The sequence below is a fragment of the Balaenoptera borealis genome (assembly GCF_965194805.1).
Source record: "Balaenoptera borealis genome assembly, chromosome: 3".
Taxonomy (NCBI): domain Eukaryota; kingdom Metazoa; phylum Chordata; class Mammalia; order Artiodactyla; family Balaenopteridae; genus Balaenoptera; species Balaenoptera borealis.
The window spans coordinates 121,570,879-121,641,998 of NC_138866.1; the positions used below are offsets into that span (position 1 = coordinate 121,570,879).

The 71,120-nt window shown below is 49.4% G+C and overlaps 2 protein-coding genes across 2 annotated transcripts; one reads left to right on the forward strand and one right to left on the reverse strand.

The window, feature by feature from the left end:
- Positions 1-8,272: 8,272 nt before the first annotated feature.
- CCDC33 (coiled-coil domain containing 33) lies at positions 8,273-33,595 on the forward strand. Its single transcript, XM_082386269.1, is given in 9 exon segments — positions 8,273-8,760; positions 28,955-29,120; positions 29,334-29,422; positions 29,622-29,851; positions 29,854-29,939; positions 30,948-31,114; positions 31,498-31,576; positions 32,136-32,257; positions 33,099-33,595. Coding segments are annotated over 9 exon segments (1,320 nt in total). The 5' UTR covers positions 8,273-8,691; the 3' UTR covers positions 33,411-33,595.
- An 858-nt stretch (positions 33,596-34,453) lies between these two features.
- CYP11A1 (cytochrome P450 family 11 subfamily A member 1) lies at positions 34,454-49,367 on the reverse strand. The gene is given in 10 exon segments (XM_082386268.1): positions 34,454-36,155; positions 36,159-36,287; positions 36,661-36,858; positions 37,369-37,447; positions 37,706-37,872; positions 40,830-40,987; positions 41,917-42,120; positions 43,127-43,326; positions 45,001-45,156; positions 48,702-49,367. Coding segments are annotated over 10 exon segments (1,977 nt in total). The 5' UTR covers positions 49,175-49,367; the 3' UTR covers positions 34,454-35,942.
- Between the last annotated feature and the right edge of the window lie 21,753 nt (positions 49,368-71,120).

Genomic DNA, 71,120 nt, shown 5'->3' on the forward strand with positions numbered 1-71,120 from the left:
GACTAATTATCCTTCAGCCTTTAGCCAGCTCTTACTCAGACAGACAAAAGGGAGCTCAGCAGCCCTGATGGCGCTAAGCTTCTGCGGCAGAATTTTTTTTACTCTCAGATATGCAAATCCACCTCCATGTGGTAGACGCAGGCGATGGCTGGATAGTGGCTCAGGGATATCGAAGGGCCAGCAAGGGCAAGGACCTGGTGGCTGGAGCCCCTCGGAAGACTGGTTTGGGAGACCGGGGGCATCTCAGGGTCCCTCCTCTGGTTGGGTGGGGAGCGCACTCTGAGCCCTGCTTCACCAGTGGGGGAGAGTCTCGTGGAGGCCAAGATGAAGGCCTCTCCCTCCCACGTTCTCCTTTAAGAAGTGGGAGCTCCTGTGGAGTGCCAGAGGGGCTCCCTCAGGAAGCTGGCTCAGTCCAGGAGCCAGTCCAGATGGAACCCTCCTGCCCACTTGACCGCCTCCACCCTAGGACACAGCCACCAGGTGTGTTGCCCCTGCTCTAAACCCTTCCAATAGTTCCCTCACTTGCTGCATGAGCCCCTCAGCCTGATGACCCCTGTGACCTCTGAAGCCTGTGCCCCAACCCAGAATATTCTACCCACACCCAACTCTAATCATACTCACTCACAGCTCCAGGCCTTTGCTCCTCTGCTCTCTCTGCCTTATATCCTTTCCCCACCCACACTCTGGAGGGCCTGGCACACAGTAGGTGCTCCATAAATGGGTCCACGGATGCATAAAGTGTCCCTTCCTAAGGAGCCACATGGCCCAGGGGAGAAGACAGGTCTGGATCAGAGGCAGGAAGTTTGCTTCCCACTCAGCACCCAGCCAGCACCTATAGGAACCTCAGTCTTTTCAGCTGTGAAATGGGAATAATGATAACGCTTACCCCACAGGCTGGCTGCAAAAACCCCGTGGTGCCTGGAAAGGGTTCTGTGAGCTGTGAAGGGCCTCTGGTGCCTTAACATTCATAGCAGGAGGTGAGAAGGACAGTATGGGAGAGTTTGGGGCATGGGGGTAGGGCAGATTTCCTCTCAGCCCCTCCAAGACCCTCATATCAGACTAACATCAGCCACTCCCTTGGGGAATACATTCCTCCACCGTGTATGGGTCTCTGCCTTACCCACCCCAGACCTTCCCAAATCCTCTGTGGAGTGAGTGATCTTACTGCCATCTCAGCAGGACGGGCTTGGGGCCTGACATTGAAAGTGGGAGGGGAGCTGGCCCTGAGGCAGGACTGGAGATGTGCTTGGGGCAGGTCTGACTAATCAGGATTTGCATTCTGAGACTGAACCCTGGGCCTGAGGTGGACAGGGGCATGGGTACCCAGAGGCACTGGGTAGAGAGGGAGTCCTCAGGCAATGGGGGCATCCCCTCATGAAACCCCTCCCCTCATTGCTGCCCGCATCTGTGAGGGCTAGGGCCCAGGGGGATTCCCAGGGATGGGAGGGGGGCGAGTCATGAGGGCAAAGTGGCTAAAAGAGGCTGGGTCACCAGCCAGGTGAGAAGGGGCTCTGAAAGGACCTTGTGACTCAAGGCTCCGATGGCAAAGTGTAACACAGATTTCCAGAAGCATCGCCCAGGAGTCTGAGAGCAGAAACCCTCTGTGAAGCTATGGGGTGAGCCCAGAGCCTGGCAGAAATGGAGCACAGTTTTCAGCACTTCAGGGCTAGGCTGGAGGCAGGCGGGGAGAACCAGCCAAAAAGGGTCCAGTCCCTGAGGATGGGGGGTAGAGGCCATAACAGCATTTTTAAAAGAATCTAGATGGGGCCAGAGAGGCAGAGAAAAGGTTGGTGAGCTCCCAGGGATGGGGACCTACACCTGCCCATTCCCAACTACACTGAGGCATTGCCTATCCATGCCAGCCTCCCCCAGAAAGCCCTGGGAGTCGGGACCTTCTGGCACATCAGGCCTAGGCACTTGGAGCAGAGGACCCCTCCCGGTGCTGGCTTTCCAGGGGCTAAGGTGAGCCCTGGGAAGGAGGAAGAGAGGCCCCACCTTCAGCTCCTCTGTCACCCCGGTCCCCCTCAGCTCCAGATTGTCTTTGCCCCCCTTGAATCCCACAAGAGGCCCAGATGTCCAGCCTGGGGCCCCTTCCCCCACACCAGAGATCTGGAAAGTGGCCCTGGGACCTCTTCCCTCCACAGGCCTGCTCCAGGGCTTTTTTTCTCCTGGCCTAGGAAGGGAACACTGAATGGGAAGCCATGGGCACACACCTTCACAGAAATGATGAGATGGGGGAGGGTGAAAATGAGAGTCTAGAATTCAGGCCTGGAGCACACTAGTCTAAAGACATGATGTTCTACTAATAATCTCAATTCCTTCCAACCAAAGACAACCAAGAAGGTGGGTGGAGGTTATTAGGAAGGTGTGTTGGGAAAGGACATAAAGGACTCAGGCTCCTGTTAGGTGATTCAGGGGAGAGTTCAAGGATATAAGGCTTTGCTCTGGTCAGATGCTCTCAGGAGGGGGGATAATTCTATGAGTGGGGATTTTAGTGATTCTTACCCAGAAGGCAGGGGAACGACGAGGCTGCAACTGTCCTTGGTAAAGAAGCAGCAGGCACTCGTACTAGCCAGGAAAGGCTGCTGTCTCGTCATCTGTGTGGTTTGGACAATGTTCATGTTTCCTCTGTGTTCAGACATGATTATGGAGTGGTCTTCTTTTTGTCTTGCTGGTCAGAGAGTAGCCTTGTATGATGCTGTGAAATTATGTTCAACAGGAGCACACTGAGGTCTAGCTGAGTGTGCCAGGCCAGCTCCTGGCACGTGAGGGGCTGCTGCTTTCTTTCCCGGTAGCTTCTAAGCAGAGTGACCAAGAAGAGAGGGAAGGACATGTGTTACACATGCGCCAGTGCTGGGCACTGTGCTCGACACTGGACAGTCACTGCCCACTTAGTCTTCACCCCAGCCCTGTCCCCATTGTACAGATGATGAAACTGAGGCTCAGAGAGGCCAAGTGCTTGGCAGAGCCAAGAGTAACTGGCAAAACCGGAACATGAACCCTGAGCTCCCTGGCACCAAAGTCTCTTCCACCCCCCTGCCCTTGGTCTGGAGGCTGAGCCTCTGCCCACACCTTGGGGCACAGGACCCTAAGCTGTGTCCCCCCAGGCATCCCACCTGGGCATCTCTTGCTGCAGCAGCTTAGCCCGGCTGTCACAGGCCAGCCTCAGTGTCAGCAGCCGCTCTGGCTCAGGCTGGTCCCCTGTGCCTAGAGGTGTGAGGGGTAATGAGACCCCGTAATTAAGGTTTCTAGAGACATGGCCAGGAGATTTATAGACAGGCTTTGTCAATAACTGTGCTCGGGACTGCAGATCCAGCGAGACATCGATAAGTGCTCGTTATAGCTTCTCCCTGCTCCCTGCCCTGTCCCCCCTCCACCCCCTCCCGGGCCTGTCAGCCTGCCTGTTCACAGCACCTATGTACACAGGCTTCGCTCAATTAATTTGCACTTGTTGGCACCATCTGTTCCTTTCATGTGTCCTTATCGGGAGCGTGTGGGTCCTGCCTCCCCCTCAGATATGCTCCAAGGCAGGGACATAGCACCTCCCCTCAGACTGGGGCTCCACAGGCGGGGGCACTGTCCCCCCGCTCAGTCTAGGACTCCTGAAGGTGAGGCCAAGTCCTCCTCTTCCTTCACCTCCCTCCCCACCTCTAGCCCCTCACCCTGGTGAGCCGTGCCTGACCTGAGGCCCTTGCAGACCACCTACGAGCCCTCCCCCGCCAGGCAGGGCCTTGGCCCTCTAGTGCCAATCAAGCCATCCCGCAGAAGGCTGGCCGCCCCTGGGGGCTGAGGGGCAGGGCTCTGGTCCTGGTCCCACCTCTGGCTCCCACAGCCTGAGGTTTTCAGGTCCCTGCTCTAAGAACAGGGACACCATTGAGCCATCGGGTGGGCGGGGGCTGAGAAGCCACAGGCAGGTCTGTTTCCCGTGAGCAGTGTGGGTCAAGGGTGGTACAGGGCCTAGACATGCCCAGTCCCCAGGGCAGGTGGTCCACCCAGAGAACTGAGAAAGGGCAACATCCTAAGTTTGCAGGCCCGTGACTGGCTCCCCATCCCCAGGTTCTTGGCGGCCAACATCCCCACCCTACCCGCTCAGGGCCACTCTTTCCTCCAGAAGGTCTGGGCCCCTTCCAACTCTGATAGACTGTGCTTCGAGCCCTCCGCGCAGATCCCTGAGACGGCCTGCCTTTCCCGGCCCTGAAGAGCTATGAACTCTGAGCTGGCTCTGCCACGAAGGGGCTGTGGGAAGCAGGGCAACTTCTTGCCCTCTCCGGGCTCTGGTGCCCTCTGCAACTCACTGCGCATGTGTACAAGGCAACCAGGCCTTATCCTGGGAAGGTCTTGGGAAATTCATAGTCAGGCTTGGTGCCAGCGTCTCGCTCCCACCCAGCCCACCTCATTTGACTATAACAGGCTCCATGCTTAGGCCTCGGCCTGGCATTAAAGTCCCCGTGACTGGGCCCTGCAGTCGCCCCAGCCTCATCTCTCACCACCCCTCCTCCCCACACATCCTGACTGTCTGCACTTCATCCAGTGTGCCAGGCTGCTTCTCACCGTCACACCTTTGCTCCCGCTGTTCCCTCTGCCAGGAGCCCACCCCTTTACTCCTTTACCCTCTCACCCTTCAAGAGTCATTGGGGCTCCGGGCTGCCCTCCCTTTACTCCTCTGCCTGTACCCTGCCGGGGGGAAGGACCTGGCTGAGAGGCTCCCCCACTAATGCACCGACCTTACTGATGTATCGTATCACACTGTGTTTGCTGCCACATCTACTACAAGACAAGCTCCTCGGGGACGATACAAGCTCCAAGCCTTGGTCACATCTGTGTTCCTGGTGCCCAGTACGGGCCTGGCCTAATGGGGCTGCTGGGCAGTGTGTGTTGAATAGATGGACCCTAGTATCCTTAGCCCGGGTCGGGGGAAAAGCAGTACTCACCCTCCCCCAAAGATGGAGGGCAACGTTCTTCCTGCTTCCTTGGCTCCCTACTAACAGAGCCATGGAGGTCTCGGGGGTGGGCTGTGGATTCATTAGGGCCAAATGCAATGCACAACCAGGGAGGCACCCAAGGAGGGGTTTTACCCAGCTCCCTGCCCATGTTCCCCCCAACCCACCCCTGCCCCAGGCCCAGTGCAGGGCCCCTGTGTGAATGTTGCTGTGGGAATCATAGCGAGTCCTCTGCCACGGACAGCTCCAAGCCGTACCCTGCCAGGGTGCCTGGAGCTGGGATTTGCCTGGGGGGTGCAAGGCGAGGGATGTGTGATTCATGGCTTCCATGTGTGTTTCAGGCCCACTGATGGCATTTCTGCCAGGAGCGGGTTTTAGAAATGGGGACCCACGGGCCCTTGGCAGGCCTCTGGGTGTTTGTGTCTGAGGTCCCACACAGCCCATGTGCAGGGACACAGAGCCCTGGGTGCCCAAGGGCCCCCTCCCAGGCTGGAGCAGAGGCCTGTAACCTGGCAGGGCCCAAAGAAGCACAGCAACATGCTGGAAGCAACGGGACAAACCACCTCGTCCCCAGTCCCCTCTTTTCCTCTCCTGTGTGTCAATGTGCTTTACTGCAGGGAGAGGCAGCGTTCGAGAGGACAGCCTCAGGATGTAGGAGCCAGACTTGGAGCCTGTGTGGGTGGCAGGAGTAGGGCAGCCAGTGGGTATTATAAGGCCCGCATGCCCTGCTCTGAGTTCCCCTGAGCTGGGAGCAGGGGAACACCAGGCCCTGCAGTGGCAAGATCCCAGCCCTAGTGAGTGAGGAAGTGGGGAGCTTGAACCCTGCCTTGGTGGACCTGAAGGCCAGTTGAGGACAGGAGAGCCAGCCCCAGAGTCTGGGCAGATGGTTAAGAGAGTGGACTCTGGAACCAGCTCCCCCACTGGAACAAGTTCCCTGACCTCTTCCTGCCTTGTTTCCCCCCTCTGTAGAATGGGTATAATGGCAGCTGCCTCACTGTGTTACTGGAGGGATGAAATTAAGTTGATCCATACAAAGTATTTAGAACAGTGCTCGCCCACGGTGAGTGCTTCTTGTCTGATTCAGGCTCTAGAAGCGCAGAAAAGGAAGCTGCCATCCCTTCTAACCAAGGACTGTGGAAAGGCTTTTGTCAGGAGGTGGACCCTTTTAGAACAGATCTGCAGAGACAGGGTGAAGGCGCCTCCATCCTGTTGGTGCAGGAACTGCAAAGGCACAGAGGCAGGACAGAACAGAACCTCTGTTCTTCCCCCAGCAGTTGGTTCTGAGGCTGCAGAAGGCAGATGCGTGGGGTGGGGAGCACTCTTGGAAAGGGAGCTGCGCTGTGAGGCTGGAGGGGGCGGGGGCAGGATGCCCCTGGACCTTGACCACCGAGCTGGGTGAATAACCCCCGCCCAATGCCACCAGGCTTCTCTGTTCTCCCCTCTACCTCCTCCCCACCCCAGCCTGGTGCCTACCCTGCTTTCCTGGACTCCACAGAGGAAGGACATCCCCCAGCCCCACAAAGAACCCTAGTTTTCACATAGCAGCTCTCTGCCGTGCCTCACCACGCTTTAAGGGGTGGGGGGCTCCTTAGCACCCATTTTATGGATGAAGCGCCTGAGACCAGGCAGGTCTCCCTGGGGTGCAAGGGGCAGGCTCAAGTCTTTGGGTACGGCTTCTCCCCACCTCCCAGGATCCCATACTTACTCTGCGTCCAGCGATGGACCCCCCTGAGGGCTCCACTCGTAGCCCCTGCCAGAGCAGGGCTGGAAGACAGCCGTGTCTAGGGCCTGGCTGAGCGCAGCAATGCCTCCACATGGTGCATTATTGATGGGGCTTCTAATTGTGCGTTTCCCAAAGTCTACAGGCCTTTGATGAAAAATTCATGGCACGCCCGAGGATGGGAGCAGATTCAATCGATTGGCAGAGCAGCAGGCGTGGGAGCCCTGGCCCCACTCAGTGAGGGGGCGGCTGAAGGCCGGGCTGGGAGGGGGCATCAGTCTGGCTTTGCCTTTATCCCAGGCTTCTGCTCCAGGGTCTTGGGACAGAGGCGGGTGGTGAGGGGGGACACACAGCAGAACGCAGCAGCCCATATTCCCTGTGGGGAGGCTGAGGGGCAGGATCAGGAAGGTCTAGACCCACATCTGGGGTACCATCTGGGTGGCTGGTGCCGCCCAGAGAGGATGGCCAACTCCATCACAAGCCTCATTTTCATTTCCTTAGAGGAGTGTTAGAGCCTCCAGGGCCCCCATGAGGCCCGCAGAGGAAGGAATAACATTTCCAGAGCCGCTCACGTGCCAGGCACTCTGCTTGGAGCTTTATCCCCACAGCCTCAGTACATCCCCAGCAGCGCCGGGAGATGGGCGCAGTCACGCTCTCCATCTCACAGAGGGGGACACTGAGGCTCAGAGAGGGACTCGAGCACAGCACTGAGCAAACTCGAAGCCCACTGCCTTCCCACTACTCCCAGCCAGCTCAGAAATGAGCCCCAAAGCCGTGTGGGGCTTACCCTGTTCAACAATCCTGCCCCATCCCTATTATAGGGAGGAAGAAACCCCATTAAGAAAAAGTGAACTCTCTGGGGTCTTAAAGTAAATTAAATGAAAAGTGCGGCCTGCAAAGGAAAAGAGTAAGAGCCCTCCTATAACAATGACAGAGGCCAGAGACCCTCACCCATGCAGAGTCCTGAGCTAGCACCCAGCAGCCAGGGGTAGGGGTGCCTTAGACAGGGCTGGAGCTTTTGAAACAGGTCAAGCTGTCTGTCTTGTACTGTCCAGTCAGGGATGATTCTTGTGTCACCACTGAAACTCCCGAGACCTGTGACATTCCTCCATCCATTCATTAACAGGTGAACAAATATTTATGGAGTCCCAGTTTCATGCAGGCATCTTGCTAGGGGCAGATGAAGGGGTAGGGTTATCAGGAAAGGATCTGGAACCAACCTTGCTTGGGATAGACAGGCTGGACCCAGCTTAGTTGGAGAAAAGGCAGACAGACCGCTCCATGCCCTAGGAGGGTGTCTCTACAACCCTGGGCCAAGGGCAGTTATAGTAGATGGCTTTGCCTTAGTGACCAAGGCCGTTTCTAGGTGGTGGGCTGCCTTGTTTGGGTTTGTTTTCCATTTGCTTCCCAGTGTGTTCCTTTTAAAAACATCCACCCATGTTTTCTCCGCTGAACTAACAGGAAAGGAATTTGTCCAGACTATAAGGAAAGCAGAGATGGGAAGGCCCCAGGGGCAGGCGCGGGGCCCTAGGCCTCGCTGTGCAGCTGCAGGAGAAGGGTGAACCCAGCCTGGGCTGCTGTGGAAGGACTGGTGAGAGTGCAAGGGCCAGAGAGAGGGGAGACTGAGGGACAGAAATAGGAGGAGGCTGAGGGGGAGAGGAAAGGCGAGACTGTGGATACTGGGTAACTAAGGGGCAGAGACAGTGGGGATGGAGCGGGGAGACTAAGGGCGAGACTGAGGTCTAGATAGAGGGCAGGTCAGGGGGAGGGGTGCTGAGACTGCGGGTGGGGAGACAGAAGGCCAGAGCCCTTCAGGGCCTTGCCATCTCCTTGCAGTTCCCTGGCCAAGGAATGAGCCTAGTCTGATTCCAGCCACCCCACCCAGATGCCCCCACCCTGGAACAAAGAGGAAGTGGCCCCCCGGGCCTGCCTGCGGCCAGCTCAGGGCTGGGCTCAGTCACCAGGCAGGCACTTGTTGTAGCAACAGTCCCTGGGGCCCCATCCTGGGGAACAGAACTGCTAGCACGAAAAATGCGGGAGCCAGAGTCTCCATCCCCTCCAGCCCCAAAGTCTGCCCCAGGCCTCCTTGACAGCTGCTCTGTAAGTCTGCTCCCACACTCGCTGGTTCTGGGAGGATGGGTTGGCTCACCTAGCAGCCAGGTGTGTTGGGGTGTGTTGCCTGGCAACCAATAAAGGTGTCCCCAGAGCAAGGTAGAGGGAGGACTAGAAGATCAGGCCTACAGGCACTGGTCCCTAGATGCCCGTGGTCACAGGGACCTTCTGCGGGCCTCCCAGGCCCAGCCAAGGCTACCGGAGCCCACACCTGGGAACCCAGAAAGGGAAGAGAGAAGGACTTCTGGGAAAACCCCTTAAAGTGATCATTGTTTCCTGCTAATTCGGGCCCTGGCTCTGGCCTCTTGGAGGTCCAGGGCTACATCCTAGAAAGTGGCTGGGCCTGGGCTAGCCTGAGGCAGTCAGGCCAGGAAGTCCTGCTGGTAGGGCAGAGCTCACAAGGGCTAGTGAGGGAGAAGAGTGAGGCAGACGGGGGCATCCAAAAGGAAGTGAACCAGCCTTAGGCCAGGGGGCCTGCATTGCCTGGGTGAGTGACAACGTTCTCATTCAGACCCCAGTAGCCAAAGCATTTGTTCTTTCTTTGTGGCAAGAACCAGAGCACACCCCACAGCAATCATACCCCTAGCCTGCAGGTGAGGAGGCCTGGAGTAGGCAAGGGCCTTGCTTGGGGTCATTCAGCAGATTTGGGCAGAGGTTGCATTAAGACCCAAGATTCTGGACTCCAGCCAGGGCTCTCCTCATACCCCACACGGGGCACTCAGAGGCAGCAAAGCTCTAACCAAGGAGAATGCTAACAGGAGGTGACCACTGGGGAAGGGGTTCTTTACGGGAGAGTAAGCAGAGCCTGTGAGGCCAGGGCTGGGGTCTGTCCCCTCACCAACCCCGTGACTGCCTGGCCCTGTACTTCCCTGGGCTGAGGTCAAGGGCTAACCCCAAGCTGAGTCTAGGAGAGGCAGGACTCTGAGCGCCAAACCTGAAGAAGAGTGATGGATGGCTGGGCTGAGGTGGCCCCTGGGATCCTTCTGGAGGAGGAGGGTCCAGAGTGGAGCCCTGAAGGTCAGCAGACTTCTGGTAGGCCTGGGAAGGGAAACGGGAATGGGAGAGCATCCTCCAGGAAGCCCCGCCCCCAAGCCAGCCCCACCCCCAGCCCCATTGTCCAGGCCCTGCTCAATTAGCCAGCCTGGCTCCGGCGGGGGCCAATTAGGCAGGGGCTGGGGTCAGCAGCCGAGGCCCCGCCACCCCTCTGAGCTTCAGTGTGCTAAGCACAAAAGCTTTCCAGGCGCCATCTCTGCTGCAGCAGGAAGGAAAAGAAAGAACAGAAGAAAGGGAAATTTCACTTCTTTTGTTTCACTGCTGTAACCTTGGGTTGAACAAAGAGGCAACTGCCTCCCCCTCAGGGAACCAGTTTTAAACAGCAATTTGCAAGATTTGCTTGTGGTTGGGAGGCTCAGCTGACAACTGAGGTGTCGAGACATCAACTGGAAAAAAAAAAAATGCACAACGTGAGAGCTGTGAGTTTCAGTTTATTTGGGGACTTAACTGAGGACTCTAGCCCAGGAGACAGCCTCTCAGATAGCTCTGAGGAACTTCTCTGAAGAGGTAAGGAGGGAGGTCAGTAGTATATATGTGGTTTCGGAGAAGGGTACCTGCAGTCAAGCACACATCTTGGGAGAAGGATACTGCTAATCCCAAGGAACAGATATCTCAGTTAACGACTTTAGTGCTCTTCTAAGTATGGGACGATGCAAGAATCTGGATTCATACAGTTTTCTCCTGAAAATGTCTAACTGTCTGAAGACCTTATCCTGCCAGTTTTCCCAGAGCACAGAGTGCCTCATTCCTGATCTTTGCCCTGAATTCCTTTCAGAGTATACTATAGGTAGAACTGGATGGGGGCAACATTCTTTGTTTTACAGTTCCCCTATTTGGGACATAAATTCGACCAAGGTTTAGGAGGCATTGCATGACCAATTTGTTCCACGGCACTAGGAATGCTCATTCCTAGGTCAGGCGGGGATTTCATTGATAGGTCACTCAACGTGCTATTATAGGACTAGGCCCCGTTAACAGTAGCTAAAAATCTTTGGACCACATGTCTTACTAGTCTGTTTTGGGCCAGGAAAAGATTCCCTCTTGTTGCTTCTTCCCATATCTAGAATTACACTATTGCAATCATTGATCTTATATAAAACTATGTATCTGGTCAATCATTTCAAGTCGCCTAGTCAACATTTTTATCAGAGACTCAGTCACACATTGGGTAATACAAGAAACAATAATCTTGTAAAATAGGCAGAATATAATCATATAGCTAGTAGCATTTATAAGGTCATAAGTAAGAATTTAAGCAAGAACTTCCATTAGGTGCTGCCCAGTATATCCCTGGTCATGTGACCCAATCTGTTTGGTGCCATTTGTTATCTTTAAGGGAAATGATATATTGGCATTGTTCATAAGGCACCCAGCCCAATTTCCTAGTGTTATTAGGCTAATTTAACTGTCTCCAACATAAACGGGGGGTCCCTTAAACTTAAGCCGCAATAGCCTGGTGTAAGCCATATAAATCCATCCCATAACAGAGGAAGGGTCCCTCCTAATAATTGGGAAGTTGTATTCTTTGACTGAAATGTAGGTCATTTCTCTGAGCACGAGTAAATTTAAAGAAAATTCATGTTTATGAATAAATTTATGGTCTTCCTTAGAGCCAGTACAATTAATTGGCCAAGGGGGTTCCATCTAGTAATATCAATAGTGGCCCAAACAGAACTACAACTTCTTTCTTCTAGAATAAATTTCCTAAGGGTCATCCAATTAGAGCCTTAGAGAGGAGAAATCCACCAAGAAGTACTGGTCGTAGGTAATTGACCATAAACCCAACAATTGGATTAATTTTTAAACTCTGCATAGGATTGTGCTCATGATAGAAAAAACATTTGATTCGTATGCAAACGTTGAAGAAATCAAGAAAGCACTATAAATAATCCCATGGGTCAGCTCCAGCGTCTTGGAATCGCTGTTTGCTTCTGATGTCAGGTACAACCTCTGTCCTCTCCCGCAGCTCCCTGAGACAGCCCCCCAGAACTGAGCTCTTGCTCAGAGTTCTGATCTCAAGAACTACAGAAGCCAGCACCAATTTGTACAAGCTGAATGTTTCCATTTTATTTTAAAGAAATGTGGTTAATTCCCCCTTAAAGGTATTGGATTAACCAAGAGTGGCCTCTCAGATGTCCTGAGGGAACCTACAGGGGGCTCTGTCCATCAGTTGATGACAAATCTGGCAGGGTCCTTGGCCACCAGTCCCAGGGGGTCTTCCTGGCCCTACCTCCCCAACTCAGGATGGCAACCAGAGGCTGAGGAGAGGAGGGGAGGTCCTTCCACATGTCAGGGTCTCCCAGGAACTAAAGGGAGACTGTGTAGGTGGTCCCTGGTGGGATAAGGAGTGCCAGGCTGGAGTGGGGGTGGGAGGTCAGGGGTGGCTTCTTGACAGAAGTAGTGAGATAAAAGTTAGGGAGGAGACCAGGAAGGCTGGCCCATAAGCTGAGTGGCCAGGTGATGTAGTTGTGCTGGGGCAGACCACCTTGAAATTCAGAGTTGGAAGTTTATTATGCATGTAAGAGCCATTGGAGGACTCCAGAGGCCAGGGAGAATGTTCCAGTTATCTGCTGCTGCATAATAAACCACCCCGAAACTTAAAGCAATAATGTTTTCTTTTATTATTCTATCTCAGTTCTGTGGGTCAGGAGCTAGGCCCAGGCACAGCAGGGAGTGTTGGTCTCAATCCACGATCTGTGGGTTCCCAGCTGCGATGACTTATGGGACAGGGGGCTGGAGCAGCTGGAGCCTGGTGGACATCTCTCTCTCCCACACAAACTTGGGGCTTCCTCACAGCATGGCCATCTCAGGGTAGTGGGGGTCCTTCCCTGGGGTAACAGCAAGCGTTCCAGGAGGGAGGGTGGAAGCTACAAGGCTTCTGATGACCTGGCCTGAGAAGTCCCAGAACTTTGCAACGCCGCATTCTGCGAAGTCTCTAAGGCTCGTCCAGTTACACGGGGAGGGAAATTAGACTAACAAGAGGAGTAGCCAGCATTTTCAACCATCTTGCATCTACCAGAGAGGTAGGCTGTGTATTGAGGCAGTACAAAGAAAGCCCAGCCATAGGGAGACGGAGAACCATGAGGCTTGCCTGAAGAAGCCTGCAGAGATCGGACCAGTCAGCCAGGAGCAGTGGGAGGCGGCTGCCCGACCCTTGTGCCCTTCTGGGCAGAGAAAATCCCTGGGGGGAGCGTGGATACACTGCTACATTATTAGCTGGTTTCTCAGGGGCAGAGGGGGTTATGAGGGAATAGAAATGGCCCCTCTTTGCCTTTGTAGGGGTCCCGGAAAACCAGGAAACAGGCCTGGCCAAGCCGGGGTGGGAGGGTAGGTGGGCAGGAATCTTTCTATCTCTGACTCAGGAAAGCAGCTCCTAAGGGCCCTAAAAGCACCTTGCTTGAAGGGAATGGGCACGCCTCCCCTCCCCCAGCAGACATGTTGCCTAGGAGAATAGCCCCAGTCCCTGGGAAAAGGAGAAGGTCAAGGGCAGGGTGGCATCTCACCCTGTCCCCGTGGAGACCACAGCTCAGTACCCCCAACCCAGGCTTGGCTCCCTGGGCTCCATGGCACCCTGCCTCAACAAGGCCCGGGGAGCCCCAGGCGGAACTGCAGCTCTGCTTCTGTGAGCGGGGCAACCTTGAACGAGTCACCCAGCTCTTCCCACGCTGGGCCTCAGCTTCCTCCTCAGAAAATTGGGAATGAAAATGCCTCCTTCGCAGACTCATAGCTCTGGTTAGAGAAGAAGTATATAAAGGGCCTGGCCGGTGACAGACGTTCAACAAAGGGGGGCTGCTGTCATGAGGCCCACATGACCCCTACAGGCTCTGCCTGGACTTAGTGTATCTTCCTGGGTGGATAGAAGACTTGTAAAGCTTTAGGCTTTGGGGGGTGTGTCGGGGGGCGCGGGGTACACTTTTTAAACTGCGTATCCTAGTCCCTTTCAACTGTTCCTTTTGCACAATGGTCGGCCTCAGGTGCCTGGTGTTGTGCAGGTATTACTTCAGTCAGGGTCACTTCAGTGCTTTGAGATGGCTCTTGTCCCAAGCCCCTCCCCTCCCTACTCAACCCCATCATTTTCCCTGGCTCAGAACAGAAGCCCCAGTTGAGGATCAGGATTTGCTGTGTGACCTCCGCAAGTCATTGCACCTCTCTGGCCTCCGTGAGTGGTTCTCAGCAGAGGGGACCCAGCAGAATCTCCAGCAGATAAGAGTTCTGGGGTAGGAGGTGTGAGAAGGCAGGCTGGACTACCTGGAGGAGGGACACGTGTGCCTGGGGCTGGACAGCAAGACAGCACCCCTAGGCATGCCCCCCCAAGAGCTGCGGGGCCCACTCAGGCCAGCCTCGGTCCCACCACAGGCTGAAACCAGAGCATCTGTGGGAGGCGGATGCCCTCTGCCGGCTGCAAAGGCAAACCACATGGCAGGTAGCCTAGGCCTGCCAGCCAGGGATCCTTGAGGCCTGGGGACCCAGAGTGGTTGCCTAGGGAAGGGCAAAGCGGGAAAGGTGCGTGCCCAGCCCAGCAAACCCACCACCCTGGCTGGTCATCGCCACCCGCCCTCTGTACCCACTCCATCCCCTGCAGAGCCCTGCCACCGACACTGCCTCTGATCCAGACACCCATCTATACCTGCCCAGCCCCCCAACCCCCTCTACTCCAGCCCATGGCCCCCATACACCTCCCCCGCATGCCTTCTCATCCTCCAGAAAACCCTCTGTCTCTCCATCCGCATGCCTCTCTTCGACCCTGTGTCCTCAGCTACCTCTGACCTTCCTCAGCCTCACTGTCCGCCTCCGTCCTCCTCCTCCTGCACGTCCTCTTCCTGGCATTCAGAGCACTGGCCAGTGTCACCAGGGGCCACCTCCTTGAGGTCAAGCCCAGAGGCTCCCTCTGCAGGTTGGGAAGCTATTGCGCTTTCTCCTTCTTTCAAAAACCTTTTAAACTGTGAAATACAATCCCTATGGAGAAAATTGCACTGAACATAAAAATACTGGGTTGGCCAAAATCTTCGTAAGATCTTATGGAAAAACCCAAATGAACTTTTTGGCCAACCCAATAAAACACAACCAAATTATTATAAAGCAAACATCCATTAAACCACCACCCAGGTCAAGAAATAGAATATCACCAGCACCCAAAGCCCCTTCTCCTAGATGTGGGAGGAAAAAGGGTGGGAGCAGGCTGATAAGGCCAAGGCCACAGAGCTTCAGAAAGGAGGGGAGATGGCCCTCTGCTTTGGGTAATGGCACATTTTGTAGTACAGACCAACCTTCCCTTTAGATAACCTGGACCCTGGGCCCACTCATGTCTTGCTTTGTTTCTTTATACTGTCATCACCTCTGTATGCCTCCCTAATCGCTATGGCCTAATAGTCCCTGTTTTTAACTTTCTATAAAGGGCATTGTGCCTTGTGTGTTTTATTTTATGTATAGTTCCTCTCCTCAACTTTTCGTGTGAGATTCATCTGCATCGTTGCTTGGTGCTGTGGGTCCTCTTTTTCATTGCTGTGTAGTATTCCACTGTGTGGGTTTCCCCCACCCCCACCCCACCCCCCTCTCTTATCTATGTCCAATAATTCCTCACTGTCCCATCAGCTCTTTATATGTTTAAGAAGGTGACTTTTACTTTGTGTCCAGGCTTTTAGGTTATCTAAAGGGAAGGTTGGTCTATATTACTGAATGTACCATTACCCAAAGCCGAAGGCCATCTCCCCTTTCTGAAGCTCTGTGGCCTTGGCCTTGCCAGCCTGCTCCCACCCCTTTTCCTCCCACCCCTCTGGCAATTTCCCAGAACTTGAGGGCTCTTCTCCCACCACCACTCCTTTCATTTGTCCTTGAATCTCCTCTTGACTCTACACTTCCCCTGACTCTGGAAAATCTCCTTCCTTCCAAGGCTTCCATCACACCTGGAGGGCTGTCCTCCCACCCCTCTATCTCCAGCTGAGATTCTTTCGAAGCTTACAGCCATCAGCTGCCTGTGACCACCTTCACCTGGAGGGCACGCAGGTACCTCACACCCAGCACCAGTTCCTTGTCCTCCGTACTCCGTGCAGGCACCTCCTCCCCCCAGGACTCCAGATTCTGACTCCTGATGACTCCTCCGTGCTCTCCTCCCTCCCGCGGTCCTCCCTCCTCATCTCCATGCCCATCGCCTCCACAGGTCCCAACACGTTCACCAGGCTGGCTGTTACTGGCCTTCATTCTCCTGATTGGTACTCCCTGCTCAGAGCCAGAGAGAGCTTCTCACAGGCACCCACTGCCCCGCAGCCTAGGCCCTTCAGCGGCCTTCAGGATGGAGTCCAAGCTCCTGAGACTGGCCTTCAAGGCTGTCTTGTGTCTGCCCTGCCACCTCTCCAGCTGTACCCCTGCCTCTCCTCCCCGTACCCTGCTCTCACCTGCTTTGTTAGTCATCACAGGCTCTCTCACCTCCCTGCCTTTGTCTCCTCTGCCCTGAGAGCCCTCTCCCCACCCCCAGGTAACACCTACTCATTGCCAAGAGTCAGCTCAGATCATCACTTCTTCCAGGAAGCCTTCCTGCCTCCCCCCTCCCCCGCCCCAGGCTGGGTTAAGAGCCTCCTGTGAGTTTCCCTCTGTCACAGGCACTTCCTGCCATCTCCTCAGGGTAGAGGGGAGCCCACTGCAGGTGGGGACAGTCTGGGCTCCTCTGGGCTCTGAGTCCCCAGCATAGCACAGACGCGGCACTCAGCAAGTGTTGGTTGACTGTGTATTTACTGAGCTGCTCCCAGTCATGGTTTTATAACTGAGTTTCTGAGACCTTGGGCACACTGCTGTCTCCTAGCCTCAGTTTCCCCATCTGAACAATGAAGGTATAAGGACCCTTTTGGCCAACATAGTTGGTAGTGACCACAGGGATATTTGAACATCCCCACTTGAATGAGGTGCCTCTGATTCCACCATAAGAAACTTCTATTTGTGGGGGAGAGGGGCAAGCATTGCCCTCTTCAGGCCTTTGTGAAAGATAACCACCACCCCTCCTCCTTAATTAAAGGTAAGGGAGGGTGAGGTGTGTACTGGGCCTCAGTTTCTGTAAAGTAAGAGCAATCAGATAATCATACCTTCTGTGCTTGGTACCCAGGGCTATTGTCTGAATAATTTAAAAAAAAAACAACACTCAAAAGGTGGTGCAGAGATGGTGGTAGCATCTCCAGGCACCCTATACGCCAGGCCAGGCTGGCCCTCCTCACACTCCCTGACTCCACAGCCACTCCTTGAGGTGGGGTTATTTTCCCATTCCACAGATGAGGACACTGAGGCTCAGAGAACAGTTACTACCCTTCCAGAGCCAGAGAGCGGGTGTTAGTGCAGCAAAGGCCACCAGTACCCAGTAGCAGGGGAGTTATTCGAACCCAGGGCCACCTGACACCTCTTACCTCAGCTGGCTCTGAGAGCTGGGGTCCTGGTGGGGGGTGTCAGTGGGTGAGGGGGGTGTCAGTGGGTGAGGGGGGTGCAGTGGGCACTCAGGGTCAGGAACAGGTGGGGTCAGTGTCCCTAGAGGGTGTGCTAGCCCAGAGAGGAGACAGGGATGGGGCTGACATCCCACCCACACCCCCACCAGAACAGCCTGGGAGCTGGGGGGAAGGGGGAGCAGGTGGAGGGGCGGCACCACAACGGGAATCTGGGTCATGGTGTCCTGTATGTTCTCAAGGCTGGGCTGTGACGCAGAGCATGGCCCTGAGTGGGGAGCCCATCCCAGTCTGTGGGGAGAGGTCAGGGCTGCAGTCTAGAATCCTGGCTCAGCTGTGAGGGTGGGTGGAGCTGGGGAGGAGGGGCAGGACCACCAGGCTGCCTCCTCTCTGGGTCCCCTGGGAACGAGGGCGCCGGCCATGGTAGAGACTGAGGGAGGGTAAGCCAGGACCAGGTCCCTCTTCATCCCTACTGGGGAGATTTCACTCTCAGAGAGCATCCCGGCTGGGGATGGTGTAGGGGTCTGTGGAAGGGCTAATCTTCAAGGCGTGGAGTCCCCAAGAACCCATCAGCCATCCGGATGAGGCAAGGGTGCCCCACTTCATCAAGAGTCATGCTCTCCATCTCCTCCATTTCTTTTTTTTCCTTGCTCTGGGCCTCATCTTTCTTCGTCAAGGAGGAGGGGTGAGTTCTGCTCACCCCCAGGACTGCTGAGTGAAAAACAACAGGGTATTAGAAAGGGTGAACCCCTGAATGAGAAGAGGAGCTTATTAGACCCGTGGGGTAGACTAAACACCGGCAGCGCCTTCCCCAGGACTCCCTCCATGCACACGTGCATGTGTGCACACACTTGCACACTCAGGAGCAGCACACACTGTCAGTCCTCATGCAGTTACAGATTACTGAGTGGACTATAAAATGTCAAAGGTTAGGTAGTCGGAATGAGGGAGGGGTTCTCTGCAGATAGTTCAGCCTGAGTGGAGGTGTGAAGGGGGAAATAAGAGTGTGCTGGAGGGGAAGGGCGGGGTCGATGGGCATGAGGGGGTGGCTTGTAAGAGGCCTTGAATGCCAAGCCTCAGACTTTGCATCTGAGTTGATGCAGAGACAGGAGGAAGCTGGTCCAAACCTCAGGAGCTCATTCTGAACCACAAGCGTGAAGATCTCAGCCCTCCACCCGCCCACACATAGACTAAGGTGTCCCGGACCCCAGCATCCAGCAGGGTTCTTCCCCTCCTAGGGCCTCTCTCCCCCAACCCCTACCTTGGGCAGGGATGGGGCTGACATCCCGCCCACACCGCACACCAGAACAGCCTGGGAGCTGGGGGGAAGGGGGAGTAGGTGGAGGGGCAACACCACAACAGGAATCTGGGTCATGGTGTGAAGTACAGCACCCATTCAAGCAAATGCACAAAACATAAATGTATTCACAGCGATGCATCATCACAAGGTGAACACACACATGTAACCCCACAGGTCCTACAAGTCAAGAAGAGTGGCATTACCAGCACTCCAGAAGGTCCCTCATGCCCCCAGTCCCCCACGCCCCCACTTCCCCAAGGGGATCTAATACCCCGATTGCTAACTCTTTTAAGTTTGCTTGTTTTTGAAGAAAATCTGTGTGGAATTCTAGAGTAGGTACCTTGTGTCTGACTTGTTTTGCTCACAATTAGTTTGAGAGATTCCTCCATGTGGTTTCATGTGACCATCATTCATTCATTTGTATTGCTGTATAGTATCCCATCGCATGACTGTCCCCCCATTCTACTGTGATGGGCACTTGTGTTATTTCCAGTTTGGGATTATTACAAATAATGCTGCTAGGAATGTTCTTACCCCTGCTTCTTAATGCATTCACTGTATCAATGTGATGCATTCACATTTTTACTGGGTATATACTCAGGAGTATAATTGCCGGATCATAGGCTATGCATGTGTTCAACTTGAACAGGATCCAGTAGCCAAGCAGTTCTCGGAAAGGATGGTGACACTTCCTGTTCCCCCAGCAGTGACTAAGCATTCTACTTGTTCTATATCATCACCAACATTTGATACGCTCAGGGTTGTTTTGTTTTTGTTTTAGTCATTGTGGTGGGTGTATAGTAGTATCTTGTTGTGGTTTTAAATGACTAATGAGGGCGGCCACCAATTCAGATGATTATTGGCTTATTTTGCCAAGGGCCAGTTCAAATCTCTTGTCCATTATTCTATGGCGTAGTCTGTCTTTCTCTATTGATTTGTGGGAGTTGTTTTTATATCTGAATATGAGTCCATCATCGGTTGTGTTTGTTGCAAGTATCTTCTCCCATTTTTCCTGCCCATTTCACCCCCTTAATGATGTCTTTTCATGAATAAAAGTTCTTAACTTAAATGTACCTAACTTATCAATCCTTTCCATTCTGGTTCGTGCTTTTGTGGCATGTCCTGTTGTGAAAAACCTTTCCCTACCCAAAGTGCATAAAGATATTCTTATCCTTGTCTTCTAGAAGCTTTATTGTTTTACCTTTTACATTTAGATCTACAATCCATCTGGAATTTATTTATTTATTTATTTTTAAATTCATTAATTTATTTTTGGCAGTGTTGGGTCTTCATTGCTGCACGAGGGCTTTCTCTAGTTGCAGCGAGCGGGGGCTACTCTTCGTTGCGGTGCATGGGCTTCTCATTGCGGTGGCTTCTCTTGTTGTGGAGCACGGGCTCTAGGTGCGTGGGCTTCAGTAGTTGTGGCACATGGGCTCAGTAGTTGTGGCTTGCGGGCTCTAGAGCACAAGCTCGGTAGTTGTGGCACACAGGCTTATTTGCTCCGCAGCATGTGGGATCTTCCTGGACCAGGGCTCGAACCCGTGTCCCCTGCATTGACAGGTGGATTCTTAGCCACTGCGCCACCAAGGAAGTCCTGGAATTTATTTTTAATTATGGTATGTAATAGGAGTCAAGTTACCCTTTTCTCCAGATAGATATCAAATTGATGCAGCACCATTTATTAAAATTACAATCCTTTCCCTGCCTCCCTGTAACACCATCTTTGTCATATATTAAGGGTCCATATATGTGTGGGTCTCTTTCAGGGCTCTCTCTTGTTTTGCTTTGGTCTGCTTATCAATCTTTGCATTTATATTACCCTGTCTTAATTATTGTAGCTTTATCATAAGCCTTGAAAGCTGATAGAGCAAGTCTTCCCACCTGTTCTTCTTCAAAAATATTTTGGCTACACTTGCTCTTTTTATTTCTCATAGAATCAGCTCATCTCATCTATTTCTACACATACACATAGAATGTTATGATTTTAATTGGAAATGCATTGAATCTATAAATCAATTTAGGGAAGAACTAACTCTTTAAATATTGCATCTTTCAATCCAGAAACATGGTATGGCCCTCAATGTATTTAGGTTTAAATTATTTTTAATTCATGAGTAATATATGGACAAATTCTTAGTAAAAATGCAAAAACTAGAGATTAAGCAAGTGTTCCTTTCTCTTCCCAAACTGAGCAGTAGCCACTGTTAACTATACATCTGCATGTATGCACTCATGCACACACACGTGCATACACACACATGCACACACACATACCAGTGACAGATGGGATCATATTAATTTGCCACATTTTTTTTACTTAGTAATACAGTCAGAACAAGTGTCTGACAGAACTCTGTGTCAGAACAAGTGAACCTAGGTCATTCTTTTTTTTTTTTTAGGCTTTACTGTTTCAGATTTTATTGGATAATTGGTATTACATGCATTTAAGATATTTTACGGGCTTATAAGTATACTGTATTAGACCATTCCATAATTTTTATTAAATTCAGTTTAGAAAATAGTTTATGTATTCTTATATCCTAAGATTCTTCATCCTTATAGGCAAATGTGCTTGTTCCACTTGTGTGAAATTGTTTGGTGTAAACGTTAATAGGCTTAAATGATGAAAAGTTGGTGCTTCAACACTCTTCAGGGAAGTTGGGAGTTTTGTTTTATAGTAAATGTAGATTTTGCTGTAATTTCAAACCTTCTGCTCTCTTAACTCTACTATACACAGCATGGTATAAGAGTAGGAAAACTGACAGAATCAACAAATGACAAGATCAATTTTGCTTCCTTTATACTTTTAGATTAAGCCTATATCTAACACTTCCAAATAGTTCTCTACTGGAGGATATTAGAATCTTTCCAATATTAAGCACTATTTTATTATTTTTTCTCCATTTTCTTTTTTTTTCTTTTTGAATTTTACTTTATTTATTTTTTATACAGCAGGTCCTTATTAGTTATCTATTTTATACATATTAGTGTATATATGTCAATCCCAATCTCCCAATTCATCACACCACCCCACCTCCCACTTTCCCCCCTTGGTGTCCATATGTTTGTTCTCTACATCTGTGTCTCTACTTCTGCCTTGCAAACCGGTTCATCTGTACCATTTTTCTAGATTCCATATATATGCGTTAATATATGATATTTGTTTTTCTCTTTCTGACTTACTTCACTCTGTATGACAGTCTCTAACTCCATCCACGTCTCTACAAATGACCCAATTTCTCTCCTTTTTATGGCTGAGGAATATTCCATTGTATATATGTACCACATCTTCGTTATCCATTCATCTGTCGATGGGCATTTAGGTTGCTTCCATGACCTGCCTATTGTAAGTAGTGCTGCAAAGAACATTGGTTTACATGTGTCTTTTTTTTTTTTTTTAATAAAGAAGAAGTTTATTCTCTCTTCCTCTCTGCATGTGTCTTTTTGAATTATGGTTTTCTCTGGGTATATGCCCAGTAGTGGGATTGTTGGGTCATATGGTAATTGTAATTTTAGTTTTTTAAGGAACCTCCATACTGTTCTCCATAGTGGCTGTATCAATTTACATTCCCACCAACAGTGCAAGAGGGCTCCCTTTTCTCCACACCCTCTCCAGCGTTTATTGTTTGTAGATTTTCTGATGATGCCCATTCTAAACGGTGTGAGGTGATACCTCATTGTAGTTTTGATTTGCATTTCTCTAATAACTAGTGATGTTGAGCAGCTTTTCATGTGCCTCTTGGCCATCTGTATGTCTTCTTTGGAGAAACGTCTATTTAGGTCTTCTGCCCATTTTTTGATTGGGTTGTTTTTTTTTAAATATTGAGCTGCATGAGCTGTTTATGTATTTTGGAGATTAATCCTTTGTCGGTTGATTCATTTGCAAATATTTTCTCCCATTCTGAGTGTTGTCTTTTCATCTTGTTTATAGTTTCCTTTGCTGTGCAAAAGCTTTTAAGTTTCATTAGGTCCCATTTGTTTATTTTTGTTTTTATTTCCATTACTCTAGGAGGTGGGTCAAAAAAGATCTTGCTGTGATATATGTCAAAGAGTGTCCTTCTTATGTTTTCCTCTAAGAGTTTTATAGTGTCCAGTCTTACATGTAGGTCTTTAATCCATTTTGAGTTTATTTTTGTGTATGGTGTTAGGGAGTGTTCTAACTTCATTCTTTTACATGTAGCTGTCCAGTTTTCCCAGCACCACTTATTGAAGAGACTGTCTTTTCTCCCTTGTATATCCTTGCCTCCTTTGTCATAGATCAGTTGACCATCGGTGCATGGGTTTATCTCTGGGCTTTCTATCCTGTTCCATTGATCTACATTTCTGTTTTTGTGCCAGTACCATATTGTCTTGATTACTGTAGCTTTGTAGTATAGTCTGAAGTCAGGGAGTCTAATTCCTTCAGCTCCATCTTTTTCCCTCAAGACTGCTTTGGCTATTTGGGGTATTTTGTGTCTCCATACAAATTTTAAGATTTTTTGTTCTAGTTCTGTAAAAAATGCCATTGGTAATTTGATAGGGATTGCATCCCTGGGATAAATCTCACTTGATCATGGTGTATGACCCTTTAAATGTGTTGCTGGATTCTGTTTGCTAGTATTTTGTTGAGGATTTTTGCATCTATATTCATCAGTGATATTGGTCTGTAATTTTCTTTTTTTGTAGTATCTTTGTCTGGTTTTGGTATCAGGGTGATGGTGGCCTCGTAGAAAGAGTTTGGGAGCATTCCTTCCTCTGCAATTTTTTGGAAGAGTTTGAGAAGGATGGATGTTAGCTTTTCTCTAAATGTTTGATAGAATTCACCTGTGAAGCCATCTGGTCCTGGACTTTTGTTTGTTGGAAGATTTTTAATCACAATTTCAATTTCATTACTTGTGATTGGTCTGTTCATATTTTCTATTTCTTCCTGGTTCAGTCTTGGAAGGTTATACCTTTCTAAGAATTTGTCCATTTCTTCCAGATTGTTAATTTTATTGGAATAGAGTTGCTTGTAGTAGTCTCTTGTGATGCTTTGTATTTCTGCGGTGTCTGTTGTCACTTCTCCTTTGTCATTTCTAATTTTATTGATTTGAGTCCTCTCCCTCTTTTTCTTGATGAGCCTGGCTAAAGGTTTATCAGTTTTGCTTATCTTCTCAAAGAACCAGCTTTTAGTTTTATTGATCTTTGCTACTGTTTTCTTTGTTTCTATTTCATTTATTTCTGCTCTGATCTTTATGATTTCTTTCCTTCTAGTAACTTGGGGTTTTGTTTGGTCTTCTTTCTCTAGTTTCTTTAGGTGTAAGGTTAGATTGTTTATTTGAGATTTTTCCTTGTTTCTTGAGGTAGGACTGTATGGCTATAAACTTCCCTCTTAGAACTGCTTTTGCTGCGTCCCATAGGTTTTGGATTGTCATATTTTCATTGTGATTTGTCTCTAGGTATTTTTTGATTTCCTCTTTGATTTCTTCAGTGATCTCTTGGTTATTTAGTAACGTATTGTTTAGCTTCCATGTGTTTGTGTTTTTTACGTTTTTTCCCCTGTAATTTATTTCTAATCTCATAGCGTTGTGGTAGGAAAAGATGCTTGATATGATTTCAATTTTCTTAAATTTGCTGAGGCTTGGTTTGTGACCCAAGATGTGATCTATCCTGGAGAATGTTCTGTGTGCACTTGAGAAGAAAGTGTAATCTGCTCTTTTCGGATGGAATGTCCTATAAATATCAATTAAATCTATCTGGTCTATTGTGTCATTTAAAGCTTGTGTTTCCTTATTAAGTTTCTGTTTGGATGATCTGTCCATTGGTGTAAATGAGATGTTAAAGTCCCCCACTATTATTGTGTTACTGTCGATTTCCTCTTTTATGGCTGTTAGCATTTGCCTTATATATTGAAATGCTCCTATGTTGGGTGCATATATATTTATAATTGTTATATCTTCTTCTTGGATTGATCCCTTGATCATTATGTAGTGTCCTTCCTTGTCTCTTGTAACATTCTTTATTTTAAAGTCTATTTTATCTCATATGAGTATTGCTACTCCAGCTTTCTTTTGATTTCCATTTGCATGGAATATCTTTTTCCATCCCCTCACTTTCAATCTGTATGTGTCCCTAGATCTGAAGTGGGTCTCTTGTAGACAGCATATATATGGGTCTTGTTTTTGTATCCATTCAGTGAGTCTGTGTCTTTTGGTTGGAGCATTGAATCCATTCACATTGAAGGTAATTATCGAAATGTATATTTCTATTACCATTTTCTTAATTGTTTTGGGTTTGTTTTTGTAGGTCCTTTTCTTCTCTTGTGTTTCCCACTTAGAGAAGTTCCTTTAGCATTTGTTGTAGAGCTGGTTTGGTGGTGCTGAATTCTCTTAGCTTTTGCTTGTCTGTAAAGCTTTTGATTTCTCCATCGAATCTGAATGAGATCCTTGCTGGGTAGAATAATCTTGGTTGTAGGTTCTTCCCTTTCATCACTTTAAGTATATCATGCCACTCCCTTCTGGCTTGTAGAGTTTCTGCTGAGAAATCAGCTGTTAACCTTATGGGAGTTCCCTTGTATGTTATTTGTCATTTTTCCCTCGTTGCTTTTAATAATTTTTCTTTGTCTTTAATTTTTGTCAATTTGATTACTATGCATCTTGGCATGTTTTTCCTTGGGTTTATCCTGACTGGGACTCTCTGCTCTTCTTGGACTTGGGTGGCTATTTCCTTTCCCATGTTAGGGAAGTTTTCGACTATAATCTCTTCAAATATTTTCTCTGGTCCTTTCTCTCTCTCTCCTCCTTCTGGGACCCCTATAATGCGAATGTTGTTGTGTTTAATATTGTCCCAGAGGTCTCTTAGGCTGTCTTCATTTCTTTTCATTCTTTTTTCTTTATTCTGTTCTGCGGCAGTGAATTCCACCATTCTGTCTTCCAGGTCAATTATCTGTTCTTCTGCCTCAGTTATTCTGCTATTGATTCCTTCTATTGTATTTTTCATTTCAGTTATTGTATTGTTCATCTCTGTTTGTTCTTTAAGTCTTCTAGGTGTTTGTTCTTTAATTCTTCTAGGCCTTTGTTAAACATTTCTTGCATCTTCTCGATCTTTGCCTCCATTCTTTTTCCAAGGTCCTGGATCATCTTCACTATCATTATTCTGAATTCTTTTTCTGGAAGGTTGCCCATCTCCACTTCATTTAGTTGTTTTTCTGGCGTTTTATCTTGTTCCTTCATCTGGTACATGTCCTCTGCCTTTTCATTTTGTCTGTCTTTCTGTGAATGTGGTTTTCGTTCCACAGGCTGTGGGATTGTAGCTCTTCTTGCTTCTGCTGTCTGCCTTCTGGTGGATGAGGCTATCTAAGAGGCTTGTGCAAGCTTCCTGATGGGAGGGACTGGTGGTAGGTAGAGCTGGGTGTTGCTCTGGTGGGCAGAGCTCAGTAAAACTTTATCCACTTGTCTGCTGATGGGTGGGGCTGAGTTCCTTCCCTGTTGGTTGTTTGGCCTGAGGCGACCCAACACTGGAGGCTATAGGTTCTTTGGTGGGGCTAATGTAGAACTCTGGGAGGGCTCACACCAACGAGTACTTCCCAGAACTTCTGCTGCTAGTGTCCTTGTCCCCATGGTGAGCCACAGCCACCCCCCGCCTCTGCAGGAGACCCTCCCACACTAGCAGGTAGGTCTGGTTCAGTCTCCTATGGGGTCACTGCTCCTTCCCCTGGGTCCCGATGTGCACACTACTTTGTGTGTGCCCTCCAAGAGTGGAGTCTTTGTTTCCTCCAGTTCTGTCAAAGTCCTGCAATCAAATCCCACTAGCCTTCAAAGTCTGATTCTCTGGGAATTCCTCCTCCTGTTGCTGGACCCCCAGGTTGGGAAGCCTGACATGGGGCTCAGAATCTTCACTCCAGTGGGTGGACTTCTGTGGTATAAGTGTTCTCCAGTTTGTGAGGCAACCAGCCAGCGGTTATGGGATTTGATTTTATTGTGATTGCACCCCTCCTACCATCTCACTGTGGCTTCTCCTTTGTCTTTGGATGTGGGGTATCTTTTTTGGTGAGTTCCAGTGTCTTCCTGTCAGTGATCGTTCAGCAGTTAATTATGATTCTGGTGCTCTCTTAAGAGGGAGTGAGCACATGTCCTTCTACTCTGCCATCCCGAACCAATCTCCTCTCCGAATCTAGGTCATTCTTTGTAAGTACTGCCTGTATCCAGTGACTGAGCGTGCCCTAGAATAAAACCATAAACTGCAGTGCATGGAGCATCCTTGAACATGTTTTCTTGGACGAGTGTGTGCTCCTCTAAAAGATAACCCTAAAACAAAGAAACCCATTTGGATACTACTGTAATTGTTCAGAGCAGACATGATAAGAGCCTGAACTAGGCTGGAGAGGGAAAGGAGAGATGAATTCCCTTTTCCAAAATATCATGTGCTTCCTCTTGACAGTCTACTGGACCTCCCAAATCCCTGTCCATCAAGGGGCTGCTATAAATTGAAGATGTAGAGCAGAGCAGAGGAGAGAGCAAGGGAACCCAGGGTGAGGGTAGCAAGGAGGAAGAGAAAGGGGTCTGGCCTGTTGATTAAAGCTGGCACTAGAACAGAAATGGGGTGGGATGAGAACTACTGCCTCCAAGTCATGTCTGCCCTAGGCAGGGCCCTGAACCACACACACTGACTCTGAGCTTCCAGATACTCCATGCTTCTCCCATGAGAGGAATCGGAGGCTCAGAAAGGTGAAGGGGTCTGTCCAAACTCACTCAGTGAGTCAGTGGCCAAGCTGGGCTTCTGACTGAGTCCTGACCACAAAGCCCTGTGTGTGTGCAGTCTCTGGGCTGAGTGTCCTAGTGAATGAAGCTGTGTGAGGGCACCAGATGGGCAGATCTGGAGGAGCCAAGACCTGAAACTTGACTGGGGCAGGTGCTGGGGAGATGGGCCCAGCACTGGCACCATTTAGAGGGAGTCTAGCCAGAAGGCTAGACAGCAGCAGGTGACAAGTGGTGTCTGATGAGCCCCTGCTGTCTGGAAACCCCTCCCCAGGCAGCCAGTGGCCCACCATGCAGCAGGTTGAAGGCAGTGGCTGGGAGCCAGGCCACATCCTCAGTCAGCATGGGGCCCAGGTGGGAGTTGGGGACAGAGCTCTGCTTCCTGAGGACTTGGGAGCCCCTTCCTGGCCGGGCCTAGGAGGCCCACCCCCCACAGGCAAGGCCTTCACAGTCTCAGGAAGGACAGGGCTTAGCAAGCTCCTGCTGGCCTCGCTTCTCTCCTCCCACTCCTCCCCCAAACCTAGCTCCTACCTCCTCCCCCTCTACCGAGCTTCCTGGCTTCACATTTTGGGTCCCTCTTTTATATTTTGTTGTACTATTTATATTAAGAAACTCCCTTTCCAAAACTTTTTATAAATAACAGTAGGGAATTTCTGATTATGAAACAAGTACGTGTAAATATAGCCTATTAATTCTCCTATGCACACACAAGGGCAAACATGAATTTTTTTTCCCAAATTGAGATCACAATTGTTTATAGTAACCTGCTTTCATCACTTCTCAACATACTGTGAAGTTTCCATATATGGGGGCATCGTGGCAGGATTGCGCAGCGCTTAAGAGCACGGACTCAAGTGCCAGCAGGCCTGGATTTCAGACCTTGAACCTGCCACTCATTAGTTTTGTGACTGAGCATGCTACTCGCCTCTCCGGGCCTTGGATTCCTCGTCGGTAAAATGAGGGTGATAATAGTATCCGCCTTCATAAGTTAAATGAAGGCGGTGGGCCTGGTACATAGTAAAGGTGACTTGGTACATAGTAAATACTCAATGAACACCAGATATTAGTATTATTGTTACTCCTAACCTAGTGACAGAGCCTGGCATCCCGTCCCCACCTCACACCCTAGATCCTGTAGCTGGATCCCAACCCTGACCCTGAGTCCTTTTCTGGATCTCCCAGGCTTACCTACCCTGTGTCCCTTCACACCCCCTGGTCTGGTTGGGAGGCTGGTGCCTAGGGTTGGATCCCAAGAAGCATTCAGCGAGATTTCAGAGAGATTCTTCCCTGGGTTCTCAGTGACATGAAGAGGGATTAGAGAAGGGAGAAAGGAGAAGGGAAAAGGTGGAGAAGTAGCCATGATTTAGCCTGGCCCTGGAGCCTTTCAAGTCTCCATCGCTCATGGGCTTCCTCACCTGGTGTCTGAACCCTGGGTCCCCCCTAGCTGGCCTCCCGGGAAAAGGTGTCACCCCCAGGAGAGCACATTTGTGCAGCTGCTCTCACACGGCCAGAAGGGGTGAAGACCCTGTCATGACTACCCCTCCAAGGAGTTGCTAAGACTTGAGGGCACAGCTTGGGATTCTCTCTGCTCTTTGGCCTCAGGAGTGACCCACTGACTTCCATGTGTGGGCGTAGATATTGGGTGGGGGCTACAGTGGGGCCGGGGGTTCAACTCTGAGTTCTGGGGTCCACAGGAGATGAACAGCTACCGGCGGGCCATGCAGAAGATGGCAGAGGACATCCTGTCACTGCGGAAACAGACCAGCATCCTGGAGGTAGAGAACCAAATGCTGAGGAGCCAGCTGACCCAGGAGGGGGTACAAGAGGAGCCAGACATCACTGACAGAGCCCAGAACCTGGGTGAGGGCGTACAGGCCACCAAGGGAACGGGGTGGCGGGAGCCCTTCCCAGGACACAGGCTAGTAGGAGCCTGGCTGGGTCCTCTCTGAGATGGGAAACTGAGAGTCCAGTCCTGTGTCAAACCCCAGGACTGAGAGACACCCCCCCTGCCCCCCAACTATGCCAATTTGAACTGGGAGGTGCCTCCTCCCTGAGCCGCTCCTCCTCCACCAGCGTCCATGAAGCAGAAACTGCTGCTGAGTGAGCTGGACGTGAAGAAGCTGAGAGACAAGGTGCAGCATCTGCAGAATGAGCTGATTCGAGTGAGCCTGGACTTGGAGGGCAGAGGGGAAGGGGGCTCGGGAGGGAGCGTCTGGAGAAGAGTCTGGGGCCAGAAGGGAGAGGGACATAGGGGCCAGGGGGCCAGGGCAGTGGAGGACTGAGCAGAGTGGCCTGGGGTGGACCCTGAGGGTCAAGGGCACCCCTGCTTTCTCCCCTTTCCCCTCCCTCCCCCACCATCAGAAGAATGATAGAGAAAAGGAGCTGCTCCTCCTGCACCAGGCTCAGCAGCCACAGGCGGCGCTGCTGAGGCGATACCAGGACAAGCTGCAGCAGATGAAGGCGTTGGAGGAGACTGTGAGGCACCAGGAGAAGGCAGGTGACAGAAGGTCCCGGCTGCCCAGGCCCAGCCACAGACGGGAAGGGGTGGAGCCCCTAGGCCATCCCAGCCTCTGTGCTCTGCCCTCCAGGTGATTGAGAAGATGGAGTGGGTGCTGGAGGGCAAGCTGCGGGAGAAGAACGAGCCCCTGCAGAACAAGCTGCAGGGAAAGCCCAGTGTGGGTGAGTCTGGTCCCCGGCTTTTGTCTCATCCCTGGAGACCCTGCCTTCTTGGGGCCTCTCAGTTTCAGGAGCACCTTCAAACTGCAGCAGAGGGTGCCAGTTCCCCACTCCGTCAGGCACTGAGCACTTCCAGAGGTCCCCCAAGCTCCCTTCTCCTACCAGGGAGTCCCTCAGAACACATGGAGGGGACACAGCGTGTGAGCCATGCTAGAAAGAGGCTCAGACCTTCCAGAAGATGCTCTGAGATTAGATCAAGCAGAGGTGGGCTACCTGCAAAGAGGGGCTGTCTGGGCAGCAGTTCCCAACCTCTTAACTCCAGGGCCCTTCAAATTATTTGCTCATCTCCCGGTATCTTGAAAGAGTCTGCTTCTATAAAACATACAAAAAAATTCTGGTTAACTCAATGATTTGCTTCCTCCACTGATGTTAACCAAAGCCACCTAGAACTGCCAATCAGAGGCAGCTCTGATGAGCAGGAAAGAGCCAGGTCATCCCACATCAGGCTAGCCCAAGCAGAGGATTTCTGTGCCACCTCACTGGGGACCCCTGTGAGCCCAGCCCTGTGTCAGCCTTCACTGCATGGGGGTGTCGGTAGGGGGCATTTGTGAAGGTCTTTAAGAAACAATGAAAGCTGGGCCCACCTTTCGGGAACCCTGAGGTTAGGGTGAGAGATGAGAAGGCAACCTAGGGAGGGGAAACAGTCAGGCACAAGCCTGGGGAGTGACGATGCCAGGAGCAGAGAAGGGAGGAAAATAGAGGTGAGGAGCTGAAACAGACCCAGGACAAATGGTGGGGGAGTGATCAGAGAGAACATTGGGGTCAGATTCTAAAGAGCCTAGAACGATGGCCTGAGGAGGCGTATGGACCTGATCCCACGGGCAGTAGGGAGCCATTGAAGGCTTGGGAGCAGAAGAGGGGCAGAAAGAAGTAAAGCGCTGAGGCAGATTGGACCAGGGACAGGGAGGCAGGAAAGCCCATCTCATGAACATCTATGGCCACATTCCACAGCCTTCCCCATGCTCTCAGCCTCTGGCCTTCCCCCGGGTCCGACGAGAGAGAATCTGCCTGTTGACCTTTACTCAATGCTGCTGGCGGAAAACTCGAGGCTGCGGGCAGAGCTGGACAAGAGCCGCCACCAGTCAGCCCCCATCATTCTGCAGCAGCAGGCCCTGCTGGTAAGAGCCAGCAGCACAAGCTTGGGCTGGGCCTGCCTGCACAGGTCACCAGGCACCCAGAAATCACTCAGGCACAATCCAAGTTGAAGCCCAAGACCAGGAGCAAGGTTTCCCAGGGTCTCCAATGTGCCTGGAGTCTCCTGGAGAGCCTCTGGCTCTCAGGCCTTGGCTCCTTTCCCCTGGGGAACACACACGAGTCTGAAAGCTTCACCCTTACCCTCATTTAGCATCCTGGGAGGGAAAGCAAACCCCTAACTGACCCCTGACCCCGTTTGCCACCTGGCTGCCCTGCGGTTGGGCTCCACACAGGCCTCTCAGAACTCCATTCTGGAGTGTTTCCTGGGATTGGTACAGCCTTGGAGAGCCCTTTTCCCCCATCCCAGGTGGACCCTGGGGAGTTGGGAGCAAGGGGAGACCTGGCAGAGAAGCTGCAAGAGACAGATGGCCCAGGCCACTGCAAGGGTACCCTGCCCACATAGGTGGGTGTCCCTGGCCCCTCCCTACCTCTGAGACTGTTACAGGTGCCCCTGCTTTATGCAAACCCGAAGACAGAACATTTGGAATTACAAAAGCGGGGTGGGCTGGGCACAGGAGAGTTTTTCTCTTCATCCCAGGACTCGCAGGAGGTGAGTTCTGTTTGAAAGCACACCTGATGCATGGACATCCACGTAAAGCGCGGAGGACGGGGAACGCTTGCTTTACGAATAGCTCCTTCACTTTACAAAATGACCCCCAGCTCAAGACTCCTTCCTGTGCCCTAACCTAGTGCTCCCTGGTGCATTTTACATTTAAAAATTGGTGTGCAAAAATTTCATACACTCAAAATATGTGGGGAGAACAACAGTGAAAAAGGCACGTGCCAGGTCTGAAACTCCGGGCAGGGGTCTGAGGCTCGTTGGCCTCGGTCTTTGGCCCTGGGTCTGAGGCTCTGCATCGGGGAGCCAAATTTGGAACTCAGACCAGGCTGATTTCTCCCTCAGTGTCACCTGGCCTCCTGAGCTCATATAGCTACAGCCCCCAGTGGGGACCATGTGTGAGTTTCTGCTTTGCCCACAGGATCTTCTTGCCAATAATTCAGACAAGTTTAACCTCCTAGCCAAGCTGGAATGCGCTCAGAGCCGGATTCTTTCCCTGGAAAGCCAGGTAGGTGAGGTGCAGGGGTCACACAGGCCAGATAGCCTCACCACTCAGCCTGAGATCAGGCTCAGCCTCTGTGTTTCAGAAAGGTCGGGGCTCCCTGTATTTGGAGTGTCAGGGCTCCCTGTTTAACCATGTTTGGACTCAGTGGGTACGGCGGGTCGGGGCTCAGTCTGCATCCAGGCTCAGGGCTCCATTTGTGACCAGGATCGGTGCTCCATGTGAGAAGAGGGCCGAGTCTTTGTGTGTGATCAGGGTGAGGGCTCCGTGTGTGTCAGGTTGGTGACCGGTGTCTGTCTACGGTCAGGACTCCCTCCCTGCGTGAGGAGGGTCTGGGCTCGATCTGCATCCAAGATCAGGGCTCCCTTTGTGACCAGGGTCAGGGATTTGTGTTTCAGGAGGGTCTGGGCTCTGTGTGTGACCAGAGTCAGGGCTGTGTGTTAGAGAAGGGCTGGGGCTCTGTGTGTGAAGAGGGTCAGGGCTCCCTTTGTGACCAGGGCCGAGGCTGCACGTTTGAGAATGGTTGGGACTCATCGTGAGGAGTGTTGAAGCTCCGTGGTTGGGGACTGACGGGACTCCGCGTGTCAGGAGGGTCAGGGCTCATTGTGACCAGTGTTGGAGTTCCGTATGTTGGTGGCACTCAGAGAGGGTCCATCAGTCATATTCAAACTGTCGCTTGGTCCACCCACCCTTGTTATCCTGAGGTCTCTTGGGAAGGTAGCAAGCCCACATTGCCCAGGGTTTTGCTTTCTGCTCAGAGAGCAGGCTGAGGTTTGGGCTGTCCCAGCTCTCGGGGATGGGCGCTGCTGCCCAGTGGTTCTCCAGCTGTGTCTCTTCATGTCTATAGTTAGAGGACTCAGCTCGACGCTGGGGACGAGAGAAGCAGGACTTGGCCACACGGCTGCAGGAGCAAGAGTATGGCTTGAGGGCCCCTTCCAACACGATCATCACAGATGAGTTCTTGAGTGATCCCTCTGGAGGAGCTCTGTGGGGTTCGGGGGGTGGGTCTGGCAGCCACCCCACCCCCCGAGTCACTGGACCTTGTGAAAACCTGTCCAGGGGGCCCTGCTCCCTGGCTGGTAGTCAGAAGACCTGGGCTCAACTTCTGATCAGTTACCAGCCAAAGCCCCTGCCCCATCTCAATCCCCCACCTGTCTAAGGGGAATAGAAAACCTTGCCAAGACACCCCCTCCCCTTCGGGTGGTGATGAGTATCAAAAAGGAGGGGCTGTGGTTGACAGTTTGCCCACAGGGGCATTTCTCAAATGCTCTGGCACTGACTGTACTTTAGGACTGGATTTGCTCATGGGTAGAGTAGCTGTGGCCCCCTCTCCACTCCACAGTGCCTAAGATTCTCCCATGAACACACACTCCTTGGGCCACTGCAGTGCTGCAGACCTGCCAGAGGTGGGGGCATGTTGCCAGGGAGAAACACTGCCAGCTGCCCAAGAACAAATAGGCGTATTCACAACTGTCCCTCAAGCTCAGCCCTGGGCCACCCAGCCCCTTAAAGCAAACCCCCTGATTGCTTCCACTCTTGAACCATCAGTACTCTGCTCATTTCCAGCCTGCTGGAAAGGCCTGAAAAGGATGAGGGAACTGGGAGGAACACAGGGCTACCTTTTCAAACTCACCCGCTGAGCCCTGGAGACTTTGGCAGAAATTAGGTATGACCTGCTGTGGTGAAGTGGGTTTGGAAATCTTTGAGAAGTCACGGCCTGCTGGATTTCGGATCCTCTGAGGCATGACTTGCCAGGCAAGATGCATTTTATTGAGTCACCCCGCTGGGGGCAGGGGCATACTCACTTCATCTTGCTTTGCCCACCACAGAATCCCTCCACCCTCTCCAAGAACCAAAGGCGACGCTCCAAGCTGGACCCCTTGATGCCCAGCTCAGAGACTAAGCTCAACAAGCTCTCTAAATCCCAGCAGACTGAGTCCTAGCAGACCTCAGTCTTGGAGCAGGCCTCCCTCTCTGTGTACTGAGGAGTCTCAGCCCCACTCCCTAAAATGACTTTATTAAACGCTGTAGGTCAGTGAGCATGCACCTCTTTCGTTGAGTAGGGCAGCCTGGGGTGCCTTAGCTTCCTCCTTCCAGACCCCACTCTGGGCCTGGGTCCTCTGCTGTAGTCCTGTAGCCTCCTGCCTGTCCCAGGAGCTACCATCTTTGGAGAGCCAAAGGCCATAGTGGACCCCAGACAGGGGGCAGGTGGGGATGGGGGAGAAGAGGCCTTCCAAAGCAGGATCCAGGGAGACAAAGCCTGTCCAGACCTCTGGAAGAAATGAGACCACCAGAGACCAGCTGTTGTGAGAGGCTGGAACTTCCTACCTGCACCCAAACATCTATCATATCTGAAATCCCTTTTTTCAAGTTTGGTTTATCTGTTTCTTGGGAAGGGAAAGACTTGAAACCTGCCTGTAACAATCAGTTACATGTTAGTATGAAATACCCCATTTGCCAGGGCTAGGCTGAGCTGGGAATATCATGTCTAAATGTGTCCAGGGACAGAAAAGCAGATAGGGCCAAAAGAAAGAGCCCTCCACTGAGAGTTAGGAGGCCTGGCTTCTAGCTACAAGCATGCTGTGTGATCTTGGGTGACTCAAGCAACCTCTCTGGGCTTCAGTTGCCCCATCTATCCCCAAAGAGATTAACATCCTTGACAGTAAGGCCCTTTCCAACACTAACATTTCCAAGCAAAGATGATTCAAGCCTGGAGAAAGGAAAGGAAGCAGGAAGGAGAGAGAAAGACAACAAGGAAGAGGATTGTGATGAGGAAAAGCAGAAAGGCTCCAAGAATGGATTCAGAACCTGCAGATCCTGGGAGAAGAGGCCAAGCCAGCTGGGCTGCTGTCCCTAGCGGCACTAGCCCCCCCGTCTACCTGAAGAACTTAGACTTGGGTAGCCAAGGGCCAGGAAGGATCAGGTACCTGGTCAAGTCAGGAGTCATGAAGCTCAGAGGGGGTTAAGGTGGCCGAAATTGGGACCATTGTCAGGCAGTCCAAATAATGCACCAAAGACTCTGCCTCAGTCTCCCTACCTAATGCCCAGAGCTTGGACAAGTGGGCACGTCCCGCTGGAGCAGGAAGTTAAGGCCTGGGGAAGCCCAGAGAAGGGTCAGGTGGGGTAGAGGAAGCATGCTGTCCTCTCGTCCCCAGGGTCGGTCACCTCACGCCAGCCCCTCACCCACAGTCTCTTCACCACATCGTTCCTGGACATGCCCAAGACTCTGGCTGGACCTTGGCAGGAAGTCCTCATGACCCCGCAGGGAATTCCCACCCAGGGCTCAGCCAAGCAGAGCCCTATACGAGCCTCCTGATAGGTGGGCCTGCCCTGGTAGCCAAGATTGGCCCACACCTCTCAGGCTGCCCTGTACTCTCAGCAGAACTCTGCCAAGTTCTTTGTCCCTCTGCCTGCTGTGCCAGTAGCTCCTGGTGCAGCGGCAATAGCCCTCCATCAACTCTGCCTCACACCCAACCAGGACAGCAGGGAGGTTGATCCTGCTGGCTCCTGAGCTGTCGTAGGTGGGCGGGTCCCAGCAGAAACGGTGTCAAGTGCAGCTGCCTTGGGTTCCCCATTCACGCTCAGATCTATTTGCTGATCTGGGTCAGGGAGCATCTCTACAGGAGTGATGGATACCTTAGGGGTCAGATGGAAATGAAAACACTTTACAGAGTTCAGCCGTTTATTGCCTTCATGGGATGGGAGAAGAGGGGGAAGAGGTGGGGTGAGAGAGGGGTGCCTCGGCTGAGCGCCAACTCCATCTGGTCAGAGCTGGCCAGAAAGGAGCAGGGGTGGGGACCAAGCACTGGAGATGCGACACTTCCATGGGCCCCACCCCCTCGGGCCGTCCTCCGACACCCCTGCTAGCCTGACTGGCGGGAAGGGCAGTGCCCACCCTCTCCAATCACGCCTGGGGTGGGTCCTGTTTGAAGGGCTGGAAGACAAGGAAGATGGGCTTGTCGGGCATCAGGATGAGGTTGAATATGGTGTCCACATCACTGAGATGCTGCAATTCAACCTTGAAGTTCTCCAGAATCTGAGAAAGAGGGGTGGTGGGCTTAGGAGAGAGGCAGGGAGGGTCTGTCTCCCCCAGGCCAGGCTTATTCACCTGTGAGCAGTGCCTGTTGAGTGTGATCTGAGAGGCTCCAAGGGGTCTACTGCCAGCTCCTACTGAACCCTGCGCAGAGCCTGAACACGTCACTAGTGCTTTGTCCCCTTGGTTCGGGCTTTCACTTTGGTTTCTACAAAACCTTTCCCACCCCACCCCCATCCCATCACCACTGTGGGGAACATATGACCAGGGAGCACCAGTGGGTGGTGAGTGGATGTCCCCAGAGAGGAGACAGCAGGGAATTGTGGAGGAGGCGAGACAAAGTAATGGGAGACAGATGTTCCCAGGCTTGACTCACATGGATGAGGAAGAGGGTCATCTCGAGCTCAGCAATCCGCCGGCCCACACACTGCCGTACACCCCAGCCAAAGCCCAGGTTCCGGAAGTGGATGAGGTCCCTGTCTTTACCCAGCCACCTGGTTGGGTCAAACTTGTCCGGATTCGAGAAGAAGGCAGGGTCTCGGCCCATGGCATAGATGGCCACTTGCACCAATGTCTGGGGACACAGTGAGCAGAGGTCTGAGTAAGCCTCACCTCCTCACAGCCAGGAGCATTACCCAGCATCTGCACTCCCAGTCCCTAGCCTAGCTACCCAGCTGTGCAGCACAGGACGCTGCCCACTGTGTGACCTTGAACGAGGCCTCCCCCACTTCCCTGAGCCTCGCCCATCAAATGGGCGTGACTGAAGACACTAGGCCAGGCACGGCCCAAGGGATTGTCCTGCTCCTTTCCTCAGCGCCAGAGGGTCCCCAGAGACCCAGGCAGCCAGTGGGATCTCCCTCCTAACCCTACACTCCAGCAACATTCCAAAGACCATCACCCACTGTGTCCACCACCTCTGCCCTTCATTCGGACTTGGACCACTGCCACCAAGGACCCCACCAGCCAGCTCCAGGAAGAAAGGCAGGACAGAAGCCCCCATCGCCCCCATCTGTATGCAACTGCAAGCTGCCCCTGGCCTCGTCTGTCTGACTGACAGAGCCTGCAGCCCTCCTGCTGCACCTACCTTGGCAGGAATCATGTAATCCCGAAGAACCAAGTCATTTGCGAGGTATCTCTGTAGGGTCACGGAGATGGGGTGGAGTCTGCCAGTGAAAAGCATTCAGAAGCTGATGCCCTAAGGCCTGGACCAAGTCCTGCACCTAGCATGGCATCTCAGCCCCAGCTGCAGCACCCTGGAGGACCTGGAGGCAGGACCCTTCTCCCTTTTCCCAGCTATCTTCCCCAGACTTCCCACTTCCTGCTACCAGTCTCCTTGTAACCCTGTGCGCAGGCACCACCCTGACCCTGCCCAGGGATTTGTGGGGGGTGGGGGCGACAGGCATAGGTGGTGGCGGGCTTGCCTCAGTGTCTCCTTGATACTAGCTTTGAGGAGTGGGACCAGTTGCAGCATCTTGCTTGTGTCTCCCTGGGCCTGGCGCCGAGCATTCAGGACCTCCTCCCGCAGCATGTCTTGCACATTCAGGCTGCGTGCCATCTCATACAAGTGCCATTGCAATGTCATGGATGTCTGACAGGGAGTGTGAGGGAACAGAAAACCAAGAGGACAGGTCACTCCTGGGGCACCTAGACCCAGGCTAAATTTTCGTTGCCAAACACCTCTCCCCACCCTTCTCCCAGTATCCAGAAACCACCATCCACGAAAAGGAAAACACAACTCAGAAGGCAAATGTCCAAGAAATCTTTCTTGTGGCCCAGGCAAGAGTGTTTGGGGCAGCACTTGTCCCTACCCTCCCCCCTCATGTCACCAGAGCCCACCCATCTCCCCAGCCAGCAGAGGGTCATCCACATAGCTAATGCCTTCTTCCAAAGGACTCCAGAGGCCCTAAGAGGCCAAATCCTACTTCTGTAACGGTTGTACTCCTGAATGATTGCCATTCATCTTGAAATGCCTGTTAAATGACCAGCGTTCTCCCCAGTAGAACTTCCCCCTAAGCTTAGCATCTGCCTATAGCAGCATAGCATAAAGTGAGGCTCAAAAATGCTGAAACCAGAACAACCAGACCTGTTTTCTATCAATATTGCAATTAGCACGTGGTATATACTGAGATTAACCAGCTAATCTCAGTATTAGCCCAAGGTCGTGACTGTTAACTTTCACTGAAGGTATGAGTGACCCTCATCAAGCCCCACAGTTCAGATTCCTCAGTGGTGGGACCCTGGGCTGGAACAGCCCTCTGCCCTAGGGCTAGGACACGAGTTGTTGGCATATTATCTAACCAAGGACCATATTTTGGTCCAAGAGGTTTGAACATGCTCCTTCTTCCTCCCAGCAGAAACAATTGTGAAAAAATGCCATCCAGTCACTTCCTGGCTTGAAATCCTTGCCTGGTTCCCTGGAGTCCCCAGATCAAGTCCAGAGGCTCTGACCGGACCCATGGACCCCCTCCAACACTTGCCTGTTGCTCCCAGCCCACCGCCACCTCTCTCCAACATGCTCCTCATGCTGTAGCCACACGGAGCTACACACAGCTCCTGAAACCCAGAAATCTTCCTCATGCTGCTCCCTTTTCCTACAATTCCCTTCCCCAACCTAGGAAGCAAGCGTGTACTCCTTCCTCAAGGCTCAGATCAGATGCATGTATTTGTCTCAGTACTTCCAAGGCTTGACACAGAATGGGTACTCAGGAGATACTTGTTTAATAAGGTAGTCAACTAAGTTACTAGCTGTGTGACCTTGACGAAGTTCCTTAACCTCTCTGTGCCCCAGGTTCCTCATCTAAAAAAGGGTTGTTTGTGAATCCTAAATGAGTTAACACATGTGAAAAGCTTAGGACCCTGCCTGCCATATAGTACTCGCTTAATAAATGTTACCTAAGAATAATAGCTGCTTTGGCGTAGGTGAGCTTTTTTCGGAGATCTCTTCTGCATGACTGACAATGAACTATATTTAAAATATGCTCAAAGGCTCCATCTACAACCCAGGGACAGAAACGCCTCCATTAGAGCACAATGTAAATATGATACCTAGGAAATCAAGTTATTCACCTAAGCATGACACGTGCTTCTCCCCAGGCCTGAAATGCTATTCCTCCTCTCTCCTGCTGGCAACAAGAGGAAAGACAAATTGATTTTACTCTATGGAACACTCTCCCTGTCCTACAAGGCCATGTTAGTCTCTCCCTTCTTCTCAGCGTTGTCAGTACCTGGTACCTGCCTCATCATCCAGCCCTATAATACGGTGAGGTAGTCATCTGTGTCCGTGCTACCTCCTTGTCATGGGCTGAATTGTGTCTCTCCCAAATTCATATGTTGAAGTCCTAACCCCCAGCACCTCACAATGTGACTGTATTTGGAGATAGGGCCTTTAAAAAATAGGTAATTAAGGTAAAATGAGGTCATGTGGGTGGGCCCTAACTGAATAGGACTGGTGTCCGTATAAGAAGAGAAGGAAGACCATGTGAAGATGTAGGAAGAAGACGGCCATCAATAAGCCAAGCAGAGGGGCCTCAGAAGAAAACAACCCTACTGACACCTTGATCCAGAACTGTGAGACAATATATTTCTGTGGTTTAAACCACCCAGTCTGTGGTACTTTGTCATGGCAGTCCTAGCAAGCTAATATGCTCTTCCTCTCTGAGCCATCTGGAAGATTTGAAGTCTACTATATTCACCTTTATAGTCTCACTGCCCAAATCATAACTAATAACCACGAAACACTAAAGAATTAACCCTCACCATCACATTAGCTTGAGAAAGTTTAAGGTATTGGAAAAAGGGATGGCACATAAGATAGAGAAGTTTTGACTTTCAAGAACAGAAGTTTCTGGGGCTTCCCTGGTGGCGCAGTGGTTAAGAATCCGCCTGCCAATGCAGGGGACACGTGTTCGAGCCCTGGTCCGGGAAGATCCCACATGCTGCGGAACAACTAAGCCCACGCGCCACAACTACTGAGCCCGTGCTCCACAACAAGAGAAGCCACCGCAGTGAGAGGCTTACGCACTGCAACGAAGAGTAGCCCCCCTCGCCGCAACTAGAGAGAGCCCGCGCACAGCAACGAAGACCTGACACAGCCAAAAATAAATAAATTAATTAATTAATTAATTTTTTTAAAAAAAAGGACTTGGCCATCCAGGACCTTTAAAAAAAAATAAAGAACAGAAGTTTCTGGGGTATTGTTCGGCCTCTGGGAGACAGCACAGATGATGCCTTCAGACATCAGGGGCAGCTTTTCTGAGGTCCTGCCTTCCTTCCTGACTCGGAGTGAGCTGTGTCACCCACGTGTGCCTAGTCACTCTCTCCTCAGAGGCAAAGAAAAAATGGTGGATCAGCCTCAAGGCATGCTCCATGCATGACCAGCTTGACCTCACCCTCCTAGGAGATTAGTATCTGGGAAGTAGAGTCAGGAGAGGGAGATGGACCCCACATGGACAGGGTTTCAGGCAGCGAGGCAGGCTGGTGGGAGGGGGCATAGGGGCACTGGAAGGGACAGGATGTGCCCCTACAGCCACCTCACTGTGTCCTCACCGTGTCCACGCCCCCTGCAAGCATCTCCGTAATGTTGGCCTTGACGTCCTCAGAGAGCAGCTTGTCATTTCCCAGGAGGCGGTAGAGGATACCTGGGTAATTGGTGAACTCTCTTTTCCGTCTCAGGTCCCAGTAGAAGTTCTCGGTGTATTTTTCAGCTGTGGGGCAGGAAGAAAGAAAACAGAGTGAGGCCAGGACTTCCCTGGTGGTCCATTGGTTAAGAATCTGTATTTCCACTGCAAGGGACACAGGTTCGATCCCTGGTTGGGGAACTAAGATCCTCATGCTGTACCATGTGGCCAAAAAAAAAAAAAAAAAAATAGAGTGAGGCTCTCTGCAGAGGGGAGGGAAGGAGCACGATCTCTGGTGGGAGGCAGTACAGGGGCTTCTAGAGCCCTGCACTTTCTAGGCTGCCGTCTTTCTGAGCAGCACTCTCTGCTAAATCCTCCATATCTGTTTTTTTGATTTATTGACCACAGCTCTTTGGGGTAAGTGCTATCATCCCCATTTTACAGATAAGGAAACAGAAGTCCATCTAAGATAATGACTTGCCCAAGGTCACAAGGGTGTCAGGGGCAGGAGCAGGATTTGACTCCAGGCCTGGCATCTTCACCACATCCCAATCAGCCTTCTCCACCCTTTACCAATCTCTCTCACCAAAGTCCTACTCTGTCACCAAGCACAGCTGTGTCTGAAATACTGGTCCTTAACCCATGTTGGGAATCATGGGCTCCTTGGAAGAATATGATGGGCCTCTTAAATCCTCTTTCTCCAGAAAAATCTAATCATCCCCATTAGCCAGCCATCAGCCCACCATATTCAGGGGTTCCTGGGCCTTCCTGATGCCCATCCCTGCCCACCAGAAGGTGGGTTTTCTACATGGCAAGCCAGCGCTCATTGACATAACTTGGGACAAAGAGGCAGGCTGAGATCTGGGGCTTCCAGCTGACTTTCTCTCTCCCTCTGTCTCTTTCTCCCCACTCCCCCAAACCTCATCCCCGCCAACCCAGGCCTGGATTTCCCATCTCCTGAGGTAGACAGGGCTCTCCTGTCCCCCACATATGGCTGCCCAGGGTACACCCCTCACCTTTATTGAAAATTATGTCCCATGCGGCTACATGGTCTCTCCAGGTCTTGGTCCTGAACAGACGGAACAGGTCTGGAGGGAGGTTGAGCATGGGGACACTGGTGTGGAACATCTGGTAGACGGCATCAATGAACTTCTGGGCCTCAGGGTCCACTACTTCCTCCAGCATCCCCAGGCGCTCCCCAAACATGACATTGGTGATGGCTGCAGGGGAAGCAAGGTTGAGGAATCTCTTCCAACCCAACCGTCTGAGAGCCTCTGCTCCCAGGAAACCATCCCTCCCAACACATAGGAGCCCCTGCACCCAACCTCAGCTTCCTTCAGTAAAGAAACTGAGGCCTGAGCCCCAAAGGGCTAAAATTGCAGGGCTAAGGAAAACTGCCTTTCTGGCGGCCAGTCAGGTCCTTCAGAGGGTCATGCGGCAGACCCTAAAAAGGAATCACTTGAGTGGGAAGCAGAGCCTCCAGCCCAGGCTGGGATGAAACTGCTCTGCCCCTCTTCCCCCAGCACCCCCAGCAGCCTCTCGGCTTTCCTCCTGGAAAGAGAGGTTTCTCATCTATAATTGACCAAAGTGGCTAAATACTTCCTGAAATATGTCAGATGGGTGCCTGGGGGACATCAATCCCTGGTAATTGGCCATCCAGGGCCCACTCTGGCTGGACATAAGAAGACACAACAACACCAAGGTTTTCCTACCTCCTGGGTCAGGAATCTGAATGCTGATTTCATGCCAAACTCTGGGTACTCCACATCTCCTGAAGTGACCACATGAGCCCCCATCAAGCCACAGGGCCTTTGCATGTGCATGTTTCCTTTGCCTACACTGTCCAGCCTCCTTATTCCATCTGGATAACTCTTACACATCCTCCAATACCCTGTTCGGATTAACCCAACCCACCCCTTCCCTCCCAGACCTCAAAGGGAAGGTCTCTGTCCCAGGAGAGGGAGATTTGCGGAATGAAGGGCCAAGCCAAGCCAGGTTTTTGGAGGAAGGTGGCAATAGAGACCTACATTTTAGAGACTCTTGCCCCCATAGCATGAATCAGATGAGAGCGTGCAGCTCCCCCTGGGTGGCTGATGGCAGAGAATTGTTCAGCAGCTCATCTCAAGCCAATCCCGACACTTCTTCAGGGTCTGTGTTAGGTCTCTAGGTGGGACGCTGGGTTCTCCCACCCCCAAGACTGTGGCCAGGTAGGTTCAAGCCCCTTACACTCAAAGGCGAAGCGAAACAGGTCTTCCCTGATGTCCCCTGAGAACTTTCCAGAGCCCTGCTGCTTGATGCGCCTGTGCAGGACGCCGACGAAGTCCTGAGACACTGGGTTCAGCAGGGGAATGAAGTTCTTTATGGCCTCTGGAGCCATCACCTCCGTGTTCAGGACCAACCGGTCTTTCTTCCAGGCTCCTGCCTTCCTGAGAAAACATGGGCCCTCGGGCCCTCATGGTCACAAACCCCAGGCCTGGCAAACACAGAGGGGGCTGACTTGGCTCTCCCAGGAGGCTGAGCCACAGCTCAGAGCCCAGCACTCACATCCACGTGCTCCTCTGCCTTCACCTCCTCCCAGCTTCTGCCTGGCCTGGGCGGGGCAGCGGGGAGAGAAGTGGGGAGGTGTGTGACAGGAAAAAAAGAGGCTGAAGGAGAACAAAACCCCAGCCCTGCTCTACTCTCTCTGCTGCTGCTGCTTCAAGCCAGGAAATCATATTCTTAGAGCCTTTAAGCAACTTTCAAACCCTCTAGTCTTCGCCTCTGCTACAGGCCTGCCCTCCTCACCACTTCCCCTTGCTCCTGGCCAATCTCACCTCCTACCATTCAAGGGCCCCTCTACATCACCTTTTCTGACCCCTGCACAGACACAATTGACCAACCTCTGCACCCCCAACACGTCCCATTACTCACATTGGTGGGGAATCTCAGGTGCCCAGAATAGGGTTAATGCCCATTCTTATTCTCAGCTTATGGCCCATTCTTGAAAATAAATCCATGCAAAGCGCTCTTTGTCGTTTTGGGGCTTTGTTTGTTTACAAGAATGTTATTATAAACTCACCACCCAGCAGAAAAACTGGGAACGTGACAATAACTTACAGATGCCCACCTGGTCCTCCCACATCCTGCCCACCCGGCTAAGGGGACCACCAACTTGAATCCCTTGTTTGCTTTTGTATATAGTTTTATCTGGCCGACATGTATTTCTAAAACATACTTTTTAAAAATGTATACTTGTTTTCAACTTCTTATAAAAGCTGTCATGATTTGCTTTGTTCACTCAATTTTATATTTCTAGGTATCAGCTGTGTTGTTGTGAGTCACTGAGTCTGTTCTTTTTGACTGGGGTGTGCCACTGTCATTCATTCATGCTCCTGTTGGGCATTTAAGTGGTTTCCAGGTTTCTGCTATTATGAACAACCGTGTTGCAAACATTCTAGTACATGTCCGCCTCGGGGGGCAGGATATTCTTTGGAGTATATCCTTGAGAGCAGAACGGCTGCATTATAAGCATGTGAATATTCAACTGCAGGAGGTAATGTCCAACCATTTTCCAAAGTGGTGGCATCAGTTTCCAGCCCCACTAGCAAGCTATGAGCGTTCTAGTTGCTCTATATCCTCACCAACACTTGCTATGGTCACATTTTAAATTTTTGATGAGCAATTTGGTGGAAAACGGTACCTATTACATTTAAATACACTGATTTGTTCATGTTTCTCACTGTTCCTTTAGGCTATAAGGGACTCACAGTGTCAGGGCCCTGCCCTACTTGTGACTCAGAACCCAGCACAAGGACCGGTACATAGTAGGCACTCAATAAGATGGGACTTAATAAATGAACCAGTAAATGAGAACTTTTCAAGGTCTTTAATTACTCAGTAAGATCTTCTGCCTGACCATGTCGCTGAAGGTTGGCAGGGCAGTTCACCATCCCCATCATCTGTTTTATGGAGGCAGGAAGATGACAGGGATTTGTCTAGAGGCCCCCGCTAGAAAGAAAGGGCAGGGCCTGCATGGCCCCAGCCCCTCACCCCCAGCCTCTGCCCTCGCCACAGCTGCCCATCATCTCCCTCCAGCCCCTGGGAGATGGCCCAAGACTCACTTCAACAGGACCCCGATGGGTTTCTGGTAATACTGGTGATAGGCAACCCAGGGTGGGATGTTGTATCGTTCTGGGTTGGGTCCCTCGAACTTAAAGAGAAGGGCCACATCTTCAGGGTCGATGATATAAACTGACTCCAAATTGCCGAGCTTCTCTCTGGAGGGGCAGAGAAGGGGTGCTGTGATGTAAGGTTTTGAGGAGAGCCACACACAGCCTGGTCAATCAGGACACAGGTCTCGGTTCGTCTGTAACCACCTTGCGACTGACAGCGCAGAGCAGACAGGCCTGGGAGTGGACCCCGTTCCACAGGCTCCTCGCTGTGTGACCTAAGTCTCTTACCCTCTCTGAGTCTCAGTTTCCTCAGTGGAGATAAATGCAGTACCTGTCTTACAGGATTGCTGAAGGATAAGATGATATGAAGTCTATGGGTGTGATTCCTGTTAGACATTCTATAAGTGACAGCTTTGTGCTTATCTTATCATCACAGTGGCTCCTGCCTACCTCAGTACATCCCCAAGACTTACCCAGGGCCTTCCATGGACCATCAAGTCCTCCATGTTCATTCTTCCTGTGTGTCCACACTCTCAGCACCCTCCACCCTCTCACCCAGGCAGAGCTCAGAAACATGGCACCTTCGTGGCAGCTTGGAGTGACCCTGTACTGAAGTGACTCGATAGCTTGCCAGGCAGGCCAGGCACCGGGCCAGGCAATGCCTTCTAGGCTCTAGGATTGAAGTTCTGGGAGTGGCTGCCCTGCCCCCTGGAATCAGATGTCCAACAAAGTACCTTGTCGCTATTAAAATAAAACTACAGTAAAACATCAGACCCCGGGTATAAATATACCTCAAAACACTTTGCAGATAGTATTAAAGCACAGCTGTTTGTGAAACAACAGAAAATTCTACTTCTCACTTGCATCTGCCTTTTGCATAAGAAAGTTAATTCAAGATACCCTTTAAAAAAAAATGGTCATGAGGAACCTAGGGGCAAGACGGGAATAAAGACGCAGACCTACTAGAGAATGCACTTGAGGACATGGGGAGGGGGAAGGGTAAGCTGGGACAAAGTTAGAGAGTGGTAGTATATGTATGGACATATATACACTACCAAATGTAAAATAGCTAGCTAGTGGGAAGCAGCCTCATTGCACAGGGAGATCAGCTCGGTGCTTTGTGACCAGCTAGAAGGGTGGGATAGGGAGGATGGGAGGGAGGGAGACGCAAGAGGGAAGAGATATGGGGATATATGTATATGTATAACTGATTCACGTTCTTATAAAGCAGAAGCTAACACACCATTGTAAAGCAATTATACTCCAATAAAAATGTTAAGAAAAAAGAAAGGAATTAAATATATTTATAAATTAAGTTCTTAGAGTAAAATAGCAAAATAAAAGATACTTATTTCTAAAGAAAAAAAAAAGATACACTTTAAGGTAAAATATCATGTAACATACAGGTATAAGCCAAATTCTCATTCTCTCTCTCTCCCACCTCCCTCCCCTCTCTTCCTCCCTCTTCCTGGAGAAAGGAGAGGGAGGGGGAAGGGGGAAGGGAAGGATGGGGAGATGTAAAGAGCACTGCTTTAACCACTGACCCATAGAGCCTGGGCCTACCTTCCCAAAGTCTCCTTGGCGAGCCATGGCCTCCTTTTTTTTTTTTTTTGAATTTTATTTTTATTTTTTGATACAGCAGGTTCTTATTAGTTACCTATTTTATACATATTAGTGTATATATGTCAATCCACGGCCTCCTAGAAAATCCTGTCAGTGTTTTCCCAGCTGCCACACGGCCTCAAACCACTGACTCCATTAAAAAAAAAAAGCTAAGCAAAGTCCTTGAACTGCTATTGTTATTATCACTTCCACCTCTGGGAATCTAGCCCAAGGCAGCTATCTGACATCAGACAATGATGCCTGATGGATGAGAATGTTCGTAGCAAAAAAATGGAAAAGGATGTTTAATAGCAAAAAAAAAAAACCTAGAGTGGACTAAATGTCCACTTTAAAGAACTGGCTAAAAAAATATGCCTTATGCATACTATGGGCTACTATGCTGCCTTTTCAAATTATCTTAAAGTGAGAAAAGAGAAAAGAAGTCCTCCATACATTGCTATAGGACAATGCCAAACAGCATATAAATATATTCACATTCTGAATGAAACATAAATATTATCAAAACTGAGATTGTATCTGATTTCAATTTTTCTAAATTGTTTGATAAAGAACAGGAACAGCCTTGTATTAAGGAAAAGTCCACAAAACTTGTCTTTTAAATTCCTCACGTTCATTTAGAAGTTTGTTATTTCAAGGCTATAGTTAGAATAGTGACACACTGAACTGGAAGTTAGACAATCAGGGTTCCAGCCTTGGCTTTGCCCTGATGAGCGGTGTGACCTTGGTAAGACCCTTCTCCTCTCCGGGCCTCAGTTTTCCCATCTATAAATTGGGGATAATAGCACCAACTTTAAGGACATGTGCCAAGGCTCAGATGAAAGTGAGTCAGAAAATAGAAAGGGGCTTTATAAAATAAAGAGTTCCTACAGGGACTAGGAGAAGGAAGGAGGAGGAGGGGAGGAAGAAGGGGATAACGAGAGAGCTCCATGAAGTGAGGTTGGGGATAGAGGCCTGGAAGAGAGAGAAAGAGACAGACAGACAGACAAGGAAGAGAGACTCACGAGCAAACTTCTCCCAAGCCTGACATTCAGCCTGGCGGGTGGCGGGTGGCGGGTGGCGGGTGGCTGGGGCGGGTGGCGGGGCGGCGCCCTGCCTCCAGCCAGCTATAAAAAAGGCACTTAAGACTTCAAAAGGCATTGTGGGAGAGGGAGGAAGTGACCCTGACGAGTGAGCAGCTGGTCCCCTACACAAACTAGCCTCCTCCCCCAGCCCACCTATCCAACCAGCTAACATGTCCTACGATGCCCTTTCCCCATCTCGACCCTTTCACTTAAAGTAAAAGTAAAGTATTGTCCCTCCTGGTGTCCCCTCCCTGCCCTCAACCACCACCTTCACTACCTCCCATCCCCCTCACCTATGCTCTCAGAAAAGAACCCAGGTGTGTCTTGAAGCCCACCCACCTTAGAAACTGCTAGACCAGAACAAGTGAGGCCTCCCACCAAGGGCAGCCCCCAGGCCCCACCCCCATCCCAGGGCAAGAAGGTGGGGTACACAGTGGTCAAAAGACCAAAGGCCCTTCCTCCTGGCAGGAAGCTAGGCAGATGCTTGGGGAAGAGCGGCTCCAGCCAGGCCTAGTGGAAGGGACAAAATCAGCTGCTCCAGAGCTGCACAGGGCCAAGGGGCGAGGCCAGCGCCCCAGCAGGACAGGGTTCTAGCTGAGTGACCAGGGCAAGAATCCTAACCTCTCTGAACTTCATTCTCTTCTGATAATAGGGATGATAAACTTACCTTGCAAGGTGTCCTGCAGAAAATGGATGCAGAGAGGCATTTGTCAGGGCTTGTTCTCTTAGCATTCCCACCTCCCTAAAGTTTCAAAGGGTATAGGACCTAGGGACTGTTGAGGCCTCAGGGCTGGGAAGTGAACCCACTGTCTGGGAAGCCTTATCCCTTCTCCTGCCACCCCCAGGCAGGAAGAAATAAAGTCAGAGGTGAACAAGAGCCTGGAATGGGAGGGCAGACCATGCGAGGAGAGGGGAGCACAGCAGGGCTGCCCTATCCCGCCAGCCCCCAACCTCTGCCAGGCTTACCTGTAAATGGGGCCGTACTTCTGGAAGTTCTGGACGTGGTGATAGTGGATTTTCTGTGAGCCCTTCTCCCTCCAGAAACGGTATAGGTTAAGCCAGCCATTGTCACCAGGGGTGGGGATCTCATTGAAGGGGCGAGGGGTTTTAGTGGAGATGCCGGCTCCCTCTCCAGTGCCCACCCTGGGATGCCCCAGGCCCTCCCGCAGGGTGCTCAGGAGGGGCTGGCAGCCTCTGACCAGGACTGAGTGGAGGGGAAGCCCCCTGGCCAGCATGCTGCCCCTACAACTGCTCCTCCTGCAGCAGGGCCTGACGAGGTGACTCTGGCCCTGGGCCCCTGGGGCCCAGCTTATAACCACCAGCTCAAGGTTAAGCGAGAAGCTGACAAAGCGGTCAGCCTCCCTCCTCCTCCTGCTGACTCCAGCCCGCATAGCCCCTCCCAGACTCGGGTACTGTAAAGAAAGAATGCTGTCCACCATTCCAGTTCTACAAAGATCAAGCCATTAGCCACTGCGGTCACCCACCTGAGGGGAACCCCTCAGTGCACCCTGAGGGAGACTCCAGGATGAAGAAAACCAGGAAGCATTTGGATTATACTGGCCCCTAGAGAGTTACGATGTATATCTAAGGAAAAATTTCCATGACCCCCGGATTCTTGCACCTTCCCCTACATAGAAAAGCACTAAAAGCATTAACTTGAGACGCCTGTTGTTTGTGATTAGCGGTAATCTTTTCATGTTAGGCTACATGGTTTTTTTCCAGCAAAAAGTTCATATAAATCGTGGCTTCTCCCTTACTTCTCTGGAGCAGACCCTCAGAGCTATCTGAAAGGCTGTCTCCTAGGCAATAGTCCTGTAGCAACACTTGCCACCCCAAAATGTCTCTTTGGGATGCAGATTATTTCAAGATGAAAACAATCAAGGCCCAAAAGACTTGGGTAGCAACACTTGCCACCCCAAAATGTCTCTTTGGGATGCAGATTATTTCAAGATGAAAACAATCAAGGCCCAAAAGACTTGGGAAGAAACTGACCTTCCCTTTAACCGCCTGAAGAAGTTAGATAGAGGGCCTGTTTCAGGAATCACCAGAGACATCGGCAAAGAATATGGGCTACGTGTGGTGGGGGAATCTTACAGACCAGAGGCCACCTTGCACCCCATAGTCTCTGCATGGCCAGCAAACATTTATTTACCAACATTTGCTTTCCCATCTCCACGTCCCTTCAAAGTCCTAAACCCCTACCTCCGGCATCCTCTTTTGTCTCCAGCTGAAGATGGTGCTTAAGGTGACATTTTCAGCTATTTTGGCGAGTTAGTTTTTCTGAGTCTCTCCCATGTATGTGTGTTATTTTTCTTTTTTTAAAGATTTATTTATTTATTTATTTTGGATATGGACAAATTTTAAAGTCTTTATTGAATTTGTTACAATATTGCTTCTGTTTTACGTTTTGGTTTTTTGGCCACGAGGATGTGGGATCTTAGCTCCCCAACCAGGGATCGAACCTGCAGCCCCTGCACTGGAAGGCGAAGTCCTAACCACTGGACCACCAGGGAAGTCCCTAGGTGTGTTATTAAATTTTGTTTTATTTTCTTCTGATGAGACATCAGTCTCATGTCAATTTCATTCTTAGACCAGCCAGAAGAACCTAGAAGGGTAGAGGAAAAAGTCTTCCTCCCCAACAGGTGGCAACGAGGGTGGGATGCAACTTTACTGGCTGGACGCTACTCACTCCAAAGCTGCTACACTTAAGAGACCCTGGGATAACTGACGAAAGGCCCCAGAATGTAAGAATTCTTACTATGTCAGTCTCCCAGATCTCTGCCTTCAGGGTCTGCTGGAAACGAGACTGGTGAGTTTTTCTCTCTTCTAAAATAGATTAGCTGGAGAAAATATCTGTGGGCAGCTCCTTGGATTGGGTAACTCTTGGTTTGAAATTTGGCAGGGTATGCTTGCTTTGTTGATTCTTCTGCTCCCAGAAATGGTCACTGTTTTCCTTTGTCTCTGTTTTTGGTGTCCTATCTCATAAGGAGGAAAACCATTCAAATGATTAGGTTTTCCTTTCATCTTGTTCTATGTCTTGAGAGCTTGGCTTGTAAACCAGTGAGAATAGTCTCTCTGGTCTCTGCCACCTGGAAGGTGCACACATCAGTGTGCATTTGGTAGCCTGTTGAATAGACTGGGATTCCTAGCAGTCTCTTTGTCCAGCCATGCCAGCTCTCAGGGGAGTTTGTCATATAGGGTCCCAGTCCATATGGGGGCCTTTGTCATCTCGACCCTCATTGCTTTATTAGTGTTGCGACAAAGGTCTTTAATTTCTTAGACTATTTTTGAGACTGAACTTTCTGGATCTTGTGAGGGCTACATCCTTTACACTATCTTGTAGGGATGCCTCTTGCATCTTATTGGTTTGAGTCACTATTAAGACCCTACTTGGCAACAGCCAGATGATGGATCCTTTAAATTGGAAAAACTTCTAAATTGATAAAATATTTTAGAGAGCTCTCATCATAAATAGCTATTTTATTGGTACCTATGAAAAGAACAAACTAAAGGGTGGATACAAAGAAATATAACAACTAATTTTAAGAACGCACTAATGAGAAAAAAAACCCAAACAAAACAGTTTGGGAAGCCTTATGGAGTTTGGTATCCCAGCTTCCCCTCCTAGGGAACAAGGTGGAAATTTTTAAAGGGTTATTTAAAAATATGGTAAATAAAACAAATATTGAAAATAGTGGAGGGCTTCCCTGGTAGCACAGTGATTAAGAATCCACCTGCCAATGCAGGGGACAAGGGTTCGATTTCTGGTCCGGGAAGATCCCGCATATATGCTGCGGAGCAACTAAGCCCATGCGCCACAACTACTGAGCCTGCGCTCTAGAACACGTGAGCCACAGCTACTGAGCCCACATGCCACAACTACTGAAGCCCGCGTGCCTAGGACCCGTGCTCTGCAACAAGAGAAGCCACAACAATGAGAAGCCCATGCACCTCAATGTAGAGTAGCCCCCACTCGCTGAAACTAGAGAAAGTCCGTGCACAGAAATGAAGACGTAACACAGCCAAAAATAAAAACAAATAAATAAATAAATTTATTAAAAAAAAGAAAGTAGTGGAATAAAGAGAAATCGGGAAGGGAAGAGTCACTGGACTCTTCCAGCAGAATGGAAATCTTTAGATGGTTATTAAGAAATGGGATAAATAAAACAGACATTGATGGGATTGAAACAAAGATTTTAATACAGCATTACCTAACTTTGGTTGGGCCAAAGGGACCCCCTATTGATCCCCCCAAACATTAAAGGGCCCCAAACATGTCTACTCTATTTACCCCTACTTTAGAAAAATTTTAGAGGCTGGAAGAAAAAAAAATACACTGAAAAACCTGACCAGCAATTGCTTAGGGCAACAGTTAGACCAATTAATCAAGTTAAAGAGCCACAAAAGGCCCTGGGACCCTTTGCTCCCCACCTCAGTCTGGACCCAAAGCCTTTTATACAGGAGTGGATAAAACAGCCAGGGGATACAAGGAAAAAGTTCCTGGGACTCCTTGTGAAACCGAGTCCCCCTAAAACCGAGTTCCCCTGCCAAGTTTATGATTAACCTCTCTATCCAAAACTTTATTCCCTTTCTTGTGCCATTCCTGTTTCCTCAGGATTGAGGCGTATCAAAGAAAAAGGGAGATTAAAACTGAGCAGGACCCTTAGGGCCTTTCCTGTGACAAGACCCCACTGTGTCCCCCACTTCTTTTTTGTAGAAAAAACTTTAGTCTCCTAGACCTTCCCCGAGTTTCAAAGAGCAGGCAGAAGAAGTTAATTAGAGAAGTGAGGGAATGCAGAAACAAAGGAAAAGCAGTCAATCAAGAAAAGTAATGGTAGCTTAAACAACAGTTCAGTGATAAAACAGAGTCCTAGTTCCTCCTCAAGGGCTATAGATAACAATCTGGTGCATATCTTAGAGTTGTTCTGCAGAAATTAAGACCGCCCCACACCTGGTAAAGGATGGTGACTACACGATGACCACGTATAGAGCCCAGACTGGTTGGAACCAGAAGACTGATGATAAAGATTCCTGAAATATCACCCTGCTACCTCACCACCAGCCAATCAGAGGAAAGTCCACAAGCTGCAACCATCACCCCTAATGTTGCCTTTAAAAGCCCTTCCCTGGGGATTTCCCTGGTGGTCCGGTGGCTAAGAATCTGCCTTCCAATGCAGGGGACGCGGGTTCGACCCCTGGTCGGGGAACTAATATCCCACATGCCGCGAGGCAACTAGCTCGAGTACCACAACTACTGAGCCCACACTCCGCAAACTACAGAACAGAGCCTCCACTCTGGAGCCCCTGCGCCACAACTACAGAGCCCACGTGCTCTGGAGCCCACGTGCCACAATTAGAGAGCCTGTGCACTGCAACGAAGATCCCATGTGCCGCAACTAAGACCCGATGCAGCCAAAAAAAAAAAAAATACCTTTCCCTGAAAGCCACAGGGGGGTTCAGGTGTTTTGAGCATAAGCTGTCCATTCTCATTGCTTAGCGCCCTGCAATAAATGCTGTACTTTCTTTCACCACAACCCAATGTCAGTAAATTGGCTTTGCCATGGAGTCGGGCAAGTGGACCCAAATTCGATTTGATAGCAGGGGTAAGATAAAGACTTGCTGATGGGGTCCTAATGGAGGCTATGGTTAAAGGTATAAGAGTTAACAGAATTGGGATGAAAGTTTATAAGGAAATTGGTGTATCTGAATGGGCTTCTTGTAATATGGTTGCATCTCTTTTGCCTGATTGTATTGTGAGGATAGACATTGTGTCTCACTGGGGAACGCTTCCCCCACCTGGTATTTTAAGACAGGGCATAGAAATCCAATGTTAACTTCAGGCAATGTTAACTGAACATGCTATAGAGACCAGTAGGGTTGCCTGAACCCACACAGTGTGAGGTAAAACCTGGGGACTAATATTCAGGTGTTAACATGAGCAATAGTGGAAGATTTTTGCCTCTAGGGTGAACTGGTCTGGTGTTGACTTGTGTGCTTGGAAAGAGGGTCTTTGTTGAATGCCTCATGCAAACTTTTGAAGGCATGATACACTGAACCCTGAAGTTGTAGAACATAAAAATCCTTTGATTTCTAGTTTAGTTGGAAATCTCACTGATACAAAGAAGCAAATTAAAGAAAATGTAGTTGGGCAAATCGATCTTTTGATATCATTTAGACAGCAGCCCAGTTCTTTAGGGAATTGAAAGCAACTGTCTTTGTCTTGCAAAACTTACAAAATCAGAAATATAAATACAGCACGCAATAGCCTGAGACTGAGCCTAGTTAACTTGATCAGGTAGAACTTGAAACCGAAGGAAAAAAGAGGAAAAGGGGCCTTTTAAAAACTACAAACTGCTGGAAAGGCTCCCTTACCCAAAATCTAGTTCACAGCCTGATTCTAGTTCATGCCTGATTCATGACTAAAATTTTTAAATGAAAGCTATGAGGTCTCTGGTTGTGTCTGTCTATAGGTCTCAATGTGTATATTATTGGTGTAGTATTCTTCTACCTCTTGATAGTATTGCCAAAATTAATTTGTAAAGGAGCTTTATTTAATTGGCTTGAAAGTAAGCACTTATAAATGAAATATTTCTAAATCTCAAAAGTGTAATAGAAACGAACCCAAATGTTTTTCAAGTTCATGTGATGTAGGACTACTCTTTAGTAAATAAAAGCAAATTTTAAATTATTGGTTTAATTTAAATAGGCATGTATTAATGTTATCAGCATTAAACTTAAAACTTTTATTCTACCCAGGTTTACCAAAAGTCAGATAAGTTTATGCTATCTCTGTTACAAAATTTGTCAGCAAGAAAAATAGCTTGGGATGATGGGTGATTTAAGAGAGGAAAAAACCAGTGTTTCAGCAGAAACTATAACACAACGGTTGTGGATATTAGATTCAGTTCTGTTTAACATCTTTGAGGTTTTGTTTTTCTATCAGTAAATTGGACTGTATCCTGAATTCTTATAGTTTCCTCAAAGATTTGACTACAACGCTCCAAACTTTTCCAATTTTTCTCCTACTTTGACTTGGAATCATTGAGAACTAAAACTGCACTTTTCTGAAGCCCTGCAAACTAAAGCTAGATGACTTGATAGAAACTTCAGAGAAATCACCACAATAGCTCATGTTTAGACAATTTTCATTTCTGTTGTTTGGGCCACTCAGGAAGCTTACGTAAATACCTGACAACATCACCAGAGACATTTCAAACTTCAAAAGATGCTTCGACCCTGATGTCTAGAAGTCTTCTGGACTGGCAGCTCTCAGGACTCAGACACTGGGTTTGTAATTTGCTCCAATCCTTAATGCCTCTTATTAAATACCCGATTGCTTGCACCTCATAGGCCTAACTTTGAGAATCCGCCTGTATCACCATTTCCTAAAATGAATTTAACTGACCTGCTGTCAGGGCTAAGAGAGTGGTTTAAGGAAGTGGAACAATCCACCAACTCAGCCTCTGGACGGTGAAAATTCTTAAAAAGTTTCAAAGGCAGGACTGTAAGGAAGCAAAACTTGCCACCCCAAAATGTATCTTTGGAATGCAGATTATTTCAAGATGAGAACAATCAAAACACTCAGGAAGAAACTTCTGACCTTCTCCCTAGCTGCCTAAAGAAGTTAGATAGAGGACCTGTTTCAGGAATCACCAGAGACATTGGCAAAGAATATGGGCTACGTGTGGTGAGGGAAATTCTTAGAGACCAGAGGCCACTCTGCATCCCATAGTTCTGCATGGCCAGCAAACATTTATTTACCAAACATTTGCTTTCCCATCTCCACGTCCCTTCAAAGTCCTAAACCCCTACCTCCGGCATCCTCTTTTGTCTCCAGCTGAAGATGGTGTTTATGGTGAAGGTTTCAGCCATTTTGGCGAGTTACTCAGTTCTTCTGAGTCTTTCCCCTGTATTCATGTTACTAAATTTTGTTTTATTTTCTCCTGTTAATCTGTCTCGTGTCAATTTCATTCCTAGACCAGCCAGAAGAAACTAGAAAGGTAGAGGAAAATGTTTTCCTCCTGACAGGCCTCAGTAAGTCCCCAAATAAAACTGAAACCCACTGCTCTGACGTTGTGCATTTTTTTCAGTTGATAGTACCAAGGCTTGGTCTGGATTTCCTGCTGTCAGAGAGGCTCCCCAAAGCACAAGGAGACCCCTCTGTCTCTGTCCTCAGTGCCAGCCCCAGTGGGCCCTTGAAATGGTATGGATTTGTGCCAGTCCTCTGCTGGGGCCTCCTGCTAACCCCTCCTCTGGGACGCATTGAAACTGAGTCCCCCTAAAACCGAGTTCCCTTACCGAGTTTATGATTAATCTCTCTGTCCAAAACTTTATTTCCTTTCTCATCCCCTCTGACCTCAATCCTGTGCTAACTGTGCTAACCAGAGTCAGATGACTAAAATTGTTGCTGTCGATAACATCGTTAATGTACTAAAATTGCTGCTGTAGCCATCATCATCAGTGTACAAACTCAGGTTGTTTCTCCAGGACAAGATGAGCTAACAGACCCCCAAGCCATGGACCACTTGGCCAGAGATTGTAAACCAGAGACATCCTGACTCCTATGATTAAGAAATGTCACAGAAATGTCACAAGACCATGATTAACCTCAACTTCTTTGTTCTTCCCCTTTAAAAAAACTTTAACTCAAAGACCGAGTGGTAGTGGATCTGAGGCTTGTCTCCCACTCCCTTGCTTGGTGCCCTTCAATAAACACTGTACTTTCCTTCGCCACAACCTGGTGTCAGCAGACGGGCTTTGCTGCACATCAGAAAAACAGACCCAAATTTGGTTCAGTAACACTAGCTGCTGGCAGACATCCATGAGGATGTGCAGGCAGCCTGGGGTTAGAGGTAATAATGAGGGGCCCAAGAGGAGGTCGGAGCCACCTTGCAGCTTTGGGGCAACATACATCTTAGTTGCAGCTCCATTATTTATATGTATATGATTATAAACTGTTTTTGTATAGTTTCATGATTTTTAAAGTTCTACTCTTTCTGCTCATAAAAAAAACCCCTATATTTTCTGAAAATGTTGTAATTAACAGGTATTGCTATTATTATTTTTAAAGATATTACTATCTAAAAATAAAACTGAATTACAGTCATGTTTGCTCACTGTAGAACACTAAGGAAAAGGACAAACATGAAAAATTAAAATCTCCTGAGTCTTTCATGTTGAGTGAAAGAAGCCAGACACAAAAGAGTACATACTGTTGGATTCCATTTTGACAAAGTTCAAGAATTGGCAAAATGAATTTATGGTGTTAGAAGTGGTTCTCTCATGGGGTAGTAACTAGGAGAGGGGATGGGAGAACTTTCTGGGCTGCTGGAAATTTCTCTGTCTTGATCTGTGTGTTTACATATGTAAAAATTCACCTGAGCCATAAACTTGTGACATTTGTATCCTATGGAATATATACAATTAAAATGTAAAGAAAAATATTCATCTTTTTCTAATAGATTCTTTTTCCCATAAAAAAACAATGGGCCTAGGGCTTCCCTGGTGGTGCAGTGGTTAAGAATCCGCCTGCCAATGCAGGGGACACGGGTTCGAGCCCTGGTCTGGGAAGATCCCACATGCCATGGAGCAACTAAGCCTGTGCACCACAACTACTGAAGCCTGTGAGCCTGGAGCCCATGCTCCACAGCAAGAGAAGTCACCGCAATGAGAAGCCCGTGCACCATAATGAAGAGTAGCCCCTACTCGCCGCAACTAGAGAAAGCCCGCCGGCAGCAATGAAGACCCAACGCAGCCAAAAATAAATAAATAAAATAAATAAATTAAAAAACAAAACAAAAAAAAAAACGATGTAGCTCCTAATTAGAGAGGCAGTGTCCTCTTTGTAAGAGGACACTGCCTCTCTAATTAGGAGTCAAACCCAAATCAAGCTTTAGTGCAAATCTCCGATCCTTAGGTAGAGTGGAAGGAAGGAAGTCCCTGGCTGTGGATGAGTGAATAGTCACTAGGGGCAGAGCCCAGAGGACCGGGGAGGGTACTGGAAGCCCTGGCCCTGAGAAGATCTGCACAGCACTGCCCTCTGGCAGGGAAGGGGCAGCAATTTGCTCAGTGGGTTCCCGCGAGGATGACAGAATTGCCACATCTGAACCTCTGTCCTGCTGGCCCAGAAGGCAGTCATCAGATTCACTGTTTATGGGGCCAATGAATCAAAAACTGGCTTTTATCAAAAACTGCTGGACACCCAGTGCTGGGCTGCCCAGGCACAAATGCCCATACATTGCTCTTTTTGGAGATTCTCCATCTGACAATTCCACACCCCCTCTGGAGGCAGAAGCCAGAAGTTCACTTTCCCAGCATCCCTTATACCTGGTACACAGGCAAGCCGATGACTTGGGCTCCACCAATCAAATGCTCCCTTGTGAAATTTTAGTTGAGAAGGTAGTGGCATGGAGAGGCAGCACCATGTGGAAGGTATGTAGCACCCAAGGTGGCAGAGACCTCCAGCCTGGGCCAGCTGCAGCATGGGAGCCCTGTGGGGTCAGTGGGTGGCCACCAAGGCATCCCTGGATGTGATTCAACTGATGTTCCTGACACCATGGCATCCAAGCCTGATTATCTACCTTCCAGGAGATTTTGTGAACTATATAGTATCCCTTGATAAATTCCTTCCCTGAGAAATATTAGCTAGAGTGAATTCTGTTCTTGACAACTAAGAATGCTCAACGAATCAATAGTAAACAACTATGATATTGCTAAAAGTCCATCAAACTTCTACATGACAAACATCGTTTGCAACTAAATTAATACAGCTAAGATGGATCATTATGTACCATCCTACTTTTAATTTATGCCCTATAGACTCATTATGGGGACATTCTGGGAACCAAAGAGAGGAAGTCTCATAACAAAGTGGTGTTTGATGGAAACAAATAGGTTTGTTATGGGGACTGCCACTGTAATACCTGTCATTCCATCACCCCGAGATAAACATAAACCATATGTGGACTGAAAAAAAATGCACAATGTGAGAACTGTGAGTTTCAGTTTTATTGGGGGACTTACTGAGGAATATAGCCCAGGAGACAACCTCTCAGATAGCTCTGAGGAACTGATCCAAAGAGGTAAGAGGGGAGGTCAGTATATACGTGATTTTGGAGAAGGGGTACGTGCAGTCAAACACACATCTCGGTAGAAGGTTACTGTTAGTCACGAGGAACCGATATCTCAGTAAATTATTTTAATGCTTTTCTAAGTATGAGAAGATGCAAGAATCTGGGTTCAGACAATTTTCTCCTGAAAATATCTAACTTCTGAGGGCCTGTTCTACCTGTTTTCCCAGAGCACAGAGTGCTTCATTCCTTCACTCCTGCATTCCTTTTAGGGTAAACTGTAGGTAGAACTTGATGGTGGGCATACATTTTGATGTATTTCCCTTAGTCCTTGTTTCCTGGATCCTGTGTCTCTCCTGTTTTCGGTACCTTACTTAGAAAGAGTGCATGAAATGCAAAATGTTGGGATCCTGCTTATCTGACAATGTCTTTATTCTACCCTCACCCTGATTGAAAGTTTAGCTGGATATAGAATTCTGGAACTGCTGCTGAAAAGTCCAAATCCATTCTGATTCCTGAGCCTTCACATTTGTCTTTTTTCCCCGCCTCCAGTTGCTCATAGGACCTTCTCTTTATTTTGGCTGCTTCAAATTTCACAATGCATCTTGTCACATTAGTTCTTGGGCTGGTTACTTGGTGAGCCCTTTTATTTATTTATTTTACTTTATTTTATTTTATTTATTTACTTGGCTGCGTCGGTTCTTATTGCAGCACACAGGCTCTTCATTGTGGCGGGGGGGCTCTCTAGTTGTGGCGCACGGGTTCAGTAATTGCAGCACACAAGCTTAGTTGCCCCGTGGCATGTGGAATCTTAGTTCCCTGACCAGGGATCAAACCTGCTTCCCCTGCATTGGAAGGCAGATTCTTAACCACTGGACCACCAGGGAAGTTCCAGTAAGCCCTTTTAATCTGGAAACTCATGTCCTCAAATTCTTAGACATTTTCTTGTATAATTTATTTCATAATTTCTCCCTTTTATTTTCTCTTTTCTCTATTTCTAGAACTCCTAGTAGTTATATGTGAACCTCCTGGATTTATCTTTTTTTTTCTTTTCTCTCCTGTATTACATTTCTTGGTCTCTTCATTCCACCTAATGAGGGACACCCTACTTCAGCTTCCAGCCCCTCTGTTGCAATTTTTATTTCCACTATCCATTGTCTAGTTTCCTAGGGCCGTTTCCTGTATCTACATTTGGACACAATATGGACATGACAGCTTCTCAAACCTCTGAAGATATTAATCATAGGGCTGTTTTTTTTAAGTTTTTTTGTTTGCAGTTTTCTTTTGTTCTCTGTATCATCTCTGTTTCCTCTGAGTTCCTTTTTCTATTTGCTTTGGTCCCTACCTTTCATGTTAGAAGTTTCCTCATATGCCTACTAATTTTTGGCAGATCCCTAGTTGTCCTGCGTGGACTCCAAATTTAACAGTCAGGACCCAAAAGGCTGACCAGTTTGGAGCAGGTGAGCAGGGCTTGCCCAGCTGTGGCTTTGGGGCAAGATCATCAGAGAGGATTCTGACAGATCCCCAATGTCAGCGGCTATATGACTTTTCACTTAGGCTGATCATTTTCCCTAAGGAAGAATCTTGTAATTTTCAGTACGAGACCTCTCACTTGCCTCACTGTGGCTGGTGTCCCCAGGCCCAGAGCCTTCCTGGTTCAATGAACCCAAGGAGCAAACCTCAACACTTTGACCCAGAAACCCTCCAGGTGTTCTGTGCACACAGCTATGACCATCACATTCATACAACTTTCTGTGCTGCCGCATCGTTACCAAAATTGTCATAAGCATTTCTCATTTATTATTAAATACTAGTGAGCTATCTCTTGGAAAAGTTGCATCACATTCTGTGAACGAGGTTATCTGTGCCTTATTATTTCAAGTTCAAAACTTTGAGGTTCAGAGTTCAGCTTGGGTGATAAGGTAGGAACAGATCATGTCAGGTCACAACCAAGGGGTGGGGGGACTGGTGCTTTTATTTATTCTCACACCTGCAGCATTCGACACCTCTATTCCAGACACTGGGCCAGGTGATGGCTTAGAGGAGGGGTCCAAGGGCCATGCAAGCCCTGCCCTCAGGGACAACACAGTTAGGGGAGGCGGTGAGAAAGCCATGAAACAGGGAAGGCTAGAAGGACTCTGGACTCCAAAGAGAGGGATGAAGCGGGATTTTCTGGCTGAGGCTCAGTGGCCTCCATGGGCTCTCAGATGAGAATCCAGGAAAGAGGACAAAGGAGAAGCTTGCTGGTTTCATGCCAATTTCCTCCTCTCCAAGGCAACAGTTGAAGGATCAGTTCCAGAGAACAAATGAGAAGGGAATGGGAGAGGATGAAACAGGGAGGGGTTAGTTAGATCACAGCTCAGAATCAAGCCAACCAGGTTGGCTATGGTTCTGCCTCTTACCAGCTGGTGACCCGAGAAACTTATGCATCTTCGCTGAGAGTGTCCACCTCGGTCAAATGAGTTACCTGACAGGGTCATCGGAAGTCAGAGAATACTGTCCTCAGAACCCTCTGCAGAAGCCTTGCACTCCAGAACCATGGGTGTGGACCTTCCCCTGGAGGAGTGAGGTGATGGGTGGAAGGAACCTGGACGGCGCCCGAATGGGGCAGACAGGTCCAATCAGGGCACCTTTCGCTTTCCTTCTTTGGGGCAATATAAGGGAAACCTGTGTAGGCAGAGAGGAGCAGAGGGAAAAGGAGAGGCCAGGGTGGGAGGCAGGGCCTGGAGTCCAGGTGCAGGGGATTGAGGGAGTGGGGGCAAAGCCAGTGGGAACAGGAAGGAGATCGGCTGCAGAGAAAGTTCTTTCTGAGTCACACCATGCCTGGCAGTGATGAGAAGGTCTCAGGGTGAGGGAGGAGAAAAACAAATTGCAAGATGGGAAGTGACTCCTTGGGCACTGCATCTCTGCCTGGGGCCCTGCCCTGTACCCCTACAAGAGGGGAGAACTCGGCCCCCAGTGAGCAGCACACAGCCTTGCTCAGCTGCCTGACACTCACCCCGCAGGCCACCCACATCTCTGTCTCATCCTGACCTCCTGGTCCATGGCTCCAGAATCCTCCACAGCCCCCTTCAACACACTGCCAGTGGGGTCCAACCAGACAGCCTCAACAGAAGTAGAGAGGTGTGCTCCCAGGCTGCCTGCCTCCCAAGCATCTGGATTCAGAAAACTCAGAAAGAGCCTGGTTTTTCATTTCTGCACCTGGAAAAGCCCTGTAACTTTCCCTGTCTGTATTGATGGAATATAGTGAATGTTTACTATGTACAGGGCACGTTACAGGCATTATTCCACTTAATCTTCACACTTCCCTTATGAGGTAGGTTCCAATGCTTTCCCTGTTTTACAGATGAGGAAACTGAGGCATAGACAGAATGGGTGCTTGCCCAAAGATACAGAACTAACTGGAGACAGAGCTGGGATTCAAACTCAGGTTATCCCTCTCCCAGGCCTGGGCTCTCAGAGCCATCACCATGCCACTGAGAAGTGGACCTGAGGACACTAATGAGAGCAGTGACAATGTGACAAAATCCTGCAAACTGTAGAGCGATGACCTCATTACCCTAACTGAACTAGGCTGAGAGACCTAGAAAGGCCCTTAAGAGTCATTTCTTTGGTCTCCCATGGTACAGATCGGAAGACCCCAGAGAGGGGCGGAGACCTACCCTGGGTCACCAGAGCAAGGCAGGAGCAGAAGCAAGCCTGAAGCCAGACCTCGAGTCCCCCAAAGAGCCAGAGGGGCCCAAGTCAAGAGTGGCCATTTGGAGGGACTTCCCTGGTGGTCTAGCCGTTTAGAATCCACCTTCCAATGCAGGGGTCGCAGGTTCAATCCCTGGTTGGGGAACTAAGATCCCACATGCCACGGGGCAAATAAGCCCGTGCGCCATAACTACTGAGCCCACGCCACAACTAGAGAGAAGCCCGTGTGCCACAACAAAAGATCCCGTGTGCCGCAACTAAGACCCGACACAGCCAAATAAATAAATAAATAATTTTTAAAATATAATAATAATAATAATAAACTCAGCCTCAAAGAAGAGTTATCATTTAAAACAAACAAACAAAAAGGAGTGGCCATGTGGAGAGGCATGGCTGGCTCCTCCCCACAGCCTGCCCTGTGTAAGGCCAGCTGGGCAATCACTGCAGACTTCCACAGAGTAGGTGCCTGGTTATGACAATGGGGAAGGCCAGAGCAAGAAGAGGAGGTGATGAGAAGGCCTTTATTCCCCAGGCCTTGGAAGAACTTGAACAAACAAAGCAATTTCACCTTGAACTCCAATCCCCGTCATCCCTCCCCAGCTGGCCCTGATCTGGGGCTGTAATTCAGCATGGCTGACTCAGAAGGAGCCCCGGATCCCTTGAGTTGAGGTCTGCGGTCAGGCCACTCTGGACTCACTTCAAGATCTTGGCAAATCAGGTCACCACCGAACCCAGGATGTCAATTCCAGTCTACACACTGGCTCTGTTGCTTTCCTCTCTGATCTGTCTCCTCAGCCCCTTCCCACCACACCACACCCCCAGACTCATCCCAGCCACCACACACAGCCTCTCCCTGCACCCATCACTTCCCCAGACAGCAAGGATCAATCATAATAGAGTTTCAACAAAACTACAGCCTACTTGATGAAAGCGTACTTGTCAGGAAGCACACACACCACATAGCACACTTCATGACTACGATCTACACTCTACCTTATGTTTTACATTGGACAATATGATATTTCTCTTTTTTTTCCCCCCAAAATGCTACCTGCTGGCAAATAAAGGATATATTTAAAGCACACATATAAGAGACAGAAAGAGTGGCAGTTACTTCGAGCTGAGGGGATGATATCTAAAGGGAATGGGTTTCTTTGGGGGGGATGAACATGAAAATGTTCTAAAATTGATTTATGTAATGGCTGTACAACTCTCTGAACATACTAAGAACCATTGAATTATACACTTTAAGTGAGTGAATTGTGTAATATGTGAACTGCATCTCAACAAAGCTGTTACCACACACACACACACACACACGCACGCACGGGCTCACACACTCACAAGCTGACATCCTCCTAACCCTTCTGTTGTGTTTATCAGCCTGTAGATCACCCGGAACAGTAAAAGTTGTCCCTACACAACCACTTGACCCAGGATTCCAAGTGTTGGATCACTTCCAACAAATTTGGAGCAGCAGTTTTTTAGAAAAAAAATTTTTTTTTAAATTTATATTTATATGTATTTTATATTTATATATTATATTTGTATATTTTATATTTATATATTATATTTGTTTATTTTATATTTATGTATATTTTCTATCTGCACTTGTCAAGAGTGGTCGTTGTTCTCCTATAGGGGAGGGGCCACTGCCCCATCCAGGCATGACTCTGATAAAGAGAGTCTGGCGGGAGCCTGTTTTGCCTCACTGATGACCTTGAGCCTGGAATGACATCAGCCCGGGAAGGCCAAGTCTCACAGGCAGCACTGGGGCAATGAGCTTCCACAGAGAAAAGCAGTCAACTTGTTTTCCTTCATAGAATCTTAGAACCAAGGTGAAATTTGTATATTTCTGACTTAAAGCCAATCTCTTTAAGTGGTCCCACAGTCCTCCGTGGAAGGAACCCTAACTGGCATGGCATGAAAGACTATGGTCCTCTTCTTGACAGCACCTCAACTCTGGTCAGGCCTCCATCCCTCCCGCTCAGCCCATGTGTCTGGGGCACTGACCCCCAGAAGTGGCCCAGGCCAGAGGCTATCGGTCTCATCCTACCCCCTGGCCAGTCACTGGTTGAAGAACAGGCCTGTGATCAGTCTGAGCCTGTGATCAATAAGACGTGAGGAAGGGTATGAGGACGGCTTCTGGGAGAGAGGTTTCTTCACTTTTCTGAAAGAATTTCTAGAAGCATATCTTGCTCTTTGGACAAGGATGACTATGTTAGTTATGTATTCCTGCTTAACAAACTACCCCAAAACTTAGTGGCTTAAACAACAAATGTTTGTTACCTCACAGTTCCTGAGGGCCAGGAATCCAGGAGCAACTCTGCTGGATGGCTCTAGCTTAGGGTTTTTCATGAGGCCTGCTGTCACCTGAGGTTTGGCCAGGGCCAAGGATGACCTTCCAAGCTCATTGGATTAAACTGGCACTACCTCAAGACCTTTCAGTGGCTGTTGGCAGGGGGGACTCAGTTCTCCCTGGCTGTTGGTCAGAAGCCTCAGTTTTTCACCTCAGGGGCATCTTCCAGGGCTGCTTGAGTGTCCTCACAACATGGCAGCTGGCTTTCCCCAGAGCAAGTGATCTGAGTGACAGCAAGCAGAAAGCTGCATTCTCTTTCATGCCCTAATCTCTGGACTTACATGCTGTCACTTCTGCTTTTTTCTATTTGTTAGAAGCAAGTCCCTAAGTCAAGCCCCACTCAAGGAGAAGGGAATTGGGTTTCCACCTTTTAAAGGAAGTGTCAAGGAATTTGTGGACATATTTTAATCCTCACTGAGGAAGCCTACAGCCCCCCAAATTCTGGGCAGCCATCTTTGCAATTACAAAGGGAAACCAGTTTTTAGAAAGATGTAAAGAAATCAGGTCCTTGATGCCACTGTAGAAATACTGGACTAAACCAGCTCTAAACCAAGCCTACTTGGAGACTTTCCAGTTACATGAGCCAATGAATTTTCTTTATAGTTTCAGCTAGTTTGAGTGGAGATTTCTACTGCTTGGAATCGAATGTCTCCTGATCCCCTGGTAGGAATGAAAAAGACAGCACAGAGTCACATGGTCCAGTCACCCATGGCATATATATATATATATATATATATATATATATATATTTTTTTTTTTTTTTTTTTTTTTTTTTTTTGGTTGTACCACACGGCTTGTGGGATCTAAGTTCCCCAGCCAGGGATTGAACCTGGGCCACGGCAGTGAAAGCGCTGAGCCCTAACCACTGGACCACCAGGGAATTCCCAACCTATGGTATATTTCAAGGACAATCCCACCCACTGCCTGGAGGTATCCAGGACACTGCCCACCCACCCACTGGGCTGCCCTGCGCACAGGAGCCAGTGAGCTCTTTCTTAAGTAACAATCAGCCTAGGAGCACCCTCCAGCTGATGAGGAGACTCGGTCAAAAATAAACTCCAGAGACTTCCCTTGTGGTGCAGTGGTTAAGAATCTGCCTTCCAATGCAAAGGACACAGGTTCGAGCCCTGGCCCAGGAAGATCCCACATGCCACGGAGCAACTAAGCCCATGTGCCACAACTACTGAGCCTGAGCTCTAGAGCCTGCAAGCCACAAGTACTGAGCCCACGTGCCACAACTACTGAAGCCTGCGCGCCTAGAGCCAGTGCTCCGCAACAAGAGAAGCCACCACAATGAGAAGGCCGCGCACCACAACGAAGAATAGTCCCCGCTCACCGCAACTAGAGAAAGCCCACACACAGCAACGAAGATCCAACACAGCAAAAAATAAATAAATTAATAAATAAATTTATTAATTAATTAATTTATTTTTTTTTTTTAATTTTTTTAAAAAAGAATAAACTCCAGGACATGGGGCTTCCCTGGTGGCGCAGTGGTTAAGAATCCACCTGCCAATGCAGGGGACATAGGTTCGAGCCCTGGTCCAGGAAGATCCCACGTGCCACGGAGCAACTAAGCCCGTGAGCCACAACCACTGAAGCCTGCGCACCTAGAGCCCGAGCTCTGCAACAAGAGAAACCACCGCAATGAGAAGCCCACGCACCGCAACGAAGAGTAAACCCCGCTCGCCGCAACTAGAGAAAGCCCGTGCACAGCAACAAAGACCCAATGCAGCCAAAAATAAATAAATAATTAATTAATTTTAAAAAAAAGAAAAAAAGAGTAAACTCCAGGACAGTCACACAGCTGGCATTTTCTCATTTTGTTTCCCAGACAGAATGTTCAAATACTAGATTTTTAAGATCAAAACCAAACCCAGGGAGACCTTTTAGTTGAGTCCCAGCAATGAGACCAGGTTCGTGGGCTCAGACTTTGATGGGTCCTACACCCTCCCTATGCCTTCAACTTCCAACTCCGTTCAACACCTGCATGTCGTGGGAAAAGCGTAAACAATTTTAAGAATCTGACAAATATGTGGTCGAGTTTCATATCTACCCCAACCAGCTGTGGGGCTCGTGGCAAATGCTCAGCTTCCTCATCTGTTCATGGAAAAATTAGCCCCACCCCACCAAGTATAGTAGGAAGTAATGAAATCATATATATATAGAGAGAGATATGTATTTCCTATATGTATATATTATATATACATATGTATATTATTTTTTCCTCCCTTTCTGTTCCTGCCAGTGCCCAAACTGAAACTTTCACCCTCTCAAAAGTGATGGGAAGTTATGGTCCACCCTCACCAAGCCCTTCACAACGGGAACGTGAACTCTCTGAGGGATGCGGTTGGCTTCATGAGCAGGCATGCCCAAGCCCCTCTTGGCTCTCTCAGGAGGGCTGGCCAGGGCTTACAAAGCCCTTTTTCTCTCCTCTCCCCTCATCTCTTGCATTCTGGAACTACCCTGCAGTTCTCAGAGTGGAGGTAGTACACTTTTAGCTCCATCTAAAATTCTGCATATGACCGAGAAGGTGATTTGGATGGATAAACAGAAAATCCAAACCACAGGCTTACACAAAATAGGAGTGGGTTTTCTCTCACATAGAGGTCCGTCCGGGGCTAGTTGGTCAGTCCTGTGGAAAACCCAGGCTCCATCTTCCTGCTCCATGCATGCCAGGACCTGCTTTGCAGCCCCATGGCCACGTCATGGTCCAAGATGCTGTCAGACCTCTAACCATGCTTCTGGCCAGAAAAAGGAGGAAGAACTAAAGAAGACAAAAAGAGCCCTCCCTGTTGAGCCAGCTCCATGTAAGCAGCCTTCCTCAAGGTCTCACACAAGTCCAGTTACATCTCATTGGCCAGAATTTACCTGCATGATTGCACCTAGCTACAAGGAGACTGGGAAATGTAGTTTTTATCTTGATGGCAACACACCCAGATAGCAGTCTTGACTGCAGTAAATTAGGTCAAGTCAGGGAAGAATGGGAAGGAAGCCTGGTTCTTCCATCCAAGAATAAAGCTGAGAATCTGACCCTGTCTGACATCTGGGTCTATTACTTAATCACTGCAGAACGTGCAGGGGGGCAGGAATGTGCCTGGAAACTCAGAAATCCCCAGCATCTAACACAGTGCCTGGCACAGAATAGATGACCAGTATTTTCATTTCTGTGGTAGACACTGTGGGGTAATTCCCTGTCTCATGATGACAGCCTCTTCTCTGGGAAAGACCCCAAAAACACAGAGGTGGGTCCTGGCCACAGAGGACAGTTCTACTTGAGTGTCGACGCACCCAGACTGGACCATTCATGGTCCCTTCCAGAACCTTCTGAAGTTTATGTGAGGAAAGAGCAACAATCCTTCTCTGGCGGCCAAGCAGTGAAGAGTAAGGCCATGTTCTGTCCACCCGGAGGGAGGAAGTGAGTGAAGAGAATGAAACCAGAGCCAGAAAAACTCAGAGAAAAAACTCTAAGCACACAGGTCATGGCCAAGACCTTGTCTCTGTTCCCAGAGCCCCGGAGGCCCAGCTACACCTCTTTCCTTCTGGTAAACCCCGAGTCTACACCACCCGAATCAAGCTGGGTTTCTGTCACTTGCCATCAACAACTCTGACTACTGCAATTACCTTTCCCCTTCCAATAGGGAAGAGCCTTCATGTCTATAACACTTTTAATTATAGAATAGTATTTGTCAGAATTCTTTCAGTAGCAAGTGGCAGAAATCTAGCTCAAACAAAAATAAATATATAAATAAATAAAAATTCATTGACATAAATTTGAAAAGTCAGCATAGAAGCTGGTGATCCAATGGTGTTTCAGGGCTCACATGCCCTTTCTGCAACTCTCTCCCTGTCTCTTTTTTTTTTTTTAATTTATTTATTTTATTTATTTATTTTTGTCTCTGTTGGGTCTTCGTTGCTGCGCGCGGGCCTTCTCTAGTTGCGGTGAGCTACTCTTCATTGAGGCGCGCAGGCTTCTCATTGCGGTGACTTCTCTTCTTGCGGAGCATGGGCTCTAGGCATGTGGGCTTCAGTAGTTGTGGCTCGCGGGCTCTAGAGCGCAGGCTCAGTAGCTGTGGCACACGGGCTTAGTTGCTCCACGGCATGTGGGATCTTCCCGGATCAGGGTTCGAACCAGAGTCCCCTACATTGGCAGGTGGATTCTTAACCACTGCGTCACCAGGGAAGCCCTCTCCCTGTCTCTTGATTCTCCTTTCTTCCATGTTGTCTGTGCCCTCCTGCAGCAACCTGCATATGGCAAGAAGCAGCCAAGGCAGCTGCAGACTCCATGATCCCCAGAGCTCACCCTCCTAGAGGTAGAGGGACCCCCTACTCCAACAACCACAGATCTTACAGAGGAGGTCTGATTGGCCAGCTGGGGTCACATGCACACCTCTCAGTCAATCATAGTGGACAGGGCCATTATACTAGGCCTGATGGGCAGGATTGTGTCACCACCCAGCCCTGCAGCCAGGGACCAGCAGCCTCTGTGGTTGATGGGGCCTCGGGATGGGGAAAAGGCAGTCTCCAATTCAGGGAGGCACTGGGCAGACCACAGACACAGTAATACTATTTTGCACTGTGAAACAAGCAAAAGCTTTGGAGCCAGAGGGACGTGGGTTTAAATCCTAGGTCAACCACTGAATGAACATGTAGCCTTGGACAAGCTACTTCAGCCTTAATTTTTTCATCTTTAAAATGGGGTTAATCAGGAGTTCCCTGGCAGTCCAGTGGTTAGGACTCAGCACTTTCACTGCCATGGCCTGGGTTTAATCCCTGGTCAGGGAACTAAGATCCCACAAGCTGCATAACGTGGTCAAAAAATAAATAAATTTTTAAAAAATGGGGCTAATCATTCCTGCTCTTCAGGGTTGTTGTAAGGATTAAGTAAGATAATAAAGTACTTAGAAAATCATGGGTTCTCAAAGTAGCCCACCTAACTTCATTGCATTTGATAGCACCCTACTACCCCCTGTGACTTAGCTTAGGGTGTAGATGCCATACATGAAAATTATGTGTTTCTTTTCTCGTGCACAGATCCAGGCTGTGTCAAACTGTCACTAAGTCAAACTGCACTCACCCCTACCTTATTTCCTCCTCAGAGTGAGTTTCTTCTATGTTCTAACCCCACCCTGACTCTAACAAACAGTCTAAGTAGTCTGGAGTGGGGGGTGGGAAGGACCTAGAGCTGTTTGGAGAGAAATCGGCCCTGGAGACAAGTCTCAAGGTTGTGGCCTTTCTAATATTAAGGAGCAGAAGGTGACTCTTAAAACATTTTTTATTTTAGAGATTTTTTTTTTAATTCTACTTTTAAATTTTATTTCATTTTATTTTTTGATTTTATTTTTGGCTGCATTGGGTCTTCGTTGCTGCACGTGGGCTTTCTCTAGTTGTGGAGAGCAGGGGCTACTCTTCCTTGCGGTGCACCGGCTTCTCCTCACAGTGGCTTCTCTTGTTGCAGAGCACTGGCTCTAGGGGTGCAGGCTTCAGTAGTTGTGGCACGTGGGCTCAGTAGTTGTGGCTCACGGGCTCTAGAGCGCAGGCTCAGTAGTTATGGCACAGGGGCTTAGTTGCTCTGCGGCATATGGGATCTTCCTGGACCAGGGCTCGAACCTGTGCCTCCTGCATTGGCAGGCAATTCTTAACCACTACGCCACCAGGTAAGTCCCAGACATTTTTTTATTATTATTAAATTAGCACTAAATTCCTTTTGCTCTTTCTCCCTCCTCCTTCCTTCCTTCCTTCCTTCCCTCCTTTCTTTCACCTTAGGAGGGGTCATATGGTCTTCTGAGGGTCAGGAGACCTTCCCAGGATAGAATGACATCTGTCCTCCCTACCCAGGCTGGCGATTACGTAGCCAAGGTTGATAAAGACTGAGTGCTCATGCCCTGGAGGAGAGGGGACCCCGCTTGGGGAACTGTTTCTTTTAGTGGATCCTGGGCTATTCCTTCTGGCCAGAGAGAGTGAAATGAAGGAAAATATGGGACAGAGTTGACAGAACTTTTGCGGTGAGAGTAAAACAGGGTGGAGGAGGAGAGAAGTTAGGACCTGGAAGCCAGGGGACCAGAGCCCTCAACAGAGAAGTGTTCCCAGTTTGGGGACCCTGCAAAGGACACCTCTGAGGGCTGGCCCCTGGTGCCACCCAGCAGAGCCCTCCTATGAGAACTTACTCCACAAGGGCCGAGCACCCACATAGACTTCCCATGGGGTGAGCGCAAGCCTGAGCCTTATTCTTCCCTCATCTACCTGGTGGGCCCCTCCCTG